This window comes from Anas platyrhynchos, chromosome 1 (assembly GCF_047663525.1).
Source record: "Anas platyrhynchos isolate ZD024472 breed Pekin duck chromosome 1, IASCAAS_PekinDuck_T2T, whole genome shotgun sequence".
Lineage (NCBI taxonomy): Eukaryota > Metazoa > Chordata > Aves > Anseriformes > Anatidae > Anas > Anas platyrhynchos.
Window position 1 is genome coordinate 121666026 of NC_092587.1, and position 65034 is coordinate 121731059.

The 65034-nt window shown below is 42.4% G+C and overlaps 1 long non-coding RNA gene across 6 annotated transcripts; it reads left to right on the top strand.

Annotated features, from left to right (window-relative positions):
* Positions 1-22483: 22483 nt before the first annotated feature.
* Positions 22484-38494, top strand: LOC113842316 (uncharacterized). Of its 6 annotated transcripts, none has more exons than XR_011804869.1 (9): positions 22484-22722; positions 26147-26441; positions 27415-27520; positions 28386-28465; positions 30672-30787; positions 32160-32291; positions 33138-33364; positions 34035-34195; positions 35044-38494. It is a non-coding gene; the product is annotated as an uncharacterized lncRNA (long non-coding RNA). The 6 variants fall into 6 exon arrangements; XR_011804868.1 differs by lacking the exon at positions 28386-28465 and having other exon boundaries at positions 35044-36140; positions 38213-38494; XR_011804867.1 differs by lacking the exon at positions 28386-28465.
* The last annotated feature ends 26540 nt before the right edge of the window (positions 38495-65034 follow it).

Here is a 65034-nt window from a genome sequence, read left to right on the forward strand (position 1 = left end):
GTCCTCACTCAGCTCTGTGACCTCACTCAGCTCTGTGACCTCACTCAGCTCTGAGTCCTCACTCAGCTCTGAGTCCTCACTCAGCGCGGGAAACTCACTCAGCTCTGAGTCCTCACTCAGCTCTGAGTCCTCACTCAGCTCTGTGACCTCACTCAGCGCGGGAAACTCACTCAGCTCTGAGTCCTCACTCAGCTCTGAGTCCTCACTCAGCTCTGAGTCCTCACTCAGCTCTGAGTCCTCACTCAGCTCTGAGTCCTCACTCAGCTCTGTGACCTCACTCAGCTCTGTGACCTCACTCAGCTCTGAGTCCTCACTCAGCTCTTTGACCTCACTCAGCGCGGGAAACTCACTCAGCTCTGAGTCCTCACTCAGCTCTGAGTCCTCACTCAGCTCTGAGTCCTCACTCAGCTCTGAGTCCTCACTCAGCTCTGTGTCCTCACTCAGCTCTGTGACCTCACTCAGCGCGGGAAACTCACTCAGCTCTGAGTCCTCACTCAGCTCTGAGTCCTCACTCAGCTCTGAGTCCTCACTCAGCTCTGAGTCCTCACTCAGCTCTGAGTCCTCACTCAGCTCTGTGACCTCACTCAGCTCTGAGTCCTCACTCAGCTCTGAGTCCTCACTCAGCTCTGAGTCCTCACTCAGCTCTGAGTCCTCACTCAGCTCTGAGTCCTCACTCAGCTCTGTGTCCTCACTCAGCTCTGTGTCCTCACTCAGCTCTGTGACCTCACTCAGCTCTGTGACCTCACTCAGCTCTGAGTCCTCACTCAGCTCTGTGACCTCACTCAGCTCTGAGTCCTCACTCAGCCCTGTGTCCTCACTCAGCGCGGGAAACTCACTCAGCTCTGAGTCCTCACTCAGCTCTGAGTCCTCACTCAGCTCTGAGTCCTCACTCAGCTCTGTGACCTCACTCAGCTCTGTGACCTCACTCAGCTCTGTGACCTCACTCAGCGCGGGAAACTCACTCAGCTCTGAGTCCTCACTCAGCCCTGTGTCCTCACTCAGCGCGGGAAACTCACTCAGCTCTGAGTCCTCACTCAGCTCTGAGTCCTCACTCAGCTCTGAGTCCTCACTCAGCTCTGAGTCCTCACTCAGCTCTGAGTCCTCACTCAGCTCTGAGTCCTCACTCAGCTCTGACTCCTCACTCAGCTCTGACTCCTCACTCAGCTCTGACTCCTCACTCAGCTCTGACTCCTCACTCAGCGCGGGAAACTCACTCAGCTCTGAGTCCTCACTCAGCTCTGTGACCTCACTCAGCGCGGGAAACTCACTCAGCTCTGAGTCCTCACTCAGCTCTGAGTCCTCACTCAGCGCGGGAAACTCACTCAGCGCGGGAAACTCACTCAGCGCGGGAAACTCACTCAGCGCGGGAAACTCACTCAGCTCTGAGTCCTCACTCAGCTCTGAGTCCTCACTCAGCTCTGAGTCCTCACTCAGCTCTGTGACCTCACTCAGCGCGGGAAACTCACTCAGCCCTGTGTCCTCACTCAGCCCTGTGTCCTCAGTCAGCGTGGGAAACTCACTCAGCTCTGAGCCCTCACTCAGCCCTGTGTCCTCACTCAGCCCTGTGTCCTCACTCAGCCCTGTGTCCTCACTCAGCCCTGTGTCCTCACTCAGCCCTGTGTCCTCACTCAGCCCTGTGTCCTCACTCAGCCCTGAGTCCTCACTCAGCCCTGAGTCCTCACTCAGCCCTGAGTCCTCACTCAGCCCTGAGTCCTCACTCAGCTCTGAGTCCTCACTCAGCCCTGTGTCCTCACTCAGCCCTGTGACCTCACTCAGCGCGGGAAACTCACTCAGCCCTGTGTCCTCACTCAGCCCTGAGTCCTCACTCAGCCCTGAGTCCTCACTCAGCCCTGAGTCCTCACTCAGCCCTGAGTCCTCACTCAGCCCTGAGTCCTCACTCAGCCCTGAGTCCTCACTCAGCCCTGAGTCCTCACTCAGCTCTGAGTCCTCACTCAGCCCTGTGTCCTCACTCAGCCCTGTGACCTCACTCAGCGCGGGAAACTCACTCAGCCCTGTGTCCTCACTCAGCCCTGTGTCCTCACTCAGCCCTGTGTCCTCACTCAGCCCTGTGTCCTCACTCAGCGCGGGAAACTCACTCAGCCCTGAGTCCTCACTCAGCCCTGAGTCCTCACTCAGCCCTGAGTCCTCACTCAGCCCTGAGTCCTCACTCAGCCCTGAGTCCTCACTCAGCCCTGAGTCCTCACTCAGCCCTGAGTCCTCACTCAGCCCTGAGTCCTCACTCAGCTCTGAGTCCTCACTCAGCACTGTGACCTCACTCAGCCCTGTGTCCTCACTCAGCGCGGGAAACTCACTCAGCTCTGAGTCCTCACTCAGCTCTGAGTCCTCACTCAGCTCTGAGTCCTCACTCAGCGCGGGAAACTTACTCAGCTCTGAGTCCTCACTCAGCCCTGAGTCCTCACTCAGCCCTGAGTCCTCACTCAGCCCTGAGTCCTCACTCAGCCCTGAGTCCTCACTCAGCCCTGAGTCCTCACTCAGCCCTGTGTCCTCACTCAGCCCTGTGTCCTCACTCAGCCCTGAGTCCTCACTCAGCCCTGAGTCCTCACTCAGCCCTGAGTCCTCACTCAGCCCTGTGTCCTCACTCAGCCCTGTGTCCTCACTCAGCCCTGTGTCCTCACTCAGCCCTGTGTCCTCACTCAGCCCTGTGTCCTCACTCAGCCCTGTGTCCTCACTCAGCTCTGTGACCTCACTCAGCTCTGTGTCCTCACTCAGCTCTGAGTCCTCACTCAGCTCTGAGTCCTCACTCAGCTCTGAGTCCTCACTCAGCACTGTGACCTCACTCAGCCCTGTGTCCTCACTCAGCGCGGGAAACTCACTCAGCTCTGAGTCCTCACTCAGCTCTGAGTCCTCACTCAGCTCTGAGTCCTCACTCAGCGCGGGAAACTCTCTCAGCGCGGGAAACTCACTCAGCTCTGAGTCCTCACTCAGCTCTGAGTCCTCACTCAGCTCTGAGTCCTCACTCAGCTCTGAGTCCTCACTCAGCTCTGAGTCCTCACTCAGCTCTGAGTCCTCACTCAGCTCTGAGACCTCACTCAGCTCTGTGACCTCACTCAGCTCTGTGACCTCACTCAGCGCGGGAAACTCACTCAGCCCTGTGTCCTCACTCAGCGCGGGAAACTCACTCAGCCCTGTGTCCTCACTCAGCCCTGTGTCCTCACTCAGCCCTGTGTCCTCACTCAGCCCTGTGTCCTCACTCAGCCCTGTGTCCTCACTCAGCCCTGTGTCCTCACTCAGCGCGGGAAACTCACTCAGCTCTGAGTCCTCACTCAGCTCTGAGTCCTCACTCAGCTCTGTGACCTCACTCAGCGCGGGAAACTCACTCAGCTCTGAGTCCTCACTCAGCTCTGAGTCCTCACTCAGCTCTGTGACCTCACTCAGCTCTGTGACCTCACTCAGCTCTGTGACCTCACTCAGCTCTGTGTCCTCACTCAGCTCTGTGTCCTCACTCAGCTCTGTGTCCTCACTCAGCTCTGAGTCCTCACTCAGCTCTGAGTCCTCACTCAGCTCTGAGTCCTCACTCAGCTCTGTGACCTCACTCAGCTCTGTGACCTCACTCAGCGCGGGAAACTCACTCAGCCCTGTGTCCTCACTCAGCGCGGGAAACTCACTCAGCTCTGAGTCCTCACTCAGCTCTGTGACCTCACTCAGCTCTGTGACCTCACTCAGCTCTGTGACCTCACTCAGCTCTGTGACCTCACTCAGCTCTGTGACCTCACTCAGCTCTGTGACCTCACTCAGCCCTGTGTCCTCACTCAGCCCTGTGACCTCACTCAGCTCTGTGACCTCACTCAGCTCTGAGTCCTCACTCAGCTCTGAGTCCTCACTCAGCTCTGTGACCTCACTCAGCTCTGAGTCCTCACTCAGCGCGGGAAACTCACTCAGCTCTGAGTCCTCACTCAGCTCTGAGTCCTCACTCAGCTCTGTGACCTCACTCAGCGCGGGAAACTCACTCAGCTCTGTGTCCTCACTCAGCTCTGTGTCCTCACTCAGCTCTGTGTCCTCACTCAGCTCTGTGTCCTCACTCAGCTCTGTGTCCTCACTCAGCGCGGGAAACTCACTCAGCTCTGAGTCCTCACTCAGCTCTGAGTCCTCACTCAGCTCTGAGTCCTCACTCAGCTCTGAGTCCTCACTCAGCTCTGACTCCTCACTCAGCTCTGACTCCTCACTCAGCTCTGACTCCTCACTCAGCGCGGGAAACTCACTCAGCGCGGGAAACTCACTCAGCGCGGGAAACTCACTCAGCTCTGAGTCCTCACTCAGCTCTGAGTCCTCACTCAGCTCTGAGTCCTCACTCAGCTCTGAGTCCTCACTCAGCTCTGAGTCCTCACTCAGCGCGGGAAACTCACTCAGCTCTGAGTCCTCACTCAGCTCTGAGTCCTCACTCAGCGCGGGAAACTCACTCAGCGCGGGAAACTCACTCAGCGCGGGAAACTCACTCAGCGCGGGAAACTCACTCAGCTCTGAGTCCTCACTCAGCTCTGAGTCCTCACTCAGCTCTGTGACCTCACTCAGCGCGGGAAACTCACTCAGCCCTGTGTCCTCACTCAGCCCTGTGTCCTCAGTCAGCGTGGGAAACTCACTCAGCTCTGAGCCCTCACTCAGCCCTGTGTCCTCACTCAGCCCTGTGTCCTCAGTCAGCGTGGGAAACTCACTCAGCCCTGTGTCCTCACTCAGCCCTGTGTCCTCACTCAGCCCTCTGTCCTCACTCAGCCCTCTGTCCTCACTCAGCCCTCTGTCCTCACTCAGCCCTCTGTCCTCACTCAGCGCGGGAAACTCACTCAGCTCTGAGTCCTCACTCAGCCCTGTGTCCTCACTCAGCCCTGTGTCCTCACTCAGCCCTGTGACCTCACTCAGCGCGGGAAACTCACTCAGCCCTGTGTCCTCACTCAGCCCTGTGTCCTCACTCAGCCTCGTGTCCTCACTCAGCGCGGGAAACTCACTCAGCCCTGAGTCCTCACTCAGCCCTGAGTCCTCACTCAGCCCTGAGTCCTCACTCAGCCCTGAGTCCTCACTCAGCCCTGAGTCCTCACTCAGCCCTGAGTCCTCACTCAGCCCTGAGTCCTCACTCAGCCCTGAGTCCTCACTCAGCCCTGAGTCCTCACTCAGCCCTGAGTCCTCACTCAGCCCTGAGTCCTCACTCAGCCCTGAGTCCTCACTCAGCCCTGAGTCCTCACTCAGCCCTGTGTCCTCACTCAGCCCTGTGTCCTCACTCAGCCCTGTGTCCTCACTCAGCCCTGTGACCTCACTCAGCCCTGTGACCTCACTCAGCTCTGTGTCCTCACTCAGCTGTGTCCTCACTCAGCTCTGAGTCCTCACTCAGCCCTGAGTCCTCACTCAGCCCTGAGTCCTCACTCAGCCCTGTGTCCTCACTCAGCCCTGTGTCCTCACTCAGCCCTGTGACCTCACTCAGCCCTGTGACCTCACTCAGCTCTGTGTCCTCACTCAGCTGTGTCCTCACTCAGCTCTGAGTCCTCACTCAGCTCTGAGTCCTCACTCAGCTCTGAGTCCTCACTCAGCTCTGAGTCCTCACTCAGCTCTGAGTCCTCACTCAGCCCTGTGTCCTCACTCAGCCCTGTGTCCTCAGTCAGCGTGGGAAACTCACTCAGCTCTGAGCCCTCACTCAGCCCTGTGTCCTCACTCAGCCCTGTGTCCTCACTCAGCCCTGTGTCCTCACTCAGCCCTGTGTCCTCACTCAGCCCTGTGTCCTCACTCAGCCCTGAGTCCTCACTCAGCCCTGAGTCCTCACTCAGCCCTGAGTCCTCACTCAGCTCTGAGTCCTCACTCAGCCCTGTGTCCTCACTCAGCCCTGTGACCTCACTCAGCGCGGGAAACTCACTCAGCCCTGTGTCCTCACTCAGCCCTGAGTCCTCACTCAGCCCTGAGTCCTCACTCAGCCCTGAGTCCTCACTCAGCCCTGAGTCCTCACTCAGCTCTGAGTCCTCACTCAGCCCTGTGTCCTCACTCAGCCCTGTGACCTCACTCAGCGCGGGAAACTCACTCAGCCCTGTGTCCTCACTCAGCCCTGTGTCCTCACTCAGCCCTGTGTCCTCACTCAGCGCGGGAAACTCACTCAGCCCTGAGTCCTCACTCAGCCCTGAGTCCTCACTCAGCCCTGAGTCCTCACTCAGCCCTGAGTCCTCACTCAGCCCTGAGTCCTCACTCAGCCCTGAGTCCTCACTCAGCCCTGAGTCCTCACTCAGCTCTGAGTCCTCACTCAGCTCTGAGTCCTCACTCAGCACTGTGACCTCACTCAGCCCTGTGTCCTCACTCAGCGCGGGAAACTCACTCAGCTCTGAGTCCTCACTCAGCTCTGAGTCCTCACTCAGCTCTGAGTCCTCACTCAGCGCGGGAAACTTACTCAGCTCTGAGTCCTCACTCAGCCCTGAGTCCTCACTCAGCCCTGAGTCCTCACTCAGCCCTGAGTCCTCACTCAGCCCTGAGTCCTCACTCAGCCCTGAGTCCTCACTCAGCCCTGAGTCCTCACTCAGCCCTGTGTCCTCACTCAGCCCTGTGTCCTCACTCAGCCCTGTGTCCTCACTCAGCCCTGAGTCCTCACTCAGCCCTGAGTCCTCACTCAGCCCTGAGTCCTCACTCAGCCCTGTGTCCTCACTCAGCCCTGTGTCCTCACTCAGCCCTGTGTCCTCACTCAGCCCTGTGTCCTCACTCAGCTCTGTGACCTCACTCAGCTCTGTGTCCTCACTCAGCTCTGAGTCCTCACTCAGCTCTGAGTCCTCACTCAGCTCTGAGTCCTCACTCAGCACTGTGACCTCACTCAGCCCTGTGTCCTCACTCAGCGCGGGAAACTCACTCAGCTCTGAGTCCTCACTCAGCTCTGAGTCCTCACTCAGCTCTGAGTCCTCACTCAGCGCGGGAAACTCTCTCAGCGCGGGAAACTCACTCAGCTCTGAGTCCTCACTCAGCTCTGAGTCCTCACTCAGCTCTGAGTCCTCACTCAGCTCTGAGTCCTCACTCAGCTCTGAGTCCTCACTCAGCTCTGTGACCTCACTCAGCTCTGTGACCTCACTCAGCTCTGTGACCTCACTCAGCGCGGGAAACTCACTCAGCCCTGTGTCCTCACTCAGCGCGGGAAACTCACTCAGCCCTGTGTCCTCACTCAGCCCTGTGTCCTCACTCAGCCCTGTGTCCTCACTCAGCCCTGTGTCCTCACTCAGCCCTGTGTCCTCACTCAGCCCTGTGTCCTCACTCAGCGCGGGAAACTCACTCAGCTCTGAGTCCTCACTCAGCTCTGAGTCCTCACTCAGCTCTGTGACCTCACTCAGCGCGGGAAACTCACTCAGCTCTGAGTCCTCACTCAGCTCTGAGTCCTCACTCAGCTCTGTGACCTCACTCAGCTCTGTGACCTCACTCAGCTCTGTGACCTCACTCAGCTCTGTGTCCTCACTCAGCTCTGTGTCCTCACTCAGCTCTGAGTCCTCACTCAGCTCTGAGTCCTCACTCAGCTCTGAGTCCTCACTCAGCTCTGTGACCTCACTCAGCTCTGTGACCTCACTCAGCGCGGGAAACTCACTCAGCCCTGTGTCCTCACTCAGCGCGGGAAACTCACTCAGCTCTGAGTCCTCACTCAGCTCTGTGACCTCACTCAGCTCTGTGACCTCACTCAGCTCTGTGACCTCACTCAGCTCTGTGACCTCACTCAGCCCTGTGTCCTCACTCAGCCCTGTGACCTCACTCAGCTCTGTGACCTCACTCAGCTCTGAGTCCTCACTCAGCTCTGAGTCCTCACTCAGCTCTGTGACCTCACTCAGCTCTGTGACCTCACTCAGCTCTGAGTCCTCACTCAGCGCGGGAAACTCACTCAGCTCTGAGTCCTCACTCAGCTCTGAGTCCTCACTCAGCTCTGTGACCTCACTCAGCGCGGGAAACTCACTCAGCTCTGTGTCCTCACTCAGCTCTGTGTCCTCACTCAGCTCTGTGTCCTCACTCAGCTCTGTGTCCTCACTCAGCGCGGGAAACTCACTCAGCTCTGAGTCCTCACTCAGCTCTGAGTCCTCACTCAGCTCTGAGTCCTCACTCAGCTCTGAGTCCTCACTCAGCTCTGACTCCTCACTCAGCTCTGACTCCTCACTCAGCTCTGACTCCTCACTCAGCTCTGACTCCTCACTCAGCTCTGACTCCTCACTCAGCGCGGGAAACTCACTCAGCGCGGGAAACTCACTCAGCGCGGGAAACTCACTCAGCTCTGAGTCCTCACTCAGCTCTGAGTCCTCACTCAGCTCTGAGTCCTCACTCAGCTCTGAGTCCTCACTCAGCGCGGGAAACTCACTCAGCTCTGAGTCCTCACTCAGCTCTGAGTCCTCACTCAGCTCTGAGTCCTCACTCAGCGCGGGAAACTCACTCAGCTCTGAGTCCTCACTCAGCTCTGAGTCCTCACTCAGCTCTGAGTCCTCACTCAGCGCGGGAAACTCACTCAGCGCGGGAAACTCACTCAGCGCGGGAAACTCACTCAGCGCGGGAAACTCACTCAGCTCTGAGTCCTCACTCAGCTCTGAGTCCTCACTCAGCTCTGTGACCTCACTCAGCTCTGTGACCTCACTCAGCGCGGGAAACTCACTCAGCCCTGTGTCCTCACTCAGCCCTGTGTCCTCAGTCAGCGTGGGAAACTCACTCAGCTCTGAGCCCTCACTCAGCCCTGTGTCCTCACTGAGCCCTGTGTCCTCAGTCAGCGTGGGAAACTCACTCAGCCCTGTGTCCTCACTCAGCCCTGTGTCCTCACTCAGCCCTCTGTCCTCACTCAGCCCTCTGTCCTCACTCAGCGCGGGAAACTCACTCAGCTCTGAGTCCTCACTCAGCCCTGTGTCCTCACTCAGCCCTGTGTCCTCACTCAGCCCTGTGACCTCACTCAGCCCTGTGACCTCACTCAGCCCTGTGACCTCACTCAGCCCTGTGTCCTCACTCAGCCTCGTGTCCTCACTCAGCGCGGGAAACTCACTCAGCCCTGTGTCCTCACTCAGCCCTGAGTCCTCACTCAGCCCTGAGTCCTCACTCAGCCCTGAGTCCTCACTCAGCCCTGAGTCCTCACTCAGCCCTGAGTCCTCACTCAGCCCTGAGTCCTCACTCAGCCCTGAGTCCTCACTCAGCCCTGAGTCCTCACTCAGCCCTGAGTCCTCACTCAGCCCTGAGTCCTCACTCAGCCCTGAGTCCTCACTCAGCCCTGTGTCCTCACTCAGCCCTGTGTCCTCACTCAGCCCTGTGACCTCACTCAGCTCTGTGTCCTCACTCAGCTGTGTCCTCACTCAGCTCTGAGTCCTCACTCAGCTCTGAGTCCTCACTCAGCACTGTGACCTCACTCAGCCCTGTGTCCTCACTCAGCGCGGGAAACTCACTCAGCTCTGAGTCCTCACTCAGCTCTGAGTCCTCACTCAGCTCTGAGTCCTCACTCAGCTCTGTGACCTCACTCAGCGCGGGAAACTCACTCAGCTCTGAGTCCTCACTCAGCTCTGAGTCCTCACTCAGCTCTGTGACCTCACTCAGCTCTGTGACCTCACTCAGCTCTGTGACCTCACTCAGCTCTGTGACCTCACTCAGCGCGGGAAACTCACTCAGCTCTGTGTCCTCACTCAGCTCTGTGTCCTCACTCAGCTCTGAGTCCTCACTCAGCTCTGAGTCCTCACTCAGCTCTGAGTCCTCACTCAGCTCTGTGACCTCACTCAGCTCTGTGACCTCACTCAGCTCTGTGACCTCACTCAGCTCTGTGACCTCACTCAGCTCTGTGACCTCACTCAGCTCTGTGACCTCACTCAGCCCTGTGTCCTCACTCAGCCCTGTGACCTCACTCAGCTCTGTGACCTCACTCAGCTCTGTGACCTCACTCAGCTCTGTGACCTCACTCAGCTCTGAGTCCTCACTCAGCTCTGAGTCCTCACTCAGCTCTGTGACCTCACTCAGCTCTGAGTCCTCACTCAGCGCGGGAAACTCACTCAGCTCTGAGTCCTCACTCAGCTCTGAGTCCTCACTCAGCTCTGTGACCTCACTCAGCGCGGGAAACTCACTCAGCTCTGTGTCCTCACTCAGCTCTGTGTCCTCACTCAGCTCTGTGTCCTCACTCAGCTCTGTGTCTTCACTCAGCTCTGTGTCCTCACTCAGCTCTGTGTCCTCACTCAGCGCGGGAAACTCACTCAGCTCTGAGTCCTCACTCAGCTCTGAGTCCTCACTCAGCTCTGTGACCTCACTCAGCTCTGTGACCTCACTCAGCTCTGTGACCTCACTCAGCGCGGGAAACTCACTCAGCCCTGTGTCCTCACTCAGCCCTGTGTCCTCACTCAGCCCTGTGTCCTCACTCAGCCCTGTGTCCTCACTCAGCCCTGTGTCCTCACTCAGCCCTGTGTCCTCACTCAGCCCTGTGTCCTCACTCAGCCCTGTGTCCTCACTCAGCCCTGTGTCCTCACTCAGCCCTGTGTCCTCACTCAGCCCTGTGTCCTCACTCAGCCCTGAGTCCTCACTCAGCCCTGAGTCCTCACTCAGCCCTGAGTCCTCACTCAGCCCTGAGTCCTCACTCAGCCCTGAGTCCTCACTCAGCCCTGAGTCCTCACTCAGCCCTGTGTCCTCACTCAGCCCTGTGTCCTCACTCAGCTCTGAGTCCTCACTCAGCTCTGAGTCCTCACTCAGCTCTGTGACCTCACTCAGCTCCGTGACCTCACTCAGCGCGGGAACCGCAGCGGTGCGACCTCATATCGGGAACCGCAGCGGTGCGACCTCATATCGGGGACCTCCGCGCGATCTTCCAAATCTTTCTCCACAGCCGAGACGCATGCCTGTAGGGGAGATGAGAGGCTTTCTTCATACTTCTTTTGACTTACATGTTGTGAAAGCGGCATTTCTTTTAGGAACAGCACAGTCTCGCAACTTCCACTTAGTGAACATTATGAGCTAACTGCACCAGTACCTTCCCCCATCGGTTTCTACTCACCGCAAGGCATTATTTTAGGGCACATTAAGGCACCTTTTTCCACGGTGCCTGTTGTCGAATCCTAACAAATACTTAAGAACATTCTTCAAAGTCAGGCTTACCTGTAAGCACTTGAGCTTCTGAGTTGGCGGGGCTTTCTTCTTAGCTTTCATTATCATTATATTTGGAAGGGCTTGAAAGGGAGCTTAGAAGTCATGGAAGTAATTTCACTGAAAACAGACAAGGTGAAGGATGTACTCAAACTCCTCAACATTAAAGAACTGTAGAACCCAGGAACACTTACCTGCCAGCTCCTGAACTTGAGTCATTTCCACACTGCTTCACAGTGACTTCGCACCACCAGGGTCTCACCACGCTGAGAGGGCAACAACAACATAGCTAACTCATAGAGTCACTGAAACTATTTCACAGAGATGGGAGAAAACGTGAAGAAAAAGCAGCCCACCGGGGAACACTGAATCCGCTTCACCACAACAGCAGAAAAACACCCTAGAGAACCTGAGCCTCAAACTCCCCACCAGAAAGGCAATTCCCCACAGGTCCTCAGGCTTCCTATATAGCAAAAGTCAAATGATCCACACCTGGAAGGTTTCACTTCACAAGGGTGGAGCCAAGAGACCATCTAGCTTTACTTGGTTATTTTTTGTTGCTTGTTGAAAGTAATGCTTTTTTTTTTTTTAAAAGACTAATTTCAATAGCACCTTCTGCATATGCTTCTCTCTGTGGGTAGCACAGGGTTTGGGAAGACACTACTCATAGTGTTTTGAATCTTCTATTCCAGTTAAAGTAAAATATACATCAGGATAGGGGCTTTCACAGTCCAGTCCTACTGAGGACAGTAACTTCTTCATTAGCTCTAATTTGACGTGTTCAGCTGCAAACTATACAACAGCTATAAGTATTGAGAATGTACCTGGATGTACCTTTACCTCAGCAGATTCCAATATTGTAGCAAAAGGAGTGGGCTAGTTCCTGATTCTTCCTGCCCCAAAATACAGGGTTGTTAGTACATTCTAGTCCATACACCTATCTTGTTCTTTAAGAATATCTGTGTCCCTGGCCATTTTTTGTTCTGCCTAGGCATGCAAGAGTTTCCTTGCCACTAACAAAAACAGCCTTGAAGTCACAGAGGAGCAAAGCCATAGCTTACGCTCTTTCTGTAAATTCCCACTTCACCTCCTCTTCTTCCTTGCCTGTTTTGTTCTTCTTCATCAGTGAAGAATATGCTCCCTAAAGATGAAATTGACCTAGATGATCTGAAGCCAATATGACAGTTTAGTTCCATATTTGTGCCATCTGAGGAAAGAATTATATCTTGTCCTTCTGGAAACTGTATAGAAAAAGGGCAAATCCTGTCACCGTCTTCAAGTTCAAGCTCTGGAAGTTCAGCTTGAATTGAAGGACAGGCACAGTTTTTAGTATTTTAGTTTGGTACTAGTTTTTATAAGATGAAACATTTTAATACTGTTGTTCTTGCAGCTGAACAAGTGACTAATTTTACAACTTTCCAGCAGCAAAATGTCCACCAGTGTCCAGAACCTGAATCACTTGGTATTGTAGTATGCTTGTTCATAGCACAATAGCTCATAGTGTATAGAAACAAGAGTGCATTTGCAAACTCTGCCTGGCTGCATGTCCAGCAGGAACAAAGTCCTTTGTTTTTGCCTTTCCTCATCCCTATTCCAACTTCCCTCCCTCCTCTTCCTTCCCAGAGCAGAACCATCCCCTGCCCCACTGCCATGAAAGTAGAAATGGGCCCACTTTCAGCAAGCTGCTGAAAGATAACATGTTTTCTCTCTGTAACAAGTTCAATAAGGGATGATCAAAGCATATCATAGTTTCCTAAATTACATTAAATTCCTTAAATGGGATTTGTTTCTCGAATTGGAAACATCTCTCTTCTGTACATCAGATTGTACTCATCTACTCTAAGCTATTTATGAAGTCCAGTAGGATTTTATTTTTTTTAATATTTCCTGGGAATTTCTACCACTCATGCAAATGATTTCATTATATGTTTTATTTTTTTTAACTCAATATCTGTGCATTAAAAGCTCAGATATATAGACATATGCAGTTACCATAAAGCAACCACAAAGTTTTGGGAGCATCTCGGATACCCAAAATGCAATCTATTGCTACTCACAATGAACTTTCTGACCTGCAGGAGGATGCTATGCAAGGTCCAAATGATGCTAACACAATCCTACATGCTCCCTGAAAGTGAGAAATTTGCTTGCACATAGCTATGCTTTTGCAGGAGAATGGTTCTCCATTTGGGTGGAAGAAATAATTCTGTATGAGACTATCAATTCAATGTATTTTAATTTTCACTGTAAATGCAACTAGAATTTTAGGAATATACATTTTACAAAATACTAAATAGAAATACAAATTTATCATGGCTTGCTCAATATCTTGAACATGATACACTGTCAAGAATCACAGAACCATGTAATGGTTGGGGTTAAAAGAAAGCTTAAACATCACCTGGTTCCATCCCCCTGCCATGGGCAGGGACACCTCCCACCAGACCAGGTTGCCCAAAGCCCCATCCAGCCTGGCCTTGACCACCTACACGGATGGAGCATCCACAGCTTCTGTGGGCAACCTGTGCCAGTGCCTCACCACCGCCTGAGTAAAGAATTTATTCCTAACATCTAACCTAAATCTATCCTCTTTTCATTTAAAGAATAATATCTGTTGGGACAGTACAGGGATGTAGAGAAGTAACCACTGAGGGCTACTACTGGAAAAGAGTGCTCCTCAATGTGTGCTCTGGTGCTCTGGGAAAGGGGCTGCTGGAGCACCACCTGCTGCACTGCTAAAAAATTGCTGCACTCTTTGCTGCTGGGGACTGGCATTTCAACTACAGAATGTACGTGCATTCACATGATCAGGCAATGCCTTTCTGATGTTTTCTATTATTCTGACATTTACAGTATTTAGCCTGTGCTGCTTAGCTTTCATTTGCTCTCACTTTTCAGAGAACCTTTGGCAAGCTGGTAATGTAATAGTTGTTACAGAGAGGGTGATGGATGTTTTTGCAGCAGTGGAAGCTCACACATGAACTTGTTCCAGCTATGAATTAATTTAGGATATTTTGCAACAAGAAGGGTTGCAACCACTGTGTAATTTTAGGAACATGGAACCCTCTTCAGTTAACAGAAAATAATAGGTACCTAAGAAATGAGATTTGGCTCTCAGTAGTTCCCCAAATTATCACTTCTGTGTGAATAGCCTTCAACACTTGTAATAATGCTGACCTCTGTTTCTTCTGGATAATTGCTTTGATTATGCATTGCTTGTTTCTGTTGTTGTCTTACAGCACTGACAGATGTAATTTTGTTGCTTACTGTATAGATGCCTAATGGAATATGATTTCAGCTCTTGGGTCTCAATGAGGGTCTTAACTGCAAGACTATCATTTTTTCCCCGTTATATTAAATGTTTGTCACTATGGCTAGGAAAAACTAGACAGTGGAAAATATCTATCATGTCTCGCCTAAAATACAAGCATAACTAATCCTACCATAATGGATAAATATGCTATATCTGTAGCTGATAAATCAGGCCATATTACAGTGAAATGAAGTGTAGATAAGGTGAAAGAACTGCACATTGAAAGGGGGAGCTGAAGATATGTGGAAACTCTATGTTGGTATGACCAGTCGGGAAGAGAGATGGATGTCAGTGAGAAGACGTCAACGTAATGTTTGCTTTATGCAACATATCAAAACAGACAGGATATTAAACTGTATTAAGACAAGCATCTATAGGTAGATTTACAGGTAGACAGCAGCATTTAAAAACAGTGGGTGACTATGAAAGGGAAAACAAATAATATGGAAAGACACTCAACTGAAAAGAAAAAAAAAAAAGGATAAATACGAAACTAAGCTTACAAAGAATTATTAGGATATATATATATAAATAATAAGTGAAAGAGTAAAGGTCAACTGAATGTCCATGTTTCATCATTTTTTCTTAGTATGGGAAGAAAACCTAAAATAAGAAGTAAAAAAAAATAAAAAATAAATGTGTAAAATTCATAGAAGAAAGCATATATTTACACAATGCATCATTAACTAAGTAACACGAATTCCCCAAAGTATGTATCTTCTATACTTTGCAAGATATGTTCTATCCTAATTCCAATTTAATACAATTCTGAAGCCTTGCTATTGATCTTTAAGGCATCATTGGATGAGGACCCAGCTAAATTGGGTAGTATCCTTTCACCCATAACATATGAAGACAAATAAGCTCTCCTTGTGTAATGCAGCAACAAACTGTGATGACATTCATGAGGACTAAGTCTTGTTTGTTTCAGGCAAAGTGGATTGATAATGCAATGAGTAACTGTAGAAGGTTACATTGAACCACAGCCTGATTGCTTTTAAAGTATACAGACATACCTGTCTGGTAATGGTTTCCAACTGTAAGTGAAGCCAAGGAAATAAAAACATCAAGCAGCTCAGAAAGCTGAGTACCTAAAAAAAAAAAAAAAAAGGAAAAGAGGGAGTGAACAACACTTCAGACAATCGCAGTGCAGATTTATCTTACTAAGCACTTGGATTCTAAGGACATAATTTGGATAAACTGCATGTAAAAGATACATGTATAATAAAGATACCTGGAATTGTACCACAAAATGGTTAGGCATTAATTTTCAGCCTACAGGCAAAAGAAAATAAATTCACTAAGATCTTGACATGCTCTTCAATAATTTTATCATTACTGCCAAAGAAAGAGTGTTGCCTTCAGGGGGCAGTGGCGACCTGGTTCAGGAACGGCACGGCGACCAACCCCAGGCCGCTCGGTCCATCGGCTCACAGACACCAATGTGGTGGATGGCAAATGGCGTTTGTTGTCGAGCCACATGGGGTTATCTACCCGAGGCCCATAGCGCCACTTCTGCTTCCCTACATCACAGCCCACACGCTACTGTCCATCAAGGGAGGGGCTCCACCTTTCCGTACAGCGCCACATCTTCCGGCCGCCAGACCCTAACTACGCACAAAGAGATTCTCAAAAGTGTTGAAGTAACTAGAGAGCAGAAGACCTGCATAAAATCAATGTGATATATGGAATTCTATTTTAAACCCCTATGTAAGGGTAGCGGTAGTAGTGGTGGTGATCATCCTCAGGAGGCACTTATCTCTCTTCCCTAACCATAGCAAAAGCTTAGAATAGACATCAATTTTACGTCAGTGAAGCATGGCAAAATGAATTTGATGATTAGTAAATTTGGGAAATTGCGTCTTATTCATGTGGAAATTTCGCATTGATTCCAATAGCTGTTGACATCTTGATATCGCCCTGAAAAGGCTTCTTGTCTAGTTTGACATGGTAAATCTCTTTTTTTTTTTTTTTAATAGGAGTTTTTTAAAGCCACAGGTAGCTGCTAAGGAATCTCTGATTTATACAAGAGACTTTCAGAACTATCCCTTATCTTTACTGTCCTATTATCCAATGGTTTCCCCATAGCTATGTTCTGTTTTGATTTGAGATGACTGGCCCAGCTCAGAAACATCCTTTTTGATCTCGCTGCTCAGTCTTGTTCAGTGATTTTAGTTTAGCAATTTTTACATTTGTCTAACACATGAAATCCATGAATGGATGTAGATGCTTTTAGAGTTACTAAATTTTTCATGATCAAGGATGTTTTCACACATTGTGACTAAAAGCAGCTGCAGAAAGCATTTCCATTGGATCTGAATGCAGGAAACAGAGGGCACATTTATTCTTTGTTATAGAGTACAGTGATGATATTTTTAAAAGAACTGCTGCCATATCATGAGATCGATAAGTTGATCTCAGCACTGTACAGGTACTAACCTTGATCTCCAAATCAGTACTGTCATGTTACTGTAGTGCTACGACTTCTCTCTTAATGAAGCTATTTACCTGAATTGAAGGATTACACTGATACACTCTTTCTGCTCTACATATATTTTTAATAGCTCATTGTGGCTCTCTGAGCCTTAAACCATATTGCCAAATCATGCAGACTATACATATTTATGACACTGGCTTTTCATTTGGCAATTTCTACAAACCCTCTTAAAAAATAAAATTGCCTTGTCTAACTGACAGTCCTTCTGTTGCTTCCTTTTTTCTATAATTTTGGTTGTGTTCCTTTTGATCTAATCTGAGAAGGACAGAGGTCTCAGAGATCAGCAATTCTTACACATTTTGCAAAGACTGATGTCATCATTGAGCAGAAAAACCCAATAAAAACTTCATTAGTTCTGCTTCTCAAAGAATTTTCTGTTTAGTGAAGAGACCTTTAGAGAGAATTAGAGCCCAAATCTGTCATTTTGAACATTCTCATTTTCCATTAGGCAGAACAATTTGCAAGATTAAATGCAAAGGAATATATCTCATTATTCATCATTATTTGGACTTCGTCTGTTTCTGACTCCTAAAAGCTTATATGAAAATGCACACACTTAATTTGTTTTACCAGTAAGTGGCTCTATTTTACTTCAGGATAACCCAAATATATTTATTCCTCCTGAAGTACAATAAATAGGTTAGCGTTCACAGTTGAAATCACAGTTCCTCTGGATTCAGATTCCAGCAATGAAGTATGAGTATATGAGTGATACTTTGTTCCAATTAGTTTAATTATCTCAGGTATCACTGTGACTTCTTGTTGCTCAATTACTGTCAAACAGACCACCCTTACAATCACATCACCTGCCGCTTTTTCTAACCTCTACATTGAACACACTCTGGAGGGATTTGTCTGTGTTTTTAGACATGCCTGAGTGAGTGAGAGCTACTTGTGATCTAATAGATGATTTGGTTAGTGCACAAGTGCATCTTTGACCTGCATTTCGAACAGGGGCATATATGACCAGTTCTAGCTATTTTCTGCTGTGTACAGAAGAGGAGAACAGATTCACAATGTTTTTCTGATTGTGCATCTGTTTTTACACTGGCCATGGCCCTAGGACAGATCTGACCAAGCTGGAAGTGATTTCCTTTCAAATAAATTAGCCTATTAGCTGAAAAGAACTAATGATGTTCTGTTTTTCTACATAGAACACAGGAGGAGAATCAGATCAGAAAACAGTCAAACAGGTTACAGATTGGGAAAGTCTGGCTTATAAAATTTTAAATGGCTCAGAAGTTCAGATGTGTGATTTATAAGATTATACTTTTTATTCTGAAGACTATGACCCAATTTCAATAAGTTTGATGTGAAGCTTTATAATTCATCACCTGATAATTCTAACATGAATAAAATAGCAAAACAGTGTACCTTTCTGCAGAAAGAGAATTGCTGGGAATTGGCATACAGGATGTGGACACGTGCCCGTGGAACAATTGTTCAATCTGAGCTTGCTTTAAGCAACCAGGGGTAGACCTTAGAAATCTCAGGGCCTGCTGTAGCTGAGCAAACCAAGCTGCCAGAGTAACTGTGAGAAGCTCCCATGGCTATGACTCCCACATTGCCCAATTAAGGAACTCAGAAAATACTGTTACCAGCAGCTGGCCTCAAGGACTAGGTCTACGTGACCGCTAATCACAAAGGGGGTTGTTTTCCTGACTGCTAATCAAAAGGGGGGTTCTTTTCTTGCAGGTGGGATTGTTTTCTTATAGTTGTTTGTCTGAGTGCTTTTGACCAATAATCTTGTGTGAAACACTGTCTGCCCCTGTAAAGTTCACTATAAAAGTTAGGCTATTCGGGCAATAAAATGGAGCAGCATGATCTGACTCAACTGGTGTCTGTTGTGCTTTCGGCCGTGATTCGCAACAGAGAATTACTCAGTTTTGCCATGTCTAGTGATACATGATCTGGTTAGTGATAAAGAAGAAAAAGTATAGAATCATAGAATATCCTGAGTTGGAAGGGACCCTTAAGGATCATCAAGTCCAACTCTTGACACCGCACAGGTCTACCCAAAAGTTCAGACCATGTGACTAAGTGCACAGTCCAATCTCTTCTTAAATTCAGACAGGCTCGGTGCAGTGACCACTTCCCTGGGGAGCCTGTTCCAGTGTGCAACCACCCTCTCTGTGAAGAACCCCCTCCTGATGTCATGCCTAAATTTCCCCTGCCTCAGCTTAACCCCGTTCCCGCGTGTCCTGTCACTGGTGTTAATGGAGAAAAGGTCTCCTACCTCTTGACACCCCCTTACGAGGAAGTTGTAGACTGCGATGAGGTCTCCCCTCAGCCTCCTCTTCTCCAGGCTGAACAGGCCCAGTGCCTTCAGCCGTTCCTCGTACGTCTTCCCCTCCAGGCCTTTCACCATCTTCGTAGCCCTCCTCTGGACACTCTCCAACAGTTTCATGTCCTTTTTATACTGTGGTGCCCAGAACTGCACACAGTACTCGAGGTGAGGCCGCACCAGCGCAGAGTAGAGCGGGACAATCACCTCCCTTGACCTACTAGCGATGCCGTGCTTGATGCACCCCAGGACACGGTTGGCCCTCCTGGCTGCCAGGGCACACTGCTGGCTCATATTGAACTTGCTGTCTACAAGGACCCCCAGATCCCTCTCTTCTAGGCTGCTCTCCAGCGTCTCATCGCCCAGTCTGTACGTGCAGCCAGGGTTTCCCCGCCCCAGGTACGGGACCCGGCACTTGCTCTTATTGAACTTCATGCGGTTGGTGATCGCCCAGCTCTCCAACCTATCCAGATCCCTCTGCAAGGCCTTTCCACCCTCAACAGAGTCCACAACTCCTCCAAGTTTGGTGTCATCAGCAAACTTGCTCAAAATGCCTTCTATTCCTACATCCAGATCGTTTATAAAAATATTGAAAAGTACCAGCCCTAAAATGGAGCCTTGAGGGACCCCACTGGTGACCGCCCGCCAGCCTGACGCAGCCCCATTCACCATAACCCTTTGGGCCCTGCCCATTAGCCAATTGCTCACCCATCGTATGATGTTTTTATTTAGCTGTATGGTGGACATTTTGTCCAGTAGGATCCTATGGGAAACCGTGTCAAAAGCCTTGCTGAAGTCCAAAAAAATCACATCAGCTGGTTTCCCTTGGTCCACCATACGGGTGATCTTATCATAAAAGGAAATCAGGTTAGTTAGGCAGGACCTACCCTTCACAAACCCATGCTGGCTGGGACCAATGACTGCTTTGTCCCCCAGGTGCGCCTCAATAAGTTTGAGAACCATCTTCTCCATGATTTTACCAGGCACTGACGTGAGACTGACAGGCCTGTAATTGCTAGGGTCTTCTTTCTGACCCTTCTTGAAAATCGGCACAACATTTGCCAGCTTCCAGTCTACCGGGACCTCTCCAGATTCCCAGGATCGTTGAAAAATAATTGAGAGAGGTTCCGTGATGACGTCCGCCAGCTCTTTCAGCACCCGGGGATGAATCTCATCCGGACCCATGGACTTGTAGGGATCCAGGTGGAGTAGCAAATCCCGCACACGTTCAGGGTCGGTTGGGAGTTTGTCATCCCCACCGTCCCGGTCCTCCAGCTCAGGGCACCCTGGGTCCCGAAGCCCATCATCGGCATTGAAGACAGAGGCAAAGAAGGCGTTAAGCGTCTCTGCTTTGCCTATGTCGTTGTCTGTGAGGAGACCTTCCCTATCAAGGATCGGCCCTATATATTCTTTAGTTCTCCTTTTTCCATTCACATATCTAAAAAAAAACTTCTTATTTTCTCTCACAGACACAGCCAGCTTCAACTCTAGGTGTGCTTTAGCCACACGAATTTTCTCCCTACAAACACGAACAGCATCCCTGTATTGTTTCCATGACACCTGGCCCTCCTTCCAGTAGCGAAACACTCTCTGTTACCGCCTAATCTCCATCAGAATCGTCCTGGTCAGCCACGCCGGCCTCCTGCCGTGCCTGCCTGACTTGCGATATTTAGGAATTGCCTGATCTTGTGCTTCTAGGAGGCATTGCTTAAAGAATGACCAGCACTGGTGGACATCGAGGCCTTCAAGAGCAGTTTCCCAGGGGACCTTGCTGACTAGTTCCCTGAGCAGCCTGAAGTCTGCTTTCCCCATATCTAGGGATGAGGTTTTGGTGGCACTTTTCCTTCTGTCACCGTAAATTTTGAACTCAACTACTTCATGGTCGCTATGACCGAGGTGGCCACCAATCACCACATCTCCCACCAGACCCTCTCTGTTTTCTAGCAACAGGTCTAGGAGGGCACCTTTCCTAGTTGGCTCCGTTAGCACCTGCACCAAGAAGTTATCATCTAGGTGCTTTATGAACCTCCTGGACTTGCTCGTGTCAGCCGTGTGGCACTCCCAGTTAACGTCTGGCAAGTTGAAGTCCCCCATAAGGACAAGGGGAGTTAATCTCGAGGCCTCTCTTAGTTCTGTAAAGAATAATTTATCGGCGCTATCGTCCTGGCCAGGCAGTCTGTAATAGACTCCCACAACGATATCCCCTTTATTCAGTTGTCCCTTGATCCTTACCCAGAGGCTCTCAACTTTGCCATCGCCGACCTGGAGTTCCACACAGTCCAGCCCCTGCTTCACATACATCGCCACCCCACCACCTCGCCTACCCTGCCTGTCCCTCCTGAAGAGCCTGTAACCATCTATCGCAACACCCCAGTCACAGGACTCATCCCACCAGGTTTCGCTTATGCCGATGATGTCATAGTTGCGGGACTGGGCCAGGACTTCTAGCTCATCCATTTTATTCCTCATACTGCGTGCGTTCGTGTAGAAGCATTTCAGGTGCGTCTCCTTACACTCAGCACCTTGTGGATCGAACCGAAGGACCTCACTGGCACACAGCCCCTCTGATTCTAGCGTACCATCCCTTAGGTCTTCACCGGTGTGCCTGGTTTTAGCCCCTTCCCCCTTCGACTCTAGTTTAAAGCCCTATCTATCAGCCCTGCCAACTCCTGACCAAAGATCCTTACCCCTCTCCGAGAGAGGCCCATCCCATCTGGTGCCATCAGGCCCGGTGTAGCATAGACCTTCCCGTGATCAAAGAACCCAAAGTTGTGCCGGTCACACCAGTCTCGAAGCCACGAGTTTATGTGAACAGCACACCTTTCAGCCTCGATCCCCCCTATCAGAAGGACAGAGGCAAACACAACCTGTACCCCTGATCCTCTAAGTAGTCACCCCAAATCCCTAAAGTCTCTTTTGATCACCTTCAGACTCCTCGTTGCTACTTCATCGCTACCAGCCTGAAAGACCAGAAGCGGGTAGTAGTCAGTGGGCCGTACCAGGCGCTTGACTTTCTTGGCAAAGTCTCTCACCCGAGCCCCAGGGAGGCAGCAGACTTCCCTACGGGTAGGGTCAGGCCGACAAATAGGGCCCTCTGTTCCCCTAAGGACAGAGTCTCCCACAACAATAACCCTTCTGTCCTTCTTGATGGAGGCAGTCCTGAGGCGTGGAGTCGACCTCCTCGCCCTAGGCATCCTCCTGGGAACACTTGCTACCTCTTCCTCAGTTACTGGTCTGTCAAGCTCCAGGGCCTCAAATCTGTTGTGGGCAGGCGGTTGCTCTCCGCCCTGCCTGCGCTAACGGCCGCGCTAACGGCCGCGCCCCTCCCTTCTGAGGCGCCACGCCCTGGTCGCCGCGCTCCCTAGGGGCAGCTTTTGAACGGCCGGGGAGGGGGCGCTGCTGGCTCCGCCTTCGCCTCGTCAGCCTCCCTCACGAGGGCTGCCGGCTCCTGGCGGCTCCCTCAAGTCGGCTCGATGCCGGAAAATCAGCCCTGCCTGGCCCGATCCCCCGCTCCGCTGCAGAACGCGTCTGCCCCGGAGCCGATCGCCTCGGCATACCTTACACCAGGTATAAAAGCTTCTGTCATCGAACAAAGTATGTATATTCCTTTATATAAGTTTTCCCTTTTGTGCTATTTGGTGACTGATGCAATTATATGAAGACAGTGAGAGGTGAGGAAGGGAAGGAACAGAGTCCGTTATCTAATGTTGTTCCATAACAGGATATCATAACGATGGAATAGCAAGCATTTGAATATAATGGTTTACAGAAGAGCCTGCCAAGCTATTTCAATGAGATCAGGACTCTTTTAATGCCACACTTGGCCTCTAAAAATAGATAAATCACAATTAAAATCCGTTAAAAATTAGTCAAATGGATTTAAAAAAGAGATTGTATGTACATACATACATCAAATCCAATGAAGTAATGGCAGTGTTCTTCGCTACAAATCCTTTTATTATAGACATGCTTTTAAAGATTTCTGACCGCTGCTTGTTCCAGCCCCCATTCCCTGTTAGCACCCTGTCAACAGCGCTGTTTCAACTGTCTGTGAACTAGTGCTCTAAACTGAAGCTGTGAAGTTACCTTGCTTAAAGACAGCCCTCCTCCAGTGAAAATAAAACAACAAAAAAGGTTCATGTATAAGTGCTTTTACACTGGATTGTTTCACAGGTCAGGTTTACGTAGTGCCACGTGGAGAAAAGTTAGCAGAATGAAGGCTAGCAACCTGTTCAGAGGGTGGACGGGCAAGTAGGTCCCTGGAAGGCCAGAAAGAGCAGAGAAGGCAAGGATCTTCCAAGGGTCCTCTTGTACTCCAGCAAGGAAGGGCTCAAGTGATATGAAAAAACATAACCAATTTATTTTTTCTAATATTTTTTTTTTTTATAAATACTAATTGTTGCTACCATTCTCAGCAGAATGGGAAAAAAAAAAAAAGTTTGAACATGACAACTTGGCTGTGAAGCACTGTATAACAAGTGATATGTTTGCCAGTTTCCCTGCATTAGCCAGTTTCCCTCATGAATGTAATTATTTTGAAGTATCACAAAGCGTGATCAGAAAGACAGAACATTTCCATCTTACTTTAATGCAAAAAATTGAGAAATAATCTGAAGTAAGATAAACAAATGAGCTTGTGACTTTTTAGTACCTTAATAATAGCTGTATAAAATCTCAAAGGCTTCTCTTCATTTAGATCAGATAGTTCTTAGATATGACCCTGTGTCCCTTGACTTTACCCCAGAATTGATTCAAGGATCATATAAACTATGTAGGAGTGTTCTCAGTTCTCCAGGGGAAAGGCAGAGAGACTTTAACTCTTTAAGGTAATCTTCTCTTTTAATTTTATTTATTTATTTATGGAGTGGTAATTCGTGTGGAGAAAATGGTTGATATCAATAAAGAAGGGGGAGATTTGGGAATGTGGCCATGGGGGGTTGGAAAACCCCGTGGTTGAGATAACATTAGACTCTTAACGACGAGGCCATCAGGAATATAAAAGAGTTTAGAGGGAACAAAGAAGGGTGATTCAGGAGACCCCATGCAGTCTCCGGTTTCTTGTTCTCCTGTTAAGGCACGGATGTTTCTGGGTGTTTGCTGTTGTCGCTACATTCAAAGTTGTTTGAGCGGTGAAAAGTTGTTTTGAAAAGAACTGCTGTGGAGAGAAGGGTATAAGAGGGGAGCCTGCTCTCAAGATAAAAAAAAAAAAAAGGCAGCACGATGAAATTACATCAATAAAGAAGCAGGAAAAAGAAGTGAAGAGGAGCAGGCTGGCAGAATGGAGACCAGGACGGGAACAGGCACTTTGATTGCCTCATGAAGATAGGTTCGGCCAAACTCAGCAAACCGCTCAGAGAAGCTCGTACAGAAAGTCACTGGAAATGGGTGCACTGGAGCTGGAGAGAAGCTCGAGCTGAGAGAAGCGGAGCCGTGCACACAACTGCCTCTCGCTGGTAAGCAGCTGCACATTATGGGGAATCATACGTCCTTAGGAACAAAGACTGTCCTGGTAACCTTACAGCTTATTCTCCTTATGAACAATTGGACAGTTTATGAGCCTCAAATATGGGACCAAACTGAGGTCAAGGTGTGGGACTGCAACTAAAAACGACAAGATTGCAGTGGGATTGCTCGGCACCTGGCGAGCAGTCTCTGAGGCCTTAAAGAGCCACACTGTGGGACCACAGTCAGAAACGTGTGGTTTGCCAGACAGTGAGGGAGCTGCGGGCTCCTTTACTGATCCGACTGCTACGCCATGGGCCCCTCTGCTGTTACAGCCATCGAAGGCTTTTGCTGTTTCGCCCCCTGCTGCCCTGAACGTGCCTTTTGACCCAGGCCTATTGGCCTTGAAAAGGAGCTGGATATGCTTTTCTTCGATCTGGGAAGAACGGGATACATAAGGCCCGAAGACCGAGTTGCCTGACAACTTAAAGCGAGACACATCGCTCAAAAGGAAAGGAAAATGGAGACTGTTAAGGCATGGAACTTAAAGGATTGTTTGTTACCTTTTATGTATAGGCATACTTTATTTTATTAAATTATGGAACTTAAAGGATTGTTTGCTACCTTTCCTGATTGTATGTATGTAGAGGCATACTTGCGTTTAGTATGTAAAGCAATGTTCTGTATATTTAGGATGTTTGTGTGTGCGTGTTGGCAGAGCATAGACTCCCCACGCACCCAGCACTGTTTACTTGCCTTTTATAAATATTCTTTTATGTTACTAAATTAAGAGTTGAGACTTCATTTATAACATTATGAAGCTTTCCTAGGAAAATGGTAGGTGTGGGATTCCTTCTACATGCTCGTAGATGGCTTATGTGTCCTCTGTTCAAGGAAAGACATGGTGGTGTTGGATATTATCAGATGCAGACAGACAGCAAAAAAATCCAGACTACTGTTGGTACTATTGTGTTTTTTTTGTTTGTTTGTTTTGAGGGAGGGGAAAGGTACTTTGTGTCAGTTGTTTCTGTTTTTTTTTTTTTTTTTTTTTTTTTTCCTTCCACAACTTCCTGCACCCTCCACTCAAAGAAGTTGAGGTGCATGGGCCATGGGCCCTTCAGGAAGATTTTTTCAATGTATAGTGATACTTTCATTTGAATTCATCTGAGTGTAGATCAGATCTACAGACTATTCGTAGGCTATTTTGGATTGAGCTTTAATCCTTGTTGCTTTCTCAGATACTGAAAAGGTTCTGTATTAAGTAGTATCTGACCTTATGGTGCTTCAGAGGGTTTATGGCAACAGCAGCAAAAGCTAGAGCTCTCTTGAAAGGACTAGAAACAGTATTTTGTCAACTCATCGAATTACATTGAAGTGTGGATTGGGCATTCTTTCTGCCTTTCTGTTTTACTGTAAACAGGAAAAAAGATAAACAACATGAATATAAATAAATAAGCAGAGGAATTTCTTCCTTTTTTAAATCACTGTGTGTTACTCTGAAAAATTGACCACATGTATATCTTTTTAAATCTTAAAAATGAAAAATTGATTAATTTTTTTTTTTTTTTCACTGCAGCTTAAACTGATTGTGGAAAATCCAGAAAAACCTGTTGCAGCTGATGTAGAATATTGTCCTGAGAGTGAGGAAGATCTCAAAGACTGACTACTTCTTTTAATAGGAAAAGAGTTGATATCCCCTTGTTCGGATATGAAGGTCAAAAGTTCACATTTTGCTGTTAGAGTTTTCAGTCTAATCTTGTGGAAAGTTTGCTAACACCTGTCACATATGGCTGTATGACTAAGCTATGTAATGAAAATAAATAGCAAGTTTTTTTCCTTTTTTTTTTTTTTTTCGCCATAACAATGCACAGGTAAGAAGATAATTGGGATGGTGATGTTCTAAAATACTACAGAGGCTTTGAGTTCTTGTTTTTGCTTTACTTTATATTGGTTATAATAATGCTGATGATTTCTAATACGTCTGTGTATTGTATATTATCTGTATATTGGTTGGAAAAGGTAAGTTTCTAAATAATACTTCATCAGACTTAGGCTAGATATTTATCTGCAGATGAGGATTTGGGATGGAGTTGTTCTGGAGGACCTTTCTCTCTCTTCCCTATAAAGAAAAAACAGAACGACAACAGGTCCAGCTCTTGGGTGCCTAAGTTAGGATAGGTGAATCCCCTCTCTACATAAACTAATGCAAATCATGATTTTCCTGAAAATCTCAACATTAGAAATTCTGTTTACGGGTGGAAAGGAATTTCATTGGAGACTATTCAATATGAATTGTTTTAAAAAATAAATCCACAAACTCATGTTAGCCTGAAACACATCAGGTTTTGCCTTCAGATGGGCAATACTTAACTCTGTCATTTTATTTACCTGTCATGTTGTGATCTTTTTTTTTTTTCCCTGATTTGCTTTTTCTCCTTTCATCTTAAGAGCACTGTATTTCAGTTGCATGCTTTTTGCTTCTTGGGCTAGCAGTTTCTTAGCCACAGGTCAATTGTCATGTTCATTCTACTGTTATCAGTCTTAATATTATAATACCCTGAGATCAATTAAAATAAATTGATATTGTTACAAGTCTGCGCATTTGACTTTAGTATAATAACACTAAAGATTATTAGAGAGAAAATAATTGTGTAGAGATTTAAATGCAAATCCCTGAATGCTTTTTTGTTCATTTATTTAATGTTAATACAGAACATAGTAATTCAATATGATCATTTTATTATTTTTTGCCTAAAATTAATATTTAAAATGTTTAAAATACCACTTGATGCATGTAAGATGTCTTATGATACATGTATTTCTTCTATTCACCTTTCTGGTTAGGCGGATGTCTGTGTGAACTACTAAAAATAGCTGTCTCTACATATGTTCTGCCAGAGCACACTTCCTAGAAGAAAAAAACCTATTTTTATTTGCTACTATTTTGGAGGTAAGACTGCCTTGGAGAGATTTCAGTTTGGACAATAAAGCTACTGGCAATTCCTTTCTGAAAAGGACTTTCAGTAGATAGCTAAATATTTAAAATCCTTGTGTTTAATCTTTTGCGGGGGAAAAAATAACAGGGTATAACTGATTATCATCTTTCTGTGTAAAAATCAAAACTAAATATACTTAATACTTTTTAATCAGTCTTCTCCCAAATCAATTTTGTCATGCATGTCTGTTGTTTACAGATAGATGATAGTTATTGCACCGAAGGGTCACCAAATACCAAAAATATTTTTCTTTACAAACATAGTTTTGAATATGCCATTTATCATTTAGAGAAAAAAATATAGGTAGTATAAGAACTCATTGGCTGACAAATACTAGTCAGAAGCTTTTTTTTTTTTTTTTTTTTTTAAATAAAGATATCACTATGAAATGTGCACAGAAGTCTTTAATTTGATGGAAGACACTAAAAATATTTTAAAGGAAATATTTGCATGTTCTGTTTTGGAGGGCCCCTGTGCTGTGTCCTGTCCTCTTCTTCCCTTCAACTGGAAATAGTATAATTTATTAGTATATTATTTTTATTAGTAGTATAATTCCAGTGTGTTTTTTTCTCCCTAATTAAAAGTTTTTACCTCTTTTTTTCATTTTAAATAACATTTTATTGTTTCTTCTGATGCACCATCAATAATTTAATATGCATTTATCCTATAGTTCCTTAAGTGTTAAGTTGACATACATAGTTTATTTTTTTAAGGATATACTTAGATTTATGTCTGTGTTGTATGTATTTTTGACACGTGCAGAATTACCAGCCACAGATTTTGGCCGGTTCAAATACAGTGTTTATTTTTATTTTCTAGCGTGAATGACTCAAAGACTGTGTACTGGCAGTACTTTGAAAAAGTACTTCCACATCTAACAAACGGAATTACATTTTAAAGTATGTGAAAGCTAGTTCAGAAGTTACAGAAACCTAAGATGTGTTATCGTATAGACAATATTTGGAAGTTGTTGAAATTATTTAGAGTGACCTCTTTAAATGTCTGCTACTTCTCTCTTACCTGTTCACTTATTTTCAGTTTTCTGTCTTTGGAATTGTTGTTTTTCACCTTTTATTTTAGTATGGATTATTGTGTATGTACAAATGTGTAATTCTCTATGAACTTGTGGAAAATCTGGGTCTGCATGTTTTGCCCGTGGAATCTTAATGAAAGAGAAGTTCATGGCCAGTTTAGGAGAAAAGCATGAAAAGATTTATCCTTTTTTGCCAACATTTTGTGCAATTCCTTCAATCACATCTGCTGTTCATTTTAAGATAATCATTAGTCTGGGAAGCGATTCACTGTGAATGTAGGAAAAGCTTGTTTCCCATACAGCATCAGACTGCAGTAACTTTTAACTTATTTTTGTATCCACTTATTTGGTTAAAAATATCATCAAAAGAATTTTATTTCCATTGTGCCTTAGTGAAGTTAATATCATAGTTGTTTGATTTGCAAATGAAATACCTTTTATGTATTTGCCTGGCACATGTGACTAGCTCCAGTGGTTAACCATATTAATTTGTCACTCATGTATTTCATATCAGTTTTGGTGACCACACAATGCAGTTAGTGTATCTTGATCGTGCCATGGACTCAATGTGCTCAGTAATACAGATGTAATGAATTAATTTAGTAAATACTTGATAGCAATAGAAAATACTTACATGTATACTCAAGATTTGGGATTGTTTCAATCAAACCAGAGAGTTATGGGCTTATTTTTTAGTGTGTCTGAGTGTGTAAATGCTTCGCTGAAACTCCTCATTCTTGCTTTTTCTTTGAAATATAGTAACTGGGATTTGTTTGTTTGTTTTAACAAAATGTAAACACTCTAATTCCTCTCTCTCTTTTGTGAAAGGATCACTATCTACTAGGAATTGATACTGGTTACAATTTTGTTCTTATTCCTGTCTACTTGGGTAGTTATATACTTGGGACTTGAGTGGAAGGATGCTTAGTTCCATATATCTCATGAAACCTCTTGGAAGAATGTCTAAATAATTGGTACATGTCAGGACTTCAAAATAGTTTTAATTGTGCTCTGATCTTGACAGTAGTTTCCTGGTGTACCCCCACCCACTGGTTTAAACCATCTATTTGAAGAATTCAGTATTTTGTTTTGCATCACAATAAATTATTAAATAGAATTAAAACCAAGGTGTTGCCCAAGAGGAAGTTCATTTGTTTCATTCTGATTCCCTTCTCCCTCCACCCCCATCTCCTTTCCTTCCCACCACCTCCCACTTGCTTGCCCCTGTACTTTGTGAAAGAGCTTCTGTGGGTAGGGTCCACCTAGCTTGGCCTAGGAAGCTGTCTTCCTTCTGTTAGTCTTCGGTGCGACGCTTAGTACAGGCCATGAGATGCAATTGTTCCTGCATGTCCCTATTTGCGGTTAAGAGGGGATGGACGTCTGTGCTCATGTAAAATCCTAATTAATTTTGAACACAATTTTACATGATGTCAAACGTGGGCTTGTATTAGGAATCGGGGCCTTCATGAGTTTGCTGAAGCAAGTAGTAGTTTTTCATTAAGTCTAAGCCGTACCCAATCCAGTGAAGTAGTCATGCTTGCTGATGCTCTTAAATAAGTAACAGCAAGAACTTGTGTCATTATACACTTCCTATGTTTTAACGAGTTTTGCTGAAGCCATGTGAAGTATCTATAAAACAAGAAGACTGTAAATTGAAATTGGCATGCATGTTTTTTCTCTACTTTTAGTTCAGGCAGCTGACGATGAAAGACAGTGGATGTTAACTTTGGAGATACGACCAACTCAATACAGTGAACACTTTTCTAGTGAACTGTTTAAACTACTTTGTATGACAAATAGGTATTTAGAGTTAAATAAAAATGCATATATTCCATTTTGACTAATTGCTCGAGGCTAGCTTGTTTTAAAGTTGCAGTCATTAGTTCTTAAATTAAATGAATTAATAGATCTTTTTAATGTATTTTGTACTGCTGGAGTGAGTTGCATAAACATTAGTAGGAGGACTAGAAGAAAAGCAGAACTCTTCCAACGTGGTGCTTAATCAAATTTCTTTAAAAATGCAAATGTATTTTCAACTTTGGGGAAAATAAAACCATGCCTTCTCTCTGCAGATTAATTCCACGCTGTTATCTGGAAACTGATTCAGAGATTAATTTCGGTACAGTGACTGCAAACAGTAAAGTAATTAGTAAAGAGATCAATATTGCTAACCATGGATCATCATCAGGTAAATATTAAATATGCACTGAATTATGAAAATATTTATTTTCTTAGGAAATGTATTTTTTTGTGTGTGAGTTAACTCCTCAGTGACTAAGTAGGAATTAACTGAAGTTCTGCGTTATTTCTATTATTCCTATTATAGCTAAAGGTTCTTGTATTGGGTTTATGTGGCAAAGTTTTGGTAGTGGGGGAGCTGTAGCAGGGGCCTCTGTGAGCAGAGCCCCATGTCAGACCAGAGCCAGCTCCAGCCAGCTCCAAAAGGGACCTGCTGCTGGCCAGAGCCGAGCCAGGGAGTGATGCTGGGTGGGCCTCTGGGAGAGCAGAGTTAAGGAACGGGAAAAACACCATGCAACAGCAGCTGGGAGACAGGAGTAAGAACATGTGAGGGAACCAGCCCTGCAGACCCATAAGCCTTTTTTCAATCAGTTTTCTCCCCCTCTTTCTTCTGAGGAGGGGGAGTGAGAGAGCCGTGTGGTGGTGCTGAGCTGCCTACCCGTGCATTCTGCAAGTGATCCATTGGCCAAATGCAAAATTAGAATAAAAGCAGTGGTTAGTGAAGAACTTATAGAGGGCAGACAAAGGCAGAGCTGCTCAATCTGTGTGTGTAGTCTCAGAATCGGAACACAGCAGGTTGTGCTGGCAGGCATCATATAAACTACAGCAGCAGAAATGCTGTATGCAGCCTGTGAATCAAGGCATTTCATATCTCGTGCTAAAAGTATGAGTGCTTTGTTCCTGCTTCTGATGTCATATTAGAGATCAGCTGTTGTTTGAGGTAAAACAGTGTGTTTTTCCTACAACATTTGAAACAATTTCTTGCTACCTATAATGGCAAAAAATTAGTGCTGCTGGTGAAATACACATTTACTAATCTTTTCACATTTAAACAGATATTTGTATGTCAGAGAAAGATTAACTGTTCTCTTCTGCAATGAATTGGATAGTGTATGAATCAAGCTATGAAAAGTGTTGCTATTTGCAGGTAATAGATCTCTCTTTGGATCTGTGAAATTTCTAGACTGTGGCTGCCTAGAGCTGTGCATAAAATATTCCCAAATTTATTAAATGTTACTTATAATGGCTTTGTGATATAATCAGTTCTGTTTGGAATGTAAGTACCTTTCCTGTTGCAATGACAGCTTGCACAGTTGGCACAGTTACATTGGATATGTGGATGTTTAATTTCAAAAATCCTGGGAAGAATGCTGTACTCTGTTAGAAATAGTTTTGGAAAAATGTTAACCTTGTGTTTCCTGTTTCCATAAGAAAATGTACTGCTTGTAAACACCTGCTTTATGTCATTTGTGAATGAAAATGTTTCATAGGAAAATATCGATCTACAACTTCTAAGTTGTGCAATGTATTATTCCTTTTAGGTACGTTTGAGATATCATATGATGGGGTTGTGTTACTTAATATAACAACTTCCAGTGGAGTGGTGGATCCTGAAAGGTGGTTGAAGTGGCTATCTGTACAGATGTCCCAAGAGTCATCAAAGAAGTGATAAAGTGAGTGAGTATGGTTGATGGAATCCAGGTCTATATATTTTAAAAAATTAATTCTAAAGACTTTACTATGAATTTGTTTAATACAAATACAAATACATATACAAATACATATACAAATATATATATATATATATATATATATCTTCCAAGTGTCAATTCCCGTCTTCAACGCTTATTTTCATTAAATGAACTTGATGTTTATATTATCTCTGTGGAACAGTGATACACAGGTTGTGTACATGGCTGTTTTTTAGAATTTTCTTGTAAGTTGTAATTACATGGCATGTGTGCACATCTCTGTGTGCTGCTAACAAAGAGCTTCTGCATCTTCTACCTGCAGTGTTCCTGTACCTTCCACAGCACCAATTTTTTCTGGATTTCTATAACTTTGCTCTTTTTCTCTTGGTTGGATGTGTTTCACTAGTCTCAGAAAACGTTACGATGTCCATTGGTGTCCATTTTCAACAGAAGGAATCTGTTCACAACCATTACCTCTTTCAAGAATATACTATTTTTAAGTTCCCACCTTGTTGTCTTTCAAATTGTAAATACAGACTTTTTAGGCACTATCAGAATTTGGAGTTGATACAAATCTGGAAAACCCTTTTCAATCCTATATTCTTCTAGTAGCAAAAAGGGTATGTGTGTTATTTTTTTCTAGTCTGTTTCATTATGTTACTTAAATTAAGAAGATCTTTGACGTAAAGTTCTTAAAAGTGCTTAGGTTATCTATGGAGATGACAACTTGAGTTTAAATGCTTTGATTTGACTTAGTTTTGCATAATACAAATTGATTGTTTCTAACATTTTTGTACATTACCTGTTACATGCTACTGTTACTGACAGAGTGGAGTTGGAAGGACGTGGCTGCACTGAAGTATGGATCAAAGCTGTTGTGGTTGAACAAATTCTGAAAGTTCTAGGAGTGTCTTCTGGAAATATATTGGAATGCATTAATTTTGGATCAGTTTACTTTGGGTCTTCAAAGACTGAACAAATATGTTTATACAATAAAAGTCCAGAGTGTATGGACTGGGTAGCAATACTGGAAGACAAGCATTGGAGGAGAGATGGTAAGAAAATGTTCTTTATTTTAAATTCAGTTTAGTTGAAGACTCGTTTTTATTTCTGCATTTACATTCTTTTTCTCAACGTTCATCTTCTAGCAGTGTTTTCTATGTCATGCTATTTCCTGATCAATAAACTTCCTGTCACTTCTGTCCAATCAGCAAATTGTTTACTATATATTTACCTTGGAATTAAGCTTTTTCAGTATTTCTGTTTCACTGTGTGACACCGTAGCGTTAATGATGTTAAGTACGTTTTCCCTCCTCTCCACCTCCTCTGCCCCTTTTTTATTTTTATTTTTGCAGGAGCAGTTATGCTTGATTTACTGGATTTGTTATGAGTTAGTGGATTTGTTATGATGAAGCTATATAGCAGTTGTCAAAACACATTTTGGTTTTCCAAGGTGTTAAAAGCTTAGTTTCACTTGCTTTACTCTGACAGTGAAGTAATCTGAGTGAGCATCACATTTTATAAAAAAAGGGAGTTAAAAACATTGACATAGAAGTAGTTAATTAGCTGAATGATATGGAACTACATCTTACTGGTATTTACATTGTCTTTCTATTTGTTTTGAAAGATGTGAAACCATGCATGGGGAAAAAAGCAAAACAAAAGGGTAGTTAGAGCAGGCTGCACTGTTGATGTATCCATATTTTGATTATTATTTTTTTTTAGGGAACAGATCTTCAGAGGAGTGCAAATGCTGTTTTACAAGATCTAAGCCTCATAAATAAAACAGAAGATGTAAATGTTTCCACTTTGATCCTGTGCTTTCCCAATCAAGGAACCTTGCTACCTTATGAGAAGTCTTTTCTTACGTTGTGCTTTAGTCCAAAGTGAGTTAATGGTCCAAATTACAAACGAGAAAAAAAAAAGAGAAAAAAAAAAAAGAAAAAAAAAGTTTGTCTGTTATGTAAAGAAATGTGTTAGAGAAATCATTTTTTAAGTTAATATGCAGGTTGTTTTTTTTAATTACTTGATACTTATGTGTGTTAAAAGAAATTCCTTAGTGTGATACTAAAAATGATAAAGCCAAATCGGAAGTGATTATCTGGGAGATGTCTTATAATTCATTAAGAATGCCTTTGAATCGGGAATTGGTTAAGCTTGTTTTGACTGAAGAATTTTATTAGATTTTTTGCAAAGGGAACTAATTACTTCTGCAATTAATTATGTTGAATCTCTAAAGATTGTTGAGGAAGTTGTGCAGTGTCGAATTAAATGCCTTTCTCAGGACTGTAGACTTATTTCATGAAGATGTCGCATATGTGCAGTGATAGGATATTTCATTACCAGGAGAACGAAACATTTGCAAGCTTTCCTTACAATTACAAAACAGTAGATGTAAAGAAACATTTTTCCTTCAAGCAAGGGGGAGAAAAAGAATAAATTGAAAAAGCAAATTTTCTTACTGAAACTCTTCTTTAAAGATTACATGCACGTGAATCACTTATAGAAAACTCTTGTAGATGTATGCGAATGGAAAAGATACCAAAGGACTAGTATCATAGTCATACATGTAGCGTTCAGTTAAATTTGTTACTTCCCCATTTTCTGAAAGGAAGTATAAATTCATTTAAAGCTGTAATAGCAACAGCTGAATCAGATGATGAAAAATGGTTTTTGTTTTTGGTTTTTTGCCTTTTTTCTTTCATCTAGTAATGAGACATTGTGACTCTTACAGGAAATTTTAAAAGGCCTTTGGAGTGACTTGTCACCAAAACAAGATTATGTACTGTTTCTGAGATTTGAGGCTGTTGGGGAATAAAGATGGCTATCTGAAGGCCTGTGGTGATGGTACCACACTGATCACAAGTATGTTACAGAAACATATAGTCACTATCAGAAATGTATATCTGGATGATAAGATTGTATATCTTGATTTTTGTTTCTCAGTCTTCCACTTATTAGTTTTATGGGAAACTTGTGTCTATCTTATTCATTAAATATAATGGTAAATATTTGGAATGTAGATTTTTTTTTAATTAAAATAGAATAGTTTCATTTCAGTAGCTGTGATTTTTAATATGAGCCAAATGTGTATTTTTTTCCTGCTTTTGTAGAGTCATTTAATGCCCTTACCTGTACTTCAGGAAGCAACAGGTATTATTTTTAATATGGAAAAGATAATTGTAGTAATAAGGAAACTTGACGCAGGTTTTGCCTGGTTTTACTTTTTTTGGGGGGATTTTACCAACTTGAGCAGAGTAATTTAAACTCAAACCTTTGTTAGGATTATTTTCATTTCCTTCACTTAATCACAAATACCTGAGTAACATATTTCTTTAATGGAGGAAGCTATGTTAATTTTAAGTTGAATATGGAGGCATTTATAATTTAACAGAACCTCTAACTCGGGACACAAGAGAACAGTGTGTCTCAGAAGTGAGTTAGCAAGAATTTGCTGATGTTCTAATTTGTAGCATAATACATATATTGCTAGGCTAAGTGTAGCCATTGGCATAGTTTTAAAGCACAGGGTTAAATACTTTAGGAGTAACTGGGGAGGGAAGTAACTCAAATAGGTAATTATACAACTTACTTGCTTTTCTTTCCTTCATAATGTCTCAAAACTTTTCTTTTACAGGATAAGATGTTTTTTATTTTCTCCTCATCAGATAGGAACATTTAAAGTGAAGCAAGTTGTTGATATCATTGGTGCAGGACTAGAAAAAAATAATTTACAGGTTTTGAAGACAAAATCTTTTCACCAAATATACCTGAGCTTGATTGGTGTGTGCAAATCTAAGCCAAAAAACATTCTATTCAAGATTAATCCTGGTAAGATACTAAAAAGATAAGTGCTACACGATAAAACATTTTTAGAAGTACACTTTTAACATTTTTGGAAAGATTTTTTCACTTACTATTTAAGTTTTTAAAAAAAGTTATTTCTCTTTGGGAGTTGAGAGAATGCTCAATTCTGTAATGCATACCCCAAAAAACTATTAATTGATGGCAAGAAAAAATGGTTTGTATTTTAACAAAAATTCAACTCCTAAAGCATTTTCCTAATTTCCTAATTTTTCATCGTATGTTTATTTAACTTTTATACATCAGAAAATGAAGGTTTCAGTTTTTGACAGGTGCCATTACACAGTGCTAATATGCTCAAGTTTTCAACAGAGAGAGGTAAAGCACAGGGGAAAAAAGTTAGATGGAGAACAGGGTGTTCTTTATTGGCTGTAAGTCACTACTGCCAAATGAATTTGCCAGTTAATACTGCCTGCTAGCTGGCTGTATCCATTGGTTCTTCCCATCCAATGAAGCCTGTGACAGCCTAAAAATATTGCAGGTTATACAGTAATTATTGGCCTCTTGATAAATTTTTCCTCATGGTATCATGTTCCCTATTTGTTTGATGAACAACCACTTAACAGTAGATTTGACTAAGCCTGTCGCTGGAGTTTAAAACCAGTCATGGAAAAATGACTTTTTTGCAGCATCTGCAGGTAGTACTAGTACAACACCACTTTGCTATATAGTGGCGCATCTGACTTCTGTGTGTAGATAAAATAGAGGAGGGTAGCTGAGTACTCCTTAACGTACTACTGCCCACTTGAAGATGTGTTGATTAATGGAAAAACAGAAAGACACTATCCATTTTATTCACTGAAAGTATTGAGGGGAAGTAAAAACAGGAAGTCATTGGATGAACTGTAGAGTCGCCTACAGAACTGCTGTTCTTTCTACAAGTATCAGAGTGGTTGATAAGCTACTGGACATTTTTGGTATTGTCAGGTAGGCATTTCATATCCAGGGCAATCAAGAATTGATGAGAAACTACAGTTTTAATAAATCCCAGAATCTCTGATTATTATTTATATGAAATCCAGAATCTGTGTTTTTCCTCTTTCAAAAGTACTATTAAAATATATTTCTGTGGATCAACATCTTAATGTTTTGCTTTATATTTTGAGTCCATATGAAATACGGACTTTTAATACGTTTTCAAACAGCTCTTGATTGTATATGTGTATATGGAATCATAGAGTGGTTTGGGCTGGAAGGGACCTTACAGATCATCTAATTTCAGCCAATTAATTTCAGAATTGTTGCTCCGTGCCTGGAGCACCTCCTGCCCTCTTGCTGCACTGACCTTGGGGGCTGCAGGGGTGGTTCTCACTCCTCACTCACTCCACTCCATTCCCAGTCACTGTTGCACAGCACTTTTTTTTTTCCTCTTTCTTAAATCTGCTTTTACAGAGGCACAGGTAACATTGCTTATTGGCTTGGCTCTGGCCAGCAGTGGGTCCCTTTGGAGCCAGCCGAAACAGGCCCTTATCTAACATGGAGCAGCTGCTGGGCTCTGCTCACAAAGGCCACCCCAGCAGCACCCTGCTACCAAAACCTTGCCATGTAAACCCAATACGCAAAGATGTCTGTTGCAGTAAATACTTTCTTCAACCTTTGAGTCATTTCTGTGTTTATTCTCTTCCCCCTTCTGTTCTTTCAACTATCTTAGAAAGTATTATGATCACAACTACATGCACTAAGAGTTTTATGTAGAGAGGTAAAATTACATCCCTACTCCCCACTTACAATTCTGGAATTTAAACACCCTAAAACCTTTGCTGTAGCAAAGCACAGAGTGAGACACTGCTGCCTCTCCACTAAAATGTCCCATTGTTTTCCAGGACCCATTCTGACCTATTATCTGTCTTGTTAAGTATGGCCTACAGTCATTTCTCATCATTTGCTGTGTGTCAGTCTGTTTTTCAATGGGCTCAATGTTCTCCTTTGCAATCCAGAATACTCTGTTTGGTTGATCTGTTTTTTGCATTCTTTACCACTTCCAACCATTCACAAATGTTAACAGCACCAATTTCATTTTTACTTATTCCTGCTAATAGACTTAAAATGATGAAGAACAGAGCCAATGAAAATGAAACTAATTAAGAAGTAGGACTGCTCTCTGGAGACCTTTCCTAAAAATGTCATCGTCAGTAATAACTTGCTGCTGATAAGTGCTTTTTGAGACAGTTCTTAATCCATTTAAAATGTATTTTATTGATACTGAAAGTATTAATCCTAATACTTTTATCAACATGTTATTTATGGTAAATCAAATGATTTACAAAAATTCACTATGTACTTACTTTTATCAATTTTAATTGTAAGAAATAAAGCCTTTTTTCATAAAATGTTTACCACGGTTAATTATAGCAATAAATCTTCGGCTTTATTTTTTTCAATCTTTTTCATATTTCCGCTATTTTGCCAAGAACTGATGTTATCTATCATTTCTCCTGTTACCTCCTCTTCCCTTTTGACTTCTTGACCATTCATAACATAGTAATGTGTTTTTAATCTTCAGAATTATCCAGAACCAAAGAGTTATTCATACCTGACATTTGCAGAAGACAATCCTAAAAGTCCATGCTTTTAGGACTCCTGGGTGTGAGCTATCTAGGCTTGCTAGTGGAAATTTTCTTCTGCTAATATATGCCATTTAACATCCGTATTGACCACTAATGGCATGATTCATTTCACCTAAATTCATCTAAAATTAGTTGTCTAAGTTACAATTCCACAATAGAGAAATAAAAGTAAGAACTTCCAGAGTGTCAATTGATTCCATCTATCCAGATGTAACCTGGAGAGAATCAAATATATTTAAATATGTACCAGTAACATTCCTGTAAATACATAGATTTTAATAACACCGGGTGAACACACATTGAATAAATATATACCTATATGCTTGTACAATTCAGTGTAAAGGGAATTTTCAGGAACCCTGAAACAAGTATGCAGATGAGACCAAGCAAACCGAGCACAGTGGTGACCTGCACTGCTACAAATAACCCCAAGTAGAGCTACAGGCTGAGACATGAGTGGTTGGAGAGCTGCCAGGCAGAGAAGGACCTGGGAGTGATGGTGGACAGTCGGCTGAATATGAGCCAGCAGTGTGCTCAGGTGGCCAAGAAGGCCAACGGCATCCTGGCTTGTATCAGAAACAGTGTGACCAGCAGGGCTAGGGAGGTGATCGTCCCCCTGTACTCAGCTCTGGTGAGGCCGCACCTCGAGTACTGTGTTCAGTTTTGGGCCCCTCGCTACAAGAAGGACATCGAGGTGCTTGAGCGGGTGCAGACAAGGGCGACGAAGCTGGTGAGGGGCCTGGAGAACAAGTCCTACGAGGAGCGGCTGAAGGAGCTGGGCTTGTTCAGCCTCGAGAAAAGGAGGCTCAGGGGTGACCTTATTGCTCTCTACAGATACCTTAAAGGAGGCTGTAGTGAGGTGGGGGTTGGCCTGTTCTCCCACGTGCCTGGTGACAGGACGAGGGGGAATGGGCTTAAGTTGTGCCAGGGGAGTTTTAGGTTGGATGTTAGGAAGAACTTCTTTACTGAAAGGGTTGTTAAACACTGGAACAGGCTGCCCAGGGAGGTGGTGGAGTCACCATCCCTGAAAGTCTTTAAAAGACGTTTAGATGTAGAGCTTAGGGATATGGTTTAGTGGGGACTGTTAGTGTTAGGTTAGAGGTTGGACTCGATGATCTTGAGGTCTCTTCCAAACTAGAAATTCTGTGTGAAATGTAGATATTGTTTATTATCATTAAAAAGAAACATAATAGGCACATCTGGCCTGGTTCCCTACCTAAGGCCACATTGTAATTTGGATGCTATACATGGTGAAAATTATGGGTAGTATATCCAGTTAAGTTTTTCCTGGAAAAAAAAATGAGGGAACAGAAAAAGTTGTTCTTTGTCTCATACTGACTGCAAACCAGGTTCATATACCCAAACAAGCTATGCAGTGGGAGATTACTGAAAATGTAAGGATAGTAACCAGTTCAGTAATAGAAAGAGAGAACTAGAAGCAACAAATTGGAAGGAACACATTTGTTTTGCCATCTTTAAGCAGGGAATAATCATGGTTCAGTGGGGTACTAATCTGCAGACAGGATGATTTCCATGGGCAGTTAGGAAATACGAAGCAAGTTTTTGAATGTGCGGATATTAACATGAGGTAGAGAATGTAGTTAAGGGTACTAAAAAAGCATGAGCTATTTGGGCATTGGAGTGTTTGGGAAACAAGCTGAAAACAGTATGGAAGCCCAAGAGTAATCGGAAAATTTATAACCAGAAGCAGAACAATACAAATTGTGTGAATATGATGCAATCATGAAAGGATTAAGGATGGCAGCTATGTTATGGGATTTCCAGGAAAAGGACACTTGGTATGGAAAAGAGTGGACAATTCCCAGAAGAGGGAGTGACCTAAATCAAAAACTAAGTGACGCACAGCCTGTTGTTTGGATTATACTACAAAGTAAAAGGAGACATCAAAAAGATTTTAACCAAAAATCAACTCCAAAATAAATTATTAGCAGTAAAAGCAGACATGGCACAAATCATGGTTAAAGTGGAATTAGATGCCACTCTTCGGAGCAGTAGCAAAGGAATTAGAGACCTCAGTAGGAAAATTAGTGGGGAGCTGGGATTATTGACCATATGTCTTGCTTTTTACATTTGAGCTGAATTAGACCTTTGTTAATTTTAGTAGACTAGTCAGCCCACTAATTTTAACTTAAACACTTCGGGGTGTTCCCACAGGTATCTTGGTTGGAAATCACCTAAAAAAAAGAAGAGATCATTGTGATATAATTCCAGTGTTGTTGATGTGAATCTTCATTCCTCAAATTCTAAACCAAGCACCATATAGTTTGTTAGTTGGCTTGAAGTATTTGAGAATTTTCAGCAAAGATAAGCAAACATTTACTTTCATTTTGGGTTGATCTCAACTAAATATAGTGCTGGATTGGCTCTACTGACAAGGGTGCTAGATCCATCCCATTTATACAAAAAATGTGTTTCTTGTGTAAATTTCTGGAAAAAAAAATTAAAAAAAAAATAAAAAAATACCTCCTGTTTGCCACTAGTGTTCCTGTTTGTGACTATTCTCTGCTTATTTATCCATTCACAATCACTCTCTAGGCGGTCACCTATACCTTGATTAATTCCAGCAAGATTACTCTGCAATTTTTCTAACCAGTGATCAGTTAAAAGTTCATGGTTTCCATTCAACTGGCTACTCTGCTTATAGCTAGCATTGTTGTGGGTTTTTCTGTTTGTTTGTTTTCAGTTCTCTTCAAGTCACAGTCTCAAAGAACATATACCTATGAGTATGCTAGACAGCCCCTCATCTCAGTTTTTATTGCCAGCTTTTGCACTAATTTTCAAGCAGCTCCCTTGGTCATTCTGCTGGTGCACCCTGCCTGTCCAGAACTTTGGGAATGTACATGTACTGCTATTTGGGATTTCTGCTTTATTCATAAGACTGTGCAAAACTCTTGCATGACTTGCTCTCAACACAGCTTCATTTGGAATTTTCCATTGATAAAATGCCACATTATATAATTGCATTACAGTTAACTGTGTGGTGGCTCTTTTTATGGGAACAATTTCCATCCACTTTGTAAAAGCGTCATCATGACAGTGCTGGTTTCCCCAAGTGGTCATCCAAAGGGGTGCTGTGTAATCAGCCAGTATCCTGGCCCAAAAAATTCCTGCACTGCAGCTGGATTTGTCTTGGATGTATTAGAGCATTTACAATTGCTCACTCCAGCCAGCTGTGCACCTGCTGCTCTGTGTCAGCAATCATCACACAGTAGTGACTCACAGAATCACAGAATGTCTCAGGTTGGAAAGGACCTTAAACATCATCTGGTTCCATATCCTGCCATGGGCAGGGACACCTCTCACTAGATCAGGTTGCCCAGAGCCTCATCTAACCTGGCCTTGAACACCTGCAGGGATGGGGCATCCACAGCTTCTCTGGGCAACCTGTGTCAGGATCTCACCACCTTCTGAGTAAAGAATCTCCTCCTAGCCTCTAACCTAAATCTCCCCTCTCTTAGTTTAAAACCATTCCTCCTTGTTCTGTCATCTGATGGAGAAAAGAGTCACTCTCCATCTTTTTTTATAAGCCCCCTTTTCTACTGAAAAACCTCAATGAGGTCACCCTGGAGCCTTCTCTTCTCCAGGTTCAACTGCCCCAGCTCTCTCAGTCTTTCTTCACAGGTGAGGTGCTCCAGCCCTATGATCATCTCCATGTCCCTCCTCTGGACTCGCTCTAACAGCCCCACATCCTTCTGGTGCTGGGAGCCCCAGACCTGGATGCAGCACTCCAAGTGGAGCCTCACAAGGGCAGAGCAGATTGGGGCAATCACCTCCCTCTACCTGCTGTCCACTCCTCTGTTGATGTAACCCAGGATGCAGTTGGCTTTCGGGGCTGCAAGCACATACTGCTGGCTCATGTCAAGCTTTTTATCCACCAGAACCCCCAAGCCCTTCTCTGCAGGTCTGCTTTCAACGAGTTTTTCTCCCATTCTGTACTTGTGTCCAGGATTGCCCTGACCCAGGTGCAGCGCCTTGCACTTGGACTTGTTGAACCTCATTAGGTTCATGTGGGGCCAATTCTCAAGCTTGTCCAGGTCCCTTTAGATGGCGTGCCTTCCTTCTATTCTATAAACTGCATGACTCAGCTTGGTGCCATCTGCAATCTAATGTTTTGCTTTGCCAGGATAGGCTTATTAATGAACGGATCAAATCAAATTGTACCAGACCTACCCATGCTCACAGACCATCTTCATCTGCTCATATTATTTTCTTTTTATATATTTCCTTTTTATTTATATTGTGAAAATACCAACTATTTATTTAGAAGGGAATCTAAGTCCCCAGAAGCCTAACTTTCCAAAAGTTGGAAAACTATGGAGTTAAAATTTGGAGTAGGGAGTTACATATGGTTCACATTAACTCAAGTAACATTTCCATTAAATTTCCTAATTATTCAACTGGAATATATGCTGAGCAAAGCCTGTTTAAGCAATGGACTGAAAAATAATGGAAAGTGAAAGGGAGAGGTAACATTTTAAGTAATATATTAGGAAATTTAGGTGTAGTGAATAGAACACTGAGTACTATAGATCTTGAATTCTTTTCGGATAAATTATCAGTGATGGGCAATGATGTGATTAAAGCCTTCCTATAGAGAAAGGAAAGATAAAGGATTTCAGGACATAGCCAAGGAGAATTATCACTCCATGAAGAAGCTGTGTTGTCATTAGTTTCAAATGCTATACAAATAGCAGACGTATCTGACTGCAATATTATTAGGTTCATGTGGCTTGCTGATATTAAAATACGTTATTGCAAGGATTAATAAAAACAAAGATGAAATAATTAAGTATGGAAAGATTCACCACCCTAAACTGTATATTAGAAGACAGTAAGCAATTAAGTGTAGCTTTATGACATTGTCGCCTGTGTGGAGCTGTGTCACAGATACGTGAGGACCACGCATAACATGATGACCCTCGGACTGGCAAAATCCGTACTAGGTGGAAACTAGGTGTTCCTCAAGAAGGAGCTGAATGGGTAATTTCAGAAAGGTACTACAGTGGCATTCTTGCTGTAGAGAAATGGAAGCAATCACTCACCACAACAAATTACTGAGATCTAGAAGTCAACTGGTATGGCCTGAGAAGAAGATACTGTTGCATCTTCAGAGTAAGACCACATTTTAAAGTCAAAACCCACAATTTACAAGGAGTTTTATGTTTCGTACTTACCATATTTCAGGTGTGCTACCAAACACCATTCTCCAATCGCAATGACTGAAAATAACAAGTAAACCTTCCCAGTGGATGACAACTACTACTGTAATAGGAACAGCGGGAGCTGAATGGAAGAAATCATGGAAGAAAACTTTTCATTATGAATCTGTAGTAAACCAACCGAACCAAAAAGAAATTTGAATATAATCAGCAAGAGATTACAATATAAGCATTAGAGGTTAAAATCGCAGTTAGTAATTCTTGGTGGGACAGGGTATTCTGCAGCCCTACAGCATCTAATCTGTTATGTGTACTCTTTCATCCATTACTGAGCTAGCAGCAATGCAGGTTATGATTTTGTATACTATATATAATTTGTTACATTTGTTATCTCAAGGTTATTTTCAACAAGGCACTGAAAAATCGATACTTTATGAAGCAAATCCACAACGTTTCCTCAAAAGAACGGTGATTATAAGCAGGCTGAGGAGTGAACAGTTTGATCAATGGCACTCTTAAGGTGATTGTGATTTGAATAGGTCACCATCAAGGAGAGAATTATTGTAGCCTGAAGAAAAGCAAATAAATCTGAGCACATCTCGCTAACATTGCTCTAAGTACACAGTATTAATAATACATGGATGATGAAATATTACGTACATGTAAGCCTACATGTATAATCTTGAAAACAGGGCTGTGCAAAGTGAATTTTCAGGAATCCTAAAACAAGAATGCATACATGACTGAGTCACTGCCCCTAGAATAAGAAAGTGACTGCAAAGTGCTGAGGTTATCAGGAACTCACATCTGGAAGACGGTCAGAATATGTCATCGTAAAGAATGACAGGTTCTGCCTGGATAAACAGTGGTTATACTGTCAGACACTATTATCTTGATGGCTGCTAAAAGAATCCAACAGGCACCTTATGCGCTAGGCCCAATCAGTCATTGTATGGGGTGGGAGGACATGGGAGAGGATAGTCACAAAATTTTGGCACAGACAGAACCTCTTGAAGCTGCCCCTAACTGCCACAAGTGCAGGTATTGTTTTACTGCCATCAAAGAGCAACACAATGTGCACAACTGGCCTGGTTCCTCACCCACAGTGCCCGGTGGGAATGTGGATGCTACGGTCCTAGATACAGACTGTGGATTAATTTCCCCTCCGTAAGTACGTGCTATTGAGTGGTGAGAAGGTGCAGCTGGCTAGCATGACAAGCTGCAATTCGTGGAATTCCCTTCATTCTAACAGACTGGAAAATACTTTTTCAATCTTCATGTGTTATGACCAGATTCCTCAGATTCTATCCAAATGGAAGAAAAAAAAAATACATCTATTGAATATACAGTATTTCTTTTTGCTCTTCAGCAATGTCCACCTCCCTGTGGCAATAGATGCCAATTACATTTTATATTCTCTATACCTTTTTGTCTTCAGACCTTCCAATCACATCTGTTCTGATGCGTTTCTCCCTCCTTATTTTTCCTTACTTGTAATTCCCTTTTCCTTAATTTGCAATTCATACATAGTAATAGACATTTAAGCATTTTCTTTCTTTAATTTCTTTCTCTCTCTCTCTTTTTTTTTTTTTCCCTGTAATTTCTTTCTTCACTTACCACTGAACAAAATTAAAGTGTCAAACAACACTTACTCAACTTTTTTTTTAGACTGTGGAGTCAATCTGTTAATGGGTTTGTTTCACAAATGTATGTTTTTGTGGTTTTTTGTTTGTTGGTTTTGTTTTGTTTTTTCCTTAACACAGCATATCCCATACACTTTCTCATCTTTGGAAATAAATTTTCTATTTGAAGAATATATTTTTTAAAAAGAAAATATAATGCTGAATGTGTCTGTCCATAGTTTGTTCATGATAGATGTTGTAACAGCACTGGTCCCAAGGTAACCATCAACTCCAATTCCAGAGATAGTTCACTCACTTTTATTTGCCCCATTGGAGTTCAAAATAGACGTGTGATTAAGGAATTAAGCAGCTCATCCAGACTTTACTGGATCAGACACTGGATTTGACCTACATCACAGTTCAAACAACAGGTCGGGGACCAGCTTGCTCTCTCATCTTGGTCAAGTGAAGCTTTCTCAGAGAAGTTGTCTGAAATACATCATGATGTATCTATGATTCTATGATCACTGTGAGAGATTGCTGAACTGCTGGAAATCCCATTCAGAGAAACGATGGCCTTTCCTGGAGAAGAAAGAGGTGCCTTGACTAATATTGGGGTAAGTGAAACAATGCTGCACAGTTCTGAGTGGCCTTGCACTTTTAGGTCTGAAGTTAATAGGCAAGAAAAAGAAAAGCTTTTTGAGGCATATCATTCAGTTTGAAGTTGTTCTTTTGAGTAAGTAGCTCAGAGAGATCAAAGGCCTACTAATATAAATCCAAAAAGGCAGGACAGAAGTGCAGCAAGTCAGATATACTCAAGTGAGACATAAATGACTAGCTAAATTATTTAACAGTATGAGTAATGTTTTCTCTTTGTGCTGCCACTTTTTATGGCATCTAAATCAATTTATTTCCCTAAATAGATCCTTGTGCTTTGCTGCAGTAACTGGAAATCACTTTCACCTCTTCAACTCCATCACTAAAAAATGAAATTAGATTTATCACTTCACTGTAAGTTTTTCCAAATTATGTAATTAAGGAGGAATAATTCATTCAAAACTATGAAAGGGCCAAAGCTATTTTCTTGTCTCAGAGGAATTACAGAATTACCTAGGACTCTGTAACTTTGAAATGGCTGAGGTTATTCCTTTTTTTCTATAGTCTTAAGTATGGCTTTCATTATTCACAGAATAATGAAATAAATAATGATATAATGAGCCAGCTGTAACTTTCCTTACTGAGATTTAGTATCCATATTGACTATGCTTTCCCAGTACACCTGGGAATGTGGTTGTTTGCATGACAAAGATATAAAACCTCTTGTTTTATACCACTTTATTCCTTTTCCTGCAGAGGTCTCTAGGACTTATCCACATCAGTATCAATGAGGGCTTTGGCAGAACTGCTGTAGTGAAACCTGTCAAAGAAGTTCACTAGAATCTCTGTCTCAGAACCAGCTCTTCTGCCAGAGGCTGTTTTCCTTGGAGAAGAGCTGGCAGGGTGAGAATGCGCACATACTTCAACTCCTCCAGAGCAAATGCTTAAACTGTCAAGATGGGCTTGAGCTATAACACCAAACTGCAAGGCGGAGGAACTAAAGAGCATTTATTTCTGCCAGATTTGCAGCAGGGTGGCAAACTTTTGCAGGCTGAGAAAGCCAGGCAATATATACTGTCATCAATACATCCCTCAGCCAGATGTTGCCCACGTTCTTCTCAAGGTTGTACATCATAGCATTGCAGTTAAAGAAGAACTGCTTGTGTGAGTACGTAAGTCCCTTAAGTGCGTGGAAGAGCATGCCAAACTACAGGGTCCAGAGGCAATTTGCGTTTGGTGAGAAAAGGCACAGCTAAGAGATGCTGCTGGAAGCTTTCAGAGGGCATGGGAAGGCCCTGAGCAGTGCTGACTCAGGGCCACTCTGGTTCCAGCACAAGGCTCCCTGTGCCTGCGCACACAACTTTGAAGAGCAGCTATACAGCGTGTGAAGTGGTGGAGTCACCATCCCTGGAGGTCTTTAAAAGACGTTTAGATGTAGAGCTTAGGGATATGGTTTAGTGGGGTCTGTTAGTGTTAGGTTAGAGGTTGGACTCGATGATCTTGAGGTCTCTTCCAACCTAGAAATTCTGTGATTCTGTGATTCTGTACAACAGCCAATAGCCATGTATCAATTTTCAAGGCTGCCAGACATCCGGAAGGGCAGCTGATGTGAAAAGCTGACATGAAAAGCTAGCCTTTTTTGGGGGACATAGTATAGTCTCTGAAAGGATTCTCAAGTCCCTTCAGGGGCTTGGGCCCAGGGACTCACCAAGAAAGCAATGAATATCACTCTCCTAGTATCTCAAGAGTGAACAGATGAATAATCTGACCCACAGGCATGGATTCATATGTAGCTGGGACAGAAAAGATAGAGAAACCTCTTTTTATGACAGCCCTCCTGTTGCTGGTATCTTATTACAACTGATGGCAATTAATCAAGTGTTGAAAACTCCAGAATTACTTGTATGTGAAAGAGAAACACCAGTGCTGCCTTATGATAGATGCTGTGGTGATATGCAGAATACAGCCTGGGCATGAACAGTACTTTTGGCACGTATTGCAGGTGTCTGTAAATATGAGATGACATTTACTCCACAATCATACTTCAAATACACATCCCCCACATCATCCCAAAAACAAAACAGGGTTAGAGTGGTCCTATTATTACACATGTAATTCAGTTACTTTAATCGGTATGTGTCCTCATCAACAGAGAGAAACCAACATGACATTAGCATTGCAAATAATTTTTTCTTAGATCAATTGATACACTTTTAGTTTATGTTTGTTTAAACACCTTAATATTCTGGTATATACAGAGCAGTATTTTCCAATTGGCAAGAATATTTTAGACACACTATGTGTAAATACACATTTTCATTTGAAGAATAATGAAACACTCTAAGAGAGGGTATAAAATACCATAAGTTTTCAAAGAATCGAATAATGTCCATGTCAGCAAAGTAATTCAAAATATGTGACTCATCAGGTTTTAACATAGTTTCCCAGAACCCAAAAAAAAAAAAAAAAAAAGGAAATGCAGAGGACAGCTTGAAAATCAGCTGAATTCATTTTAGAACAGGACCCTCATGCAAGACTGCACTCAGATTGTATTAATGCTACTGGCATTTGACAGAAGATTACAGCGATGGCTTGTTCACATGGAAAATTATGGCAATAAAAGGTAAACTGTGATTCTGAAGTGCTTCAGTGGCATTAATTCAAATTCATATGTGGACACTTTTATCTCATTATAAGAGGGCTTTTTTCCAGTTTTGGCATTAATTCCTTTGGAACTAATTTCAACTAGACCAGAAAAAGCCTTTCTCATACTGGAATATGCATCTCTGCAGACAGCTATATTAGTACGGCCGTGTTAGCTTCATTATGCCTCCATAAATACCTGAGAAAACGTTTAGAGTGGAAAGCAGTTGTGGTTGTTGTTATTAACTTTTATTTTTGTGGTTTAATTGTGACTTCAGAATGAGTACATTAGGTGACATCCATCTACCTTTGCAATCAACTGGTCTGTGAGTTTATATACATTGCATTTTCTCGTTTTTATTAATTCTCTCTGCTGAAATCCAAATAACAGTTTTTCCATTTCAGAAGACACAGCTTTTAACACCTCTAAGAAGAGATTAATATAATGTGTAAGTTTATGAATAATTCTGTGTCAAATGAACCATTGTACAGATATGAAATTTATTATTTTTCTTAGTCAGTGATCCTTGGCAATAGGTATGTAAATATTTCAAGGTTATTATTCAAATGACAGATGACAGCAAGGCAGATAAATGACCTTTGATGGTCTGTGATGAAGAACAGTGTTCAAAACCAGGACCTCTTCTGTATTCAGTCCTACTCATCCTTCACAACACAGAGTTGCAAAGTATGTTACTCATCCAGATATCCGAGTGTGATTTTCTGTATGGTACTGTTATAAATCTGACAAAACTGTAAGAAAAAATAGCACTCTTCCACTCCGATTTCATATAAACACATCCCAAGTCACAAAATACTGTCATCATTATTCCTAACTCATGTCTAGTTATCCAGGGTTTTAAAATCCTACCTATTGCTGTCATAGATAAACAGCTTCCACTTGTGACCCAGATTTCCAGCAATGAAGACCTTAGTGGTGTTCATTAAGTATCTGGTCTCCATCAGGTTTCAGGATATATATCTACCCTTAGGATTGTGTATTTTTGTTACTGTCATTACTTTGACTACAAAATTGAGGCCTGGTTGAACCAGGAGGTAGGAGTAAGCGTGTGAACAGCCTTCCTCAGGAAGAAGAATTGAGTGAGATCCCGAGGTTGTCCAACCTCCCAGCTCTGTGTGTTTTATCTTCTGATTTGTAAGCTCCATCACCCCAGGAGAGATCGGCTGTCTTAGTAGTTCATGGACTGAAATTCAGCCTTTAACATAGCTTAGTCTTGTTTTTTCAATCACTTTAAGGTTTAGCTCTGAGGCCTTGAACGAACAAGACAAATACCCTGGGACTGTCTGGAGGAATTAAACACTATCTTGACATACACATGGAAGACTAATACCACCAAGGAAGTAAGCCATTATATGTTGTACCAGGAGGAAGACAAGCACAACTTACACATCTCAGGAAATCAATGAATTTTAATGAAGACAGGTCTGCAGTGTATAGCAATATGCTGCAGCCAGGACCCACTGGGTAGTTATCTGCAAAGCATATTCCACCCCTCTGCTGCTCACAGGCTGTTATCTTTTCACTGCTCAGAGTAATGTTCTTTCTTGAATGATTATTTTACTCTCCGGTGTTCATCTGACCCACAGTCTATTCCCTCAGTCCATTCAGCCTCAGAGATTTCTTGGAATTAAAAAAAATATATATCTCAAAGGATAAGAAAGATGATTAATCCCTACAAGCTCACAGACCTCCATGGATATTTTTCTTGTGCTAACAATTTGCATTATCTTGAGAAAACAAGGCATTAATAAAGCAACAATAAGGAAAGGGAGCATATTGGCATTTCAATAAACAGAAATGTAGAATAAACATTATCGTTCAATATTTTAAAAAATTAAATAATAGGAGTTTTTCTGAAAAGAAAAAAAAATGTTATGGAGGTGATAAGCAAGTTAGTTCTACAGGGACTGCCTAAGCCAAAGAATAAATCCCATCCTGAATCCTGCACTTAGTTCTGTGCCCACAAAAACAAGGCCTTTGCTAGCAAATTCAAGAGATCCAAGACTTCACAGGCTGTTTAACCCTCTCTGTGATACGCAGTAAGTGAAATTTACTTTATCTTCCTTTTGCATTATGACTGCTTTTTAAAGACTTCTCATCTCTGAGAGCTCGTCTTGCCTGCAGAGCCTCTGTTGACTTCACAGTTTGAGCACAGCAATTCTGGCACAGCAGCCTTGTGAAGATGCAGCATGCCTTCGCTGAAGAGGGGTTTTCTGTCAATTAGGTTATGTTTTTTTTCCCCTGCAATATTAATCAAGCCAACAAAACCTCTCTTCTGCAGCACAGCTCTATCAGCAAGGGAGTACGATTATTTTCACACTTGCAGCTGAAATAACTCTGCTGGCAAAACTCTGCCATGCAGGTCGAATCTGAAAAACAGCTGAGGGAGGCCATATGACTGATAATAAATAATACACGCTCTGAAAGCCACTGCAAGTTATTTAGTTTGTTGGATTTAACGGGACGTAACCGTCCCATGACAGGTTTTCGTTCTTCCTGATAATGTAGTTTCTGTGCAGTGTGCATAACTGTGCCAGGTACTAACGAGATCGAAACCATTATAATGAGCTGATACAGTACCGTTTGCCCAGTGTACATTTACGATTGCAGTCAGTTCCCTCTAAGCTGCCAGAGAGACATCTCCCAGTTGTAAGCAAGTTTACTACTCCCATTATAAGCACCGTCTCAGCACTTCCAGTGTGTATGAGATAGGCTGTGCTTCTTAAACTCCTTTCCCATGGGCACCCCTACACAGATTCTGCAGACAGATGTGGTCCAGAGAGACTGGATACAAGTCATCTCCAAGCTAGAAGCTGTGTAGAGCTGCTGTCACTGGGCAAAGCTAATAACCCTTGTGTGAGTACATGATCTTGGGCTCCAGCATGTGCTAAAACATTGTCATGGCTTCCAGTCAACTTAAGATGTGATGCGAGCAAGCTCATACCTGCCTGTAAAAGACTGATGTTTAAATCTCTGCAGAATGGGATGCTCACTGAAACTTTCTCAATGTACTTTGAATGTTCAGGGCATAATAAAAATTGGGGGATCTGCCAAACAGCTCTGTAGTACTTTGCATATTTTGGGATTATTGCAATACCAGCAACTGGAATAAAAGCTATCTCTGCTACGTTCTTAGAAGACCTAGTTTTTGAGGTCTTATGAGTACGCAAACTTAAGTTGCTTACAGTGAAGTATTTCCACATCTGATGTTTGCACAATGCTATTTTCTTTAGAAAAAAAAAAAAAAATCAGCCCTAATAATTCAGACATTTTTGAGAATAAAGCTAGGGAGTCACATCATTTTACCCACATTAAAAACAGCCCTGCCAGCCTTTCCATTGAATGTTCTGTTTTACCCAGCCTGTGGTGCAGAAGCTTGACCTTTATCTGGGGGGTAATTTTTATGTCAGGGAGTTTTGGCAACCTAGTGAAAACTAGGTTCTCTAACTGAACAGTAAGAAAAAATAATCTTAGATTGCACATACTGGTAAAGTCTCACTAGAAAACTAACTGCAATCCATAAAGAGTCTAATGTTATTGAATAGCCAAACCTTCAAGGCTCCTCAGACTGACCAAACTGTGTGGTATCTAAAGGAGAACGCTTTTCAGAAGGGCTTTGGCTGTGTCTACTGCTCACCTTGCTTTGGTGTGCAGCCAGTGGTTGAACATAAAGAAGGAAACTCTTCTCTGTGATCCGGAGAGAATTTTTTTCATCTTAAGTCACTGATTTAAATCATAGATTTCTAGTCCTCAAAATTAACAAAGCCTACTTTAGAAGACATTACTGAGAATTTTTCCTTTCTGAAAATCCTAGGTATCTATCTTCAGATGGGAAACATATTGCTCTCTGGAGATAACTGTCCTCAGCGACTAGAAAAGAGACCCTACACATCTAGCTTGGTCTGCTTGTAGGCAGCTACAGAAAAACAAGATGAATCTCACTTTAGATAAGCCTTGCTTATTCTGCAGATTCAATGGGATGCTGATGTTACAACTAAAGACCATCTCATAACACAAGCACAAGAAGCCGTCAACTGAGATTACACAGACCTACACATTTCCACCATTCCTGACTTCTGGGATCTTGATACTCATCTCAGCAGTGTTTCTCTACCTGTCCTTTTGTAGTTAATGCAGCCCCCACTGCTGAGCACAGTTATCTTCTGAGAACTACAGTATGTGACCAGTCACCAAAAAATAAATAAATAAATAAATATATATATATATATTTATTTATATATATGTTTAAGCTTATAATGCCATTAAAGAGGTTTTCTTATTCAGATCAGTGTCCTTTTGAATCTCTGCTCAGTTATGCCTATGTTGGAATTGGATGCCACATATCCCAGCTACTGGAATGCTGCTGCATTAACAAAATCCCTTTCCTCGCATCTGTTACTGCTGATCAATTACATTCTTGAAAAAAAAAAAAAAAAATCCTGGATACATCGCTGATTGTTATTTTGTCTCTATTGTACAGTACAAAAGACATGTAAAATGTTCGTATTATGGCAGGAACTTTCAGTCACAGCAGTTCTTTGACTGCAGTGTTTTTGCTCAACCTCCAGCATGTGTTTTGTGCTTAACGTCACACAGAAAAAAATGAGCACTTACTTTATCTGTGAAACAGGTACAGAACAAGCTCAAGCTGCACAAATTTACCCAGTGCCAGTAAACTTACTTCCTCCCACTCCACCTCAAAACAGGTGGGGAAAAAGCAGTCTTCTCCCATGCAACCTGGATGTTGAACTCTGCTCAAGTCACCTAACACTATTGTGAACACAGCCGTCTACCAGCTCTCAGAGGAAAGCCCATGTATATCTGGAGAGGCCTGATTGCACTGATAGGGCTGACTATCCCTGAGGGTCTCCCCCAGCCCTGCCCATGGGCCCAGGACCCCGTTTCCCCCAGTGATGTTGCAGCAGTGACACTCTCCAGCTGCCCACAGCCCTGCCCAGCCTGGTCCTGCACTGCCTCGGCTGCTGGCCCCCAGGGAGCGCCCAGCTTTCGCTGCTCCCTGGCAGTGTGTCCCAGTGGGCTGGGAAGAGCCTTCCTCACTCCAGAGGGTTTCAGCTGCTGCCCTGCCCTTGTATAAGAGAACCGGTGCTTTCAAAAGAATGACTTTCTTATCACTTTCTATAATTATTAACATTTTTTTTGTTTACCCTTAGGCTCTCAAGGTTTGAGTTGACTCTCTGGAAACTCTGGCTTCCAGTTAAGAACAGAAACCAGATTCTGATTCTTATAGAAGCCTAGAAACTTAAATGTCTCCATGCCTTCTAACCATAATGCAAACAAGCCTCTTACGACATTTTAAAACACAGCACATTAACTTCTACTTTGCATTAACTGAAACTAGTTGAGGCTGTGGTTGATTATTAGGTATTCTGGCACAGTTAGGCTCCTTTAGGAAAAGGTGTGGCTTTTTCATTAACGTGGAGAATATTTATAATTTCTAGAAAACTCACAGTGGGATTTCATTGAGTAAGGTTGCTGCGCAGGGCACCAGTTTAAAACAAAAAATAAATTGATCCAGTTCTTAAACGATAGAAGAACAAACACACGCAATAAATCCTCTTAGATGGAAAACGGCTGGTGTTGAGCCAATTGTTCCTGTTTGTTTCTTATTTTGTTTTCTTTGTGAAAACAACTCCTTATTTTGCCACCAATAATACCACTAAGAAGAAACTTAATCCTTCCTAAGAGTTGCTAATGTTTCTATTTGTGTAGAGTAAATATAATAACAACACAAATCACAATCTCTCAGCCTAATTAGGGAGACACGCTGGGGATAGCATCTTGGCAAGCTCATTAGGAGTTTCTTGATGCAGTCAAATTTGTCCTGTCCATAGTTGCCAGGCACATTATAAAGGGGAAAACAAAACTTTGTAACTGCTCTTCCCCTCTATGTTAGATTTTGTCCTGAATACGCTCTCTTTGTTCTACAGGAAGCCAGCCACAAAGGCTGATGGAGTACAGAAATGCATGTGCTGAAAAGAATACTATTAGTCAGTGCTGGTCATAAATTAGCATAATTCCTTTCTTTGAAATTGCTGTACTGTAACTGAGAGTGACGAAACAGTCAGACTGTTCCCTTTTTCTCTATATTATGGAGTGCAGAAAAACACAACTCTGTATTTGAAGAACTTGGAAACATGCAGAGACTACCTGTCAGTAGGTTACCAAACCAAACCTCTAGGTTCAGGTAATTTTTGTGGGTGACTATTGATTGCACGGTACTCCCAAAACCTTTGTCATCTTTCTGTCTCTCACAAGTCTATTAATACCGATGCACCTCAGAGTTCATTTCCGCAGTGTGGGTCAGTAAAATCTCATTGCTGCTACTACAGGTGAGGTAACAAGGAGCATAAGAGCTGGAATAAGGAAGGGAAGTGGTGAGGATGGACGAGGTGGGTCAGAAGTGGGCATAAGCTGAAGGAGGGAAGATGGAAAAAGGAGGCAGAGGTTAAGAAAAAGGGAGAGAGGAGAACTAGAGAGAGGGGAAAACAAAAAGGCAAAGGAAGCTCTCCTCCTTTCAGTCTCAGCACGTAAGCAGATCAGCTCAGCTGTCCATGGAACTGCATCCCAAACTGAAGTCTCAAAGCTTGAAAGCATTGGCCTTTTGGTATATTTGACAGTATTTTCTAAAGTGCCTTTGATCTAGAGATTTTAAAGAACACTGTGAGATTTTGAGCCCATATTTAAGTTGAAAACATTTTTAGAGCAAGAATTTGCACACTGAAGACCAACAGAGAAGAACAGCACTTTTGTAACACATATATAAATTCAATTAAAAATAGCAACTATCTGTGTTGGTTTCTTTTTGCAGAAAGTCTAAAGACGAGTTGAGAACAGATCGTTTTGTTTAGATTCATTGTGTAGCACAACGTGAACATAAGGATGAATGGAAATGTATTTTTAACATCTTCCATTGCAAGTAACTTCAGAAGCTATCCAAGAGAAAACATAGTTTCTCTTGGATAATATGAATTTTAACCTGATATCAGCCTTTTAATTAGCTCTCAGAGCTAACAATTTGAATGACTCAAACTGAAATCAGTCATTAGCCGATTGCAGCTACGGTATAAATTTCCAAAGAGAGCTCCCAGAAGCAATCAAAGATGCTTTATATAATCTTAAACAATTAATATAAATACTCTCATAGATTTCTTACATTTGGAAGTAATCAAGCCTAGGAACAAATTCATTGACTTTGGATCACTATTGAACTGCAAAATAAATTACTTTCCATTTGTGTATTTTCAATCTTGTATTTAATAATAAGCACGTGTATGATTATTTAAAGGAAAGCAATAATACATAACAGTAATAGGATTGATTTTAACAAGAAAGTTGAATATGGAATCAGGAAATTGAATTTATTTTTACAATATCTGGTTGTTTAATGGAGATTCAATGAATACAACTTCAGACAGCAATAGAAAAAAAAAAAAAAACACATATATTTTCCAGACAAATCAGAATTTGTGCCTATATGTTGCATTATTGATAAAAAATAGGGCATAAAGTAATAAAACTGCAACTACAGAAGTATTCAAATGTCTGTTTATTTGGACTGAGTCAGACTTTTTTTAAAAATCTAAAAAAGAAAGCTGGTATAGATTACATTGATCATTCACTGTTTTAAATCTGCTTTCAAGGGCTTATTCCGAGTGTTGAGTTAGCAAAACTTACACCATAGCATAAAAATATGATCTTAATTTTGATATAGTGATTTTGGTAAAATCACAATGATCAGGAAGAAAAATACAATTTTGATCTCCTCTACTTGATACACTAGTTTAAATTGTTTTTCTCCTAAAGCCCTAAGTCTTTTCTCCTAAAGCCCATCTAAGTCTAGATACAGTATCCGATTGTACAACAATATAAATTTTGTGACATTTTTCCTTCGGGTAGTATAAAAGCTGTGGTTTTTCAAATACTTTGGATTAAATATTTTTTCCAATGTGTTTTAAGAGCACAACATTACTTCCCTCTTTGTTGGAAAAGTTTGATATTTTGCTAGTCCTGAGTTTGAACAGACTGCTTCATAGCTGAAATGTAACAGTGACAGCTTATATACTACCAGAGGACTGGAAGTCAAAAATAAAATGGGTTTGCACAAAACTGCCACTGAACGTTTATAAAAATTTGTGTCACTTGGCACCGCAACAGATAAGAAAAGGGCTACAATAAACCACCAAATTTGCACCCAGGGAGTGAGATGTAACAGCAAAAGGCTAGGAAAATGTAGCTGTTCCTTTTAAAGACTGCAGATGGAAATGATCTATGTTCACAAAGTCCATATTTTGTCAGGAGGCTCTTTAGGGAAGCTCCCAGACACCAAGCAGAAGGTCTCTACTAGAGAACACAGAGCACTGCTTATAGGAGCTATCTAAAGGTAAACAGCTATCTAATTCATCAGGACTGTACATGACAATAGGCAATAAAGACATGTAATATTACATGGTTTCATCATGTTTCTCTGTAAAAAATATTTTCCCCATACTTCTCTTAACACCTCACTACAAGATGCAATGACGTTAAAGAGCGATGAGGTTGTCTTCAATTAGTCTCTAAGCTGTACTTCTAACAGGTAAGCAGACATATCATAGGTACCTGACACCTTCTTTCTAAGGTATCTAAGGTATTTTTCTGGTACAAAAGCTCTTTGTAAAATACAGGCAAGAAACCAGGAATTCAGTTTCACAGATCGGATCTAGTTCAGAATTCCATTTAATAAAACAGAGAATAAAGATTTAAACAGAGAGATTCTTACAGCCAACAGGTTTCTAGACGCCAAATAAAGACAAGGGGGAAGACAAAACACTAAGGATTCTTCAGGCTCTTCCAAGCAATAGAAATATATCTGTTGCCATAAACAGGTGAAATCCTACTGTTTGCTGGATTATAAATAAGGAAAAAAAATAATCCTATTGCAAGTAGACATTGGAATAACTATTATTTTCAGTGTGAACAATCAGCTTTGCTTTTTCTTGGCAGAACAGTGAAAGCACCTGGAAACATTTAGAGAAAGACCACACTCACATATTGTGTTGTCTTATCTTTTTTTTATCATTATATATAAATCCTGGTTGTGATAAAAGGAGACATTGTTTTCTGTTTTGTTTTTGTTTAGTTTTCTTTGTTTGTTTTGCTTGTTTATTGTAAGAAAGTGATGTTTCTTTGTGGTTTTTGTTGCCCAAAGATCATGGCGTGTATGTAAAAAATAATTTTTTTGCTTGCAGAGTAGGCACGGGTGATGGCTTGTTGCTAAATTCAAAACTCAAAGGATCATCACTGTGTCAGTTCCTTGGTGTTGCCTTTTACTGCAGACTCCCTTAGGCAAAGTCTCAGCTTTGGTCAGACCTGCAGGTAGGGACAGGTGGAACTACTTCATTACAGATGGGATGAATACTTGGGGAACCAAATTTCCTCATCAGGAAACATAAGATCCTTTCCTATGTGATGTTATGTGAGAAACCTATACCAGTACTTGACAGCCAAATACCCAGTTTAAAATAACACTAACGATAAAGAACAATGATAACTTTATCGTATGGCTGCTGTGATGACAGGTTGTTGGTAGACCTGTTCTAGTCAGTTGGGTTGCTGGAGATTTGCATGGATTTGCTGGATACAGGAACCCAGTAGGTTTTAAGCTTCTAAATATTCTTAATATTCCTGTGGGCTGGGATTCTTTAATCCTACACATATTATATAAACATGATGTCTCTTGCAAAAAGTGCTTTGTGGTTTACTGGTAGAAACTTCTATCTAAGAACCTGACAAGACTTGAAGAGATCACCTAGTGATCATAATCCTATTGTCCCAATTTAGGATCAATGGCAGTGTCCCTCCTGACAGGTGTATGTCTGTCCTATTGATGAAGACTCTGCAAGCTATTCAGGCAACGAATGCCACTGTTTTGTTTAGATTGCCATGAGAAAGACTTTCCCAATATTTAATATAAATGTCTTTTTGTCCTCTAAATGTCTTCCTGTACACCCAGGACCTGTGGAATTGACTATTCCCTTCTTTGGAAGAGTCTGTAAGTACTTCATGGCTGCTATCACATGAACCTTTAGTTTTCTCCTCCGTGGACTAAGCAATCCCAGCTCCACCAGTCTTTCCTAGAAAGTCATGCTTCTTAGATCTCTGGTCATTTTTGTCTCATTTAAAATTTCCCCAACTGTCCAACAAGAAAAGCGACTTCTTATGTTCTTCAGTCTACTACTGTTTATAAATCCCACTATGAATTTCAGGACAGCCTCACATTCAACTTATGATCTACCACATCATCATCCGTCCCCAGATCTTCCTCTGACGAGCTGATATAGCACCACAGCACATTTGTGTAGGTGATTATTCCTGCATAACTGTAGCACTTTTCATTTGTTTCAATTGAATCTCATCCTATATTTTATCAAAATTATTGTTCATTTTAATCCTGTCCTCAAATATACCAGCTATTTCTCCACATATTATCTGACAATGTAAGAATATTTTCCATTTTATTACTCAGTGAATGAACCTGGACTCTGAACAAATCCACCAAAAGCTCTTTTCACAGTGAGATATTGATAACTACTCTCCAAGCATCTCTTGCTCTTCCTTCGAATTACGTTGTTGAAAAACCATTCCCGGTTCATCCTCTAATCATTAACATGTTTACAGAATGACATTACCTTTTCTGTTGTTTGCTCTATGCCTGCATATTGCTGTCCTATAACCTTTCTGATTAAATCCCTACACGCCCACACCATTTTTTCATGCTCATTTTCACTCATTTGACACTTTCCTATTTCTGTGTAGCTTTTTTTTTTTTTTTTTTTTCTCTTTATGATCTCATCATCTAGTTGAGATGATTTCTTACTGCTCTCCTATAAACCACAGAGATGCAGACCATGGAACATCTTTCAGAATCCCTCCATTAGCTACAGATCCAACAGGGTAATGAGCTATAAAATGAGAATACAACCTTTTTCAGGGTTGCTGTGTATTACCAAGTTAATGCAAAGCAACAAAGGATGTGTATTTACCAAAACAATTACCTTTAATTTTAGATCTACTTTTGCTTCTGCTCTTACCACAGATCAGTTATTTGCCTATATGACTGTTAGCTATGTAGAAGTTAGCATTACCCAAACAGGAATTGTCCACCTTTGTCATTCTGCAGTTTCCTCAGATACACAGAAACATTAGCTAAGGCGTTTCAAAATAATCTGTGAATGAATACATGCAACTCACTAGCTCTTTGTAATACTAAGAAGGATAAGCCTCAGAGCCAAAGGCAAATAATTACTTTGCTGTTGCTGATACAGAAGCTCAAACGTGATTTCATGCAGGCTTGGGTGCAGCGAACTGAAAGCCTCTTATTCACTCACACGCTTACTCATGAACATCAGGAGTTAGCACCTCACCAGGGGGCCTCTGCTTGCTTGCTTTCCCAACAGTAACCATCACATGTTCTCTGACATTAAAATTACTTTCATCGGTCCTTTCCAACCACTCGGTTAGGTTAGTCATAGATGGCTGTGAAAGAATTGATAATTTAACCTGAAGTCCAGCGTGGGCACGACTTAGATGTCTGGAGTGCCTCAGGGCCCTGCAGCCAGGCCTGGGGGGGCCAGGTCCATGGTGGGCTGGCCACAAACCCTGGCCCAGCTCTGCTCTCCACCTCTGGGAGCAACGGGACAGGGCTGCCAGAGGAGGCCCCTGCCACCCACAGCTCTGTCTCCCTGCTCCTCACCCTATGGCAGGTGCCTGCTGCACGCCAGTACCGTAAATCATGCCTAGATCCCTGTTTTGCAGCTAGGCCTGTTCTACGTGCACTTAGTTCCTTACACGTGCCTCTTTTACTCAAAACATGTACAGTTTTGGTTCAAAGCACAAGACCTATGTTTCAGACCCACGGGCATAGTCCTAACACCTGCAAAACTCTCATCTACAAGGAACTGATCTGGAGGCAGACTCACAGACAAGCTTATTTTGTTGCCCTAGTAAGGGCACATAATTTTCAGTTCCAAGATTTACTACAGCCCTAAACAACTTGCAGATTCATGTCATGCAATGCTGGGGGCTTTGTGATTTCTCTTCTGTAGGGTGGAATTGTATAATTAATGCACCTGTTTTGTTTTCATTCGCTTCCCTTTCTTAGTTTCTTTTTCTTTGTGCCTGTGTTTGTTTTCACACCACAGAAGAAATGCTCAAAATCATAAAAATAAGTATGGCACTTTCATAGATCACCAGAATCAAACTAAAATGTATGCGATAATAGTATGTCTTCTACACAACCTCCTCTCCTTGTTGCAGAATACAGAACAGGAATAACACTTGCAATTACTGTGTAATGTTTGGCTTTGTTCAATAGCACACGTGTGATCTACTATGACTCAGGCCTTCACAGATGCAAAACGGTGCTTTATGCACAATACACAATACAACCAGAAGACACAAAAAAATCCTGTCAGTGTTTGGGAAGGGAGTGTAGCTTATCATAAATTACTTTCTGAAAGCACAAAGCCATTTAGATGTGAGTGGTCAGTCATTCAGAACACCAAACATTCCGATGTCATTGTGCTGCAATAATAAAGGATTATATATATATAAAAAAAAAAACAACACTGAGTTAATGTATTACATAGTGATTTCTAAACACGCTTGGAAATATCCCAAGACTGTATATTTAATGCATGTGATGTATATACACAAAACACAGTTAGCAGCTTCACTGTTCAGTGAAGCTTGGCAGCCGATGTGAAGATTTTGCAATGCAGTGTTTCAGTGGAGAAGCAGCTCTGAGCAGAGGCATCCAGCAGGGTTAGGGGTCATTACAAGGCAACGTACTTGGCTCTTTGGGATCATTAGTCATCCGTGCTGCCATTCCAGACCAACTCCTCTGGATGATTAAGGGGCAACTTTAATGGACTCTAAAAGGCTAAGCTAGCCCTACATGGCTGAGAGGAATGTTGCTCCAATCCAAGATCTCATGGCAGAAGGACTGGAGGGTACAAATGGCTGAATACACTGGAAAATTCCCACAGCAGCTATTGATTCTTTGTGCCATCTGAAGCTTCAAAATTAGATGGTAAAACAAGACCAGGGGATAAAAGGAGGAGGGACAGTCTGTGTCGTTTTTTTCCTATCGAAACAGCCCTTTCAGCACAGAACAACAACATGTGTGATATTTGTCATTTGTCATGAGATGAAAAGTCATAGAGCAGGAAATGTTGATTAACGAGGACATTGAGTATGTGTCTGACAGCAACTTTAGAAACCTCCAGTGTTTACCATTGTTTGCTTTGTTTGAGGACAAAGAGATAACAAACCAGTTCCATTTCTGTGGAAGAGTAGCATCTAGGGAAATGCTCTAGTGCAAGATACAATTTATCTGTGCAAATATAATATGCAGTGTAAAAAGGAAAACTTTGCGAGTTTGAAACACAGCACCCATAATAAACATGCACCATTCTGGGCAGAAATAACACTTTATATCTTTTTCCTTTGTTTGTTCCAAGTTCTATATTTAAAAGTATTTTTAATTCTAGCATATTACACACATAAAAAAAAATAATCCATAAGACATTTTATTTATATGTGCATGCTGTGTCTAAAATTAGGGTATATACTATAGTACTGATGAATGTTTCTTTCAAGAAAACAGTATAGTGCCAGTTATCATGCAAGCCACAACTCTGCTTCCTCCTATATTTTTAGGCCTCGTCAACCTTTTCACTGAGATTTTGGACTCCCATCTTCCTTCAGCTGGCATCCTTGTTAGTCCCACTCTTCACCCTGCTCTCAGGCTACAGGGTATATGATAATTGTTGCACTCCAGAAAGGTCTGGCTGGATTCTCACTTTTATACCTCTTCTCTTCATGATATAGGAGCAGAATTCCTTAGGGGAACCTGGAGTTACAAGCAAACGTGTAATTGCCTATAACAATCTTTTTAAAAACAAATGAGTGTTTACTCGCTGAGATGAACATAAAACTTCAGATATGACATAAAACTTCAAAATTATTTCTATTTCATGATAGAAATTAGGGATAAATTGAGGTTTAAGACCTTTTCGTGAAAACAGAGAGTCATTCAGCTTAACAAGGAGTTGAGAGCTTTGGGTGGCAGATAGGTTACTACTGCTGTAGTGAGTACCTGAGTGTTTATATAAAGTGGAACACCTCTAAGAAGCGAGACACAGCTGTTTACCCACCTCATATATGAGAAGTAGAAAAGCAGGGATCTTAATTTGTTTTCAATTCCAATGAAAATACTTAAACAGCAAATCTGTTGCCACCACTAATGCATCTCTTTCTGTCAGAAATTCCACCTTGGAAGCAAGATACCTCTCCCAATTTATTATTATGCTATATCCTTAAAAATGAAAATTTCTGGAGAGAAAGTCTACATAACTGTAAGCTTCCCTCATAAGTTCTATTTAAGGACTGTTCTGCTTTTATGCCTCCTCTACTTCCAGTAAGTCTCAATGAGAATTTGTTCTCTTCCAATATAACTGTGACATTTCTTGTCCTCCAATCACAGAGTCCTTTTTAACTTTTTTATTGCCCTTTTGAGATTTTGGCTCAAAGCCTTCACAAACAAACTATGCAATGTGTCTGGAATCAAGAAAGTACTGCATAATTATTAAGTTAAATATTGTCTCTTATTCCTTATAAAGAATTTTTTGTCTATAGCCTTTTCCGGTTATTTCCCAGTCATCTGCTACTAAATTAAATAGGTATGGTCAAATACTACATAGTTAAGCAACCTGTGGCAAGCATTCATAGATTATTACAGAAGAACTACCTGCCTTCCAAAGAAAGGCAAATGCAAATTTATCACTCTTTGAGACAGAACCTATAGTGGTTTGTACCTGCCTCCATTGTCCAGCCAGACTGCAGGGAAATTGTTTAATTCCAGGCATCCACATGGCTTGGGGGTTTCCTTCACTCCTTAAAGATTAAATTAACAATTACCAAAGCTTGCCCATTCCTCATACTAGAGTCCGTGGATCAGATCTCATGTGTCTGTTTGCCTGTGAGAGAGCCACCACCAGGGGAGTCCCTCATTTTGTCTGCTATGTGCACCAGGCTATTTGGAAGAAAACAGACCAATGTCTTGGTTGATGAAAATAATAGAGAATAGGAACTCCTGGAAGTTCTTTTTCATTAGGCATCAAAGCATTAGAATCAGGTGCCAAGACGCTGAAAAATATGTTAAGCTCTAGATTCAGGATGGGACAGCCTTAGCAGCATCAGGATTGGGAGTCAAATCTAAGATCTGTGACCCATCCATATGCACCTCCTGAGCTCCAAATGCTGCAGCAGCCTACACCTACCCCTATGCAAGAGCAGTTGCCTTCCTCCTCATTCTCTCTAACAGCAGCACCAATTTGCCAAACCCAGGTTCCAGCCAACTACATGGAAAGGAAATAAAGAGGAAACAAGAAGTGTTGCTGCTCCACACCGCAGTAGGGAAGAGGTGGAGATGAGAAGAGTGGACTGCTTCTGCTGCCATGCAGTCAGAGGGACAGAATGAGCTACCATATATCCTCAGTCTCCCTGACCAGCAGGGACAATTGCCTCTCAAACACCTGTGCTAGGTTGTAGCAGGCAGAAAGAAATTCAGCATTTTACATGAAAATTGGTCCTCGTCACCTACAAGAAAATGCAAAAGGCCAGATGCGAGCATTTTGAGGAAGGCATCTTACTCTCACGTCATGTAAGGGAGCCTGCTACTATTTTTTGTTCACACCACGGAAATTTCAGTTGGTATTATTTTAGCACAAACTTGAGGCCATCTGTCATTCTGAAGAATATTCCACTCCAAGATAGAAAGTGTATCCAAAATTTGCATCTTTCCCATCATTTATTTAGTAAAATATTTTTAAAGTTGCAGCTGAGTCATAATGTGCCCTTTTATTTTTATTGCATTTGAACCTAATTGGTATATGTATATTGAATTACACCACACAGTTTCATTTCTGAAAATAAATAAAACATTAGGTTAGTGAATTATGTGTCTGTAATTCAAAATAGAGGATCTGGTGTTTCATGCCAAAAGGCAAACTCTAAATGGAAAGTGAAGTTATCTGTATTGAAAAGTAGTAAAAATCCTATAACTTAAAGTATATCTTTTGTTCTAAAAATACATGTTTTCTCTGAATTCCTTCTTCATAGCACTGGAAATGCCTTTTTAAAACAAAAAAGTATGATCAACATAAGCAA